Raw genomic sequence first — 72,089 nt, 5'->3', positions numbered from 1 at the left:
TATTATTTAGTAATGTGGTCTATTTTTTCGGTTTGCAAACTCAAACTTAACTCATTATAATTTTAAGCTTTGTTTTACACATGAACTAGTCGACGTTCAATAGGAGAAGGAAGCAAAAAAAAATCGACAAACAGAATGGATACACAGTTGGCCTGCTGGGTACGTCGATAAAAAAACATTTTGATAAAATTTAAAATAAAACAAAAAAAACATTTTAGATATGTCTAATATGTTTTACGAGTACAAAAGCAACTTGGTTCACATAACTTTGGAATATTATTTTTAAGTAATCTCTTCTATTTCTAAGAGCATTAGGTATGAGCCCGTTAAGGTGGTGTTATAACACCAAAGGGGAAATGGTGTTCATGGTGTTATAACATCATTAATAGGAGAAAAATAGAGAGAGATGAAATGTGCAGCCAATCAATGTTCCCCTTTCAATATGTCATAAGGCCAACAAGATATGTCATAACACCAAGGAAAAAATGATGTTCATGGTTTTATGAGGTGCCACATAGACAATAACGACATTTTGTGTACCCATACCGGGTGCTCTAATCCAAGACCTAAAGTGGCATGGTCCACATCGATCTAATAGGAAGAAAAAAAAACATTTTCGTATACAAAGGTCCGTTGTTTTTTTTTTTTTTGTGATTTCCAAGTCCTAATCTGATTTTTATATGAAGACCGGTTTTTCTAAAACATTGGAACCGAGAGCCGGCCAAGTTATAGGTAAATCCGGTTCGATTTGGGTCCGATTTTGCTGGTCACACGTTCATTCCATTTTTTTTAAATCTTTTTATGTAATGAAATGAAAAGGTCGAGTAACTTACTTTTATTTATATAATTAAATTAAATTTTATTTTTTTAATATACAAAGATATTATTTTATTATGGGTATATCTGGCCCAAGAAGGTGGCAGCTCAAAAGTATTAGTTGATAGTTGAAGATATAACTTTTATTTGTATAGAAATATTTAAAAAAGTAGCTATAAGTTTTTAATAGTATATAATTACACCAAAATTAAATATTAAAAACTAAAAGCTTACAAAAACGATTTGAAAGATTAGATATTTTTTATTTAAAATAAAAATTTTAAGGTCATACTCTCGAATGAATATTTTTACTTTTTATTTATTATTTTTTTTCCAAAACTTAGAGTTGAAAACTCGCTGCAAGCGTACCTCATACTTCGTTTGCTTGAGGTTTAACTTAGTCTGTGTTATGTAATCTTTTATATACATGAATAAAAGTATATATATGTTTAATTGAAATACTATACAGGATAAAAACCAACACTATATTGTGCATTTAAGTATGCGTTATAAAAAAAAATTGTTTATCATACATACTTATAAAGCTAACATTTTTTTTTGAATCTCATGCATTTGAAATCCCCATTCTTTTTCCATTCACCACATTCATTTGAACTCACATTACTTTTCAATTTTTTTATAATAATAATTATAATTTGGCAATTAGGTTAAATAAATATCAAATCTAAAGTGTATTCATATATAAACTAAATCTCAATATTAAAATAATATCTTTAATTCTACTTATAAAATTATGTTTTTTAACTTTTAACATATTATACTTAATTTATTAGTTTTAATATATTGTTGGACGGAAACCATTATCATTTTAAAGGTATAACTTTTGAACAATTTGTATAAAATACTTAAAATATTAATTAAAATATAACATTATAGGCTCAACTTAAATATAAATTTTATTTAACTTAAACAACCCAAATATTATTTTACAAATAGTTAATAGTGATAAATTGTAGTGTATGTCTAATAATGATTGTAAGTTGGTTAATAAAGTTAAATAAATATCAAACCTAAAATGTAATCATAAATAGACTAAATTTCAATTTTAAAATAATATCTTTACTTCTATTTATAAAGTTATGTCTTTAAATTTTAACATATTATACTTAATTTATTAGATTTAAAATGTTGTTGCATGTAAACCATTATCAGTTTAAAGCTACAATTTTTGAACAGTTTGGACAAAATACTTAAATTGTTAATTTAAATATAACATTACAGTATCAACTTAAATATAAATTTCAGTTTCACTAAAAAAACCAAATAATATTTTATAAATAGTTAAAAGTGATAAATTATAGTGATAAATGCAAAAACTAAATTGTAATATCAGTTTAACTAAAATATTTCCTAAATATATTTATATAATCGTTAAAGATTTTCAAATAAGTAGTTTAAAATAACTTATAATAACAATAGTTAAAAATAACTTTATATAAATGATTATATTGTTACCTTTAAAATCAAAAAATAATGTTTGATGTTTTAAATAATTATAATGATAGAAATTAAAACATTAAGCAAATAAATTTTAAAAAATTAGTTAAAAATAATAACTATAAATAATATTAAACCATATATAATATTTAATTTTATTGATGTGTAACTCGCGAGTAGAAGTCATTTAAACGATTGAGATTATGACGTCATAATAGATTTATATATTATCATATAATTCAAAATAATCAATATATTATATCAAATTAATATACGAATTATTATATCAAATTTAACAACAACGTTAGTGTTATATTTTAAAAAATATATATTTGTAAAAACTTCAACTATATAGGTGTTTTTGCGCATTACAATGTCAACTCAATATAAATTTCAGTTCCACTTAAAAAACTAAAGAATATTTTGTAAATAGTTAAAAGTGATAAATTGTAGTGATAAAAGCAAAAACTAAATTGTAATCTCAATTTAACTAAAATATTTCTTAAATATATTTTTATAATCGTTAAAAGTTTCCAAATAAGTAGCTTAAAATAACTTACAATAACAATAGTTAAAAACAACTCTATATAAATGATTATATTGTTAGCTTTAAAATAAAAAAAACAATGTTTGATGTTTTAAATAATTATAATGATAGAAATTAAAACATTATGCAAATAAATTTTAAAAAATTAATTAACAATAAAAACAACTATAAATAACATCAAATCATATATTATATTTAATTTTATTCATGTGAAGTTATAATAAATGTATATATAATATATTATAATATAATTCAAAATAATCAATATATTATATCAATTTAGTATATATAAATTAGTATATCAAATTTAACAACAACGTTATTTTTATATTTAAAAAATCATATATATGTGTTTCTGTGCAACGCGCAGACATTCGCCTAGTATTCTTATAAAGAGACAAAACATAATTATGAAAAGTGAAAACCAATATCTCGTCCATTCTTCTCGTCCAATTAAACATACCCTAGGTCATTTTGGCTATTTTCTATTTTTCATTTTAACCGTAATAAAAATGTAAATTAAACCAACTTATTTTGAAAAAGATTTTATTGTCCCTTCTAAATGTATGTATTGCGGATTATATGCTAAATGTTTTGTAGCGTGTGACTGGTATACCGCTTGTACACGTCATTTTTATCATTTGTTTACGTATCTATTTCTATTTTCTAAAATATAATAATAAATTGACAATATCAATTATTATTTAAATAGTCAACATGACATATTATCAAATAATGCAACAGAGCCTGTTGGTAAGGAGTATTTACCTTTAATAATAAACTAAAAATAATAATAATTCGGTATGAGTTTTTAGTTTTTATTTTAAATAAAAAAGAAATTTAATTTAAAATATATCGTACCATTAACAAAAAAAACTTAACTATTATAACAAGTTTACGAGATTATCTTTAACAATATTACTTACTCCCTCTCCCAAATTGATAATTCACTTTTGACTTTTGAAGTCTTTTTTCTTCAACTTTGACCTTAAATATTTTTTATTTGTGTTATATATTACTTGATAAAACTTATAAAAATGAACAAACATTTAAAATACAATTCATTCATATATTTTGCATCAAGTATTATCTGTTAAAAAACAAAAATATTTAAGATCAAAGTTGAAGAAAAAAGACTTCAAAAGTCAAAAGTTGACTAACAATTTGGGACGGAGGTAGTATATATTTATCTTTTAAACAATTGTTATTTATTTAATTTTATACATTTAAAAAGCTTTTACTATTTTTACCGAACAATAATATACCTATAAAAATATAATTTTAGTTTCCAACAACTAATTTTGTCATACTCTCTAGTTTTACTATTGGGTTAATTATAATATATATATATATATATATATATATATATATATATATATATATATATATTGATTTTTTTCCATTTGAATAAACTTTTTTTATCTAAAAATAAATACGCTTATTTTTTCAATTTTTTGATCCGACCATTTTATTACGTTTACTAGGACCAAAAAAATCTAAATAGAAAAAAACCTTATATTTGACAAAAATCTTTTGTCTTGATAAATTTTTTTTTTAGTTCATAATTCGTCTGTTCTTGTGCTTGTTTATGTTGATTTTGTTCTTGGTGGTTATTAAATATAAAAGCTTTTTTTGGAATTATTTTTGTTAAATACTGAAAGATTGAGGTTTAAACAGAAAAAGAATATGAAAAAAAAAATATATAAACATTAACCCTTAATTATCTATTACATCATATAACATTTTTCAATTTATAATCATTGCAAACTACAGCTTACAGTGAATTTCAGATTTAACTAGCTATGCTATTTTTTTACAGTATACATATAACATAATCTACCATTGATTCCAGTGATACTTAATCCAATGAAAAGGCTCCATTGCAGTACCTACATACGTGATAAAAATAATAATAATAATAAAGTAATTAACAAAATCTCAAGGATTTTTGTGACTTCAAATCAACCTAAAAAATATAAGTAAATAGATATACTGATTAAAGATATATAAATATTCAAGATTGATGCTTTAGGTGTTGACTTTGGGGGACTTCATAGAAAAGTCAAAGTACGTTGCTATTTGTGATAAAAATCATATTTAATAGGAATTTTAAATAAATAGGAAAAGAATGACAAAAAGTGATGGAAGGGAATTTTGGACTTTTGGTCTTTTGATTATTGTATTAAAAGGGGAAATTTGGAATTCAGGGTGTTTGGGATTGAGCTTTGAAAGGACTTATTAACTTTTAGAATTTTGTCACCACTATAAAAGCCCAAATGAGTGTTGGACAATTACAAAATGACTTTTAAAACTGATTTTTGCTACTGCTAATAATGAGTTTTTGAAAAGTTATTCCTATCTCACTTTTTAAAATGACAATATATTTAACTATTTAGTTACCTATCAGTTATGTCGACATAATGAAGTCATGGTCTATTATGATAATGAGATGAGGTGTGCAAAATGTTAATCCTTCCTTATATTAAACTATTTGTGTTAGTATTATAACTTTTATGTAATAAGGATCGTAAAAATAGCTATATAAAAAGATTAGGCATGTGCTATAGTTAGATTTAGAAGGCTATATTGATAGCTTTTCATAATAGTATAATAAACATAAACTTAATTATAGGCATAAGACATTGGGAAATCTGTACAACTTTATTCTTGGGATTCAAATATAAGGATATAAGGATACAAGACATTACTTGGAGTAAATACTACATGGCATATAAAGATATCCACCTTTCATTTTAAATTTTTTTAATATAGTCATTAACGTTTGAATATGAGAAAAAAAAAATTGCAAGGAGTTCAATTAAAGGTAATATTATTCTTATTCTAATTAGATACAAAGAAAGAACAAATAATTGTATCTAACCCCGTAACCCGTTAGTTGACATAGATTAGCAAACATGTTTGTATTGATATCTATTTTATTTTTCGACAAATTTCACAAAAGTCATTATATTTTGGATGACTATAGCAAAAGTTACTATATTTTAATTTTTTTTTTCAATTTTGACATCCAAAATATGATGCAACCAAGTGACCAATATTGCCACGACATCATGCAACCAAGTGACCAATAAATGGTCTAATATTAAAACAAATTGAAATACAAAGTGTTCATCCGAATTGAGACAAAAACTTTGTAACTTGTGTGGAATTTGCCTAAGGCCTCTCGGAGTCGTTGAGGTTTCAAAGATGGGATTAGAGGGTACCGTCGGGAAACGATGCCTAGCGATGGTGGGTTAAACGGGTTCACTATTGATGCTTTTAAAAGGGAAAATGACTTAGGAGGGTAACTACCTCTTATCCGTGTTCACATATTGGCAACTTCTTCTTTTTTGTACATAATAAAGCAACTAACTTGTTTTAACTGTTTAAATTACACCAATATTACCGGCTAATACTTGTTTTAACCGGTAACTCAAAGGGAAAATGACTTAGGAGGGTAACTACCTCTTATCCGTGTTCACATATTGGCAACTTCTTATTATTTGTACATAAGAAAGCAACTAACTTGTTTTAACTGTGCAACATTCCAAAAATCATGACCAAAAATTTCGTTTTTGATTTAATACTAAAACCATAATTGTCAAACCATTAATTTAATACTCCGGCATTGGGACCCGCCTGGCATAAAGCCCTGCCTGGCATCGTGCCCCGCTTGGTATACAGATTTGTCTCTCTTAGGCCCCGCCTGTCTCTGGGCCCCGCCCGCTAAACACATACAATCATATAACATGCTAACACATAAATAAACATATTCTACTGTATCCTTGTCCTAAGAAACATACTCTGCTAATAATGAGATACGGAACATCGTCCCTACTCAGCTAGTGATGAGATAAGGGACCTCGCCCACACTCACCTCCCTACCAGGCACATACAAGTATCACACAGACAACAAGTATAATTTAACATGCTAACATTTCTCGGGCACCCGCCCGACATCGGACCTTGGTCTGGAATAACATACTAGCATACAATGCCTAGGGCTAACCCCCAGGTCTTCCTACTCATAGACTACATGGGCTGACATTGTGGCCTTAAACACATTCACACAGTGAGGAGACTCACTTTGCACTGCTGAAGCCCTGGCTGGAACTAGCTGAGTACGGACGAAGTTACGTATCTCATTATTAGCAGAGTATGTTTCTCAGGACAGGGATACAATAGAGTATGTTTCTTTATATGTGGCCTAAGAGAGACAAATCTGTATACCGAGCGGGGCTCGATGCCAGGCGGGGCTTGATGCCGGGCGGGGCCTGATGTCGGGCGTAGCCCGATGTCGGAGTATTAAATTAATGGTTTGACAATTATGGTTTTAGTATTAAATTAAAAACGAAATTTTTGGTCATGATTTTTGGGATGTTACACAGTTAAAACAAGTTAGTTGCTTTCTTATGTACAAAAAATAAGAAGTTGTCAATATGTGAACACGGATAAGAGGTAGTTACCTTCCTAAGTTATTTTCCCTTTGAGTTACCGGTTAAAACAGGTATTAGCCGGTAATATTAGTGTAATTTAAACAGTTAAAACAAGTTAGTTGCTTTATTATGTACAAAAAAGAAGAAGTTGTCAATATGTGAACACGAATAAATGATAGTTACCCTCCTAAGTCATTTTCCCCTTTTAAAAATGGGTTGGTGAACCCGCTAGTGTGACTGTTGAATATATTGAATATTTTGTCTTTATGTGGCTTTAAATCATGGAGAGAGAGAGAGAGATTGAATGAATGTTTTCTGCCAGCTTCAATAAATGCAACTTTATTGAAAGCAATTGCACCATATATTTGAATGCATTTGAAAGCAATTGCACCATATATTTGAATGCATTTGACTGCCATCTTTTATTATTTATTTATTATTACTTTTTTTTTGTTTTATAAGTTTATAAATATGAATACACAATTCATTTATTTGTAGAGTTTTATTTTAATTTAATTAAATAAAAAAGAATGATATGAAAAATGGATTGAATGAGTTGGGAAAGATAGAATTTCCATATGTTATAGATTGGAAAAGATAGAAGAAAATGAAAATAAAATGATGATGTGGGTTAGGAGGAAATGACTCTCTCCTCTCTAATAGAAAATGTAAATTAAGCCAACTTAGTTTCAAAAGATTTTATTGTCCCTTCTAAATGCATGTATAGTGGATTATACACTAGATGTTTGATAGCGTGTGACGGGTATACGCTTGTACACATCATGTTTATCATTTGTTTACGTATCTATTTCTATTTTTTCAAAATATAATATAACTAGGGTTTGGACCATCCGCGCGTTGATATGGAAGCTTCGGTATATTAGAAAAAGCAGTTTGACACCATATATACAACGAAGACGATTAAATCATATAAAATGGAGCACAAAAATATCAAAATAAAACATGAATACAAACAATTGACTTGAAAGTGTATCTTTAAGAAGTTAATAAAAAAAAGATTATTAAAAAATTATATAAGGGGCCAAAATGTAACTTTAAAATATAGTAAGTGACAAAATTATAATGTATAAAATACTAATAAATTAACTTTAAAATTATAAGGGTTGAAAACTATAAATAAAAATTAATTAAGGAGAAATAATATAAATATATATAAAATTTTAAATTATAAGGATAAAAATTGTTACATCAAAATTAGTTTAGGGGTACAAAAAATAAAAACAAATAAAAGTAAAGGTTGGAAAATGAAAAAAAAAATTGAGGATAAAAGTTGTTACATAAAAATTAGTTTAGGGGTATAAAATAAAAAAACAAATAAAAATAAAGGGTGGAAAATGAAAAAAAAAATACATCAAAATTAGTAGGGGTACAAAATATAAAACAAATAAAAGTAAAGAGTAGAAAATGAAAAAAAATTAAAAGTATGAAATCTACTTACGTGGAATGAATAGTAAATCCTCACACATACCAATTTTGGTAATTAATATATATATATATATATATATATATATATATATATATATATATATATATATATATATATATATATATAATTTACTATTTACTAATATCAATTATTATTTAAAAAGCAAACATGACAAACTATCAAAGTAATGCAATAGAAAAAATTAAAAAGCAAACATGACAAACTATCAAAGTAATGCAATAGAAAAATACACAAGTAAACATGACAAATTATCAAAGTAATGCAATAGAAAAATACACAAGAAATGTTCGGTACTAACTTTTAGCTTTTAAGAAAAAATTAAAAAAGAAAAAAAATCGTATGACGGTATTAACTTTTAGTTTTACTGTTTTAGAGAAGAAAAAAAAAACCTTCAACTTATTATAACAAATTTACAAGATTACCCTTAAAAATACTACTTATGTATATATTTATGTATATATTTATCTTTTAAACATTTGATATTTATATAATTTTATATATTTCAAAACCCTCCAATTATTTCTACTTTTACTGAACACTCATATACCAATAAAAAACTCATATACCAATAAAAGCTAGAACTTTCAATTTCCAGCTACTATCTAACCTTACCAACCAGTTTGCCAAACACTTATTTTCGGGTTAATTATAAAACACTTATATTTACTGATTTTTTTCTATTTAAATCTAAACTTTATTTTTAAATAAATCCGCTGATTTTTTCAATTTTAGGTTTACAACTAATCTTCTGACAACTGACAAAAAAAAATCGAGATTTTTAGCACATTAGGCCATCCGTTATGCTTGTCACGAAGAATGGAACCACGAGGACCTTCACGAACCACGGAACTGTGTTGGGGTACCGGAGACGACAACGAACGGAGAGAGAGGGAGAAGAAGAAGGCTGGCTGAGAGAGGCAACAGCCGTGGTCTTCTGTCCTCCCCACCATGAACCACCACGACCACGAACGTCCGGGGTGGTGTGCACGGACAACGCTCGTGGCCACGTAGACCACGAGCCCTTTCGTTGCCGGTATAACAAATGGCCTTATAGTTCATACTTTGCTCTATTAAGTTATTGTGAATATAGAGTTTTATACATTTTCAGAACAATGAGCTCGAAATATAAAACTGAGTCAAGTTTGAGTACATAAGAACTCAACTTTATTTTTATCCAGATTTTTAGCACCATCTATGTAACGCTTATAACAATTAAACACCAAACCACATTTCCATGTTCATCGCCATAACAATTAACAATTCTATGAATTTTGGGTTTAACTTGCTATGCTATTTTTTTTTTACAGTATACATATAACATCATCTACCATTGATTCCAGTGATTACTAATCCAATGAAAAGGCTCCATTGCAGTACCTACATACATGATAATTTTTTATTTTTTTTAACAAAATAGATATACTGATTAAAGATTATATAAGTATTCAAGATTGTTGCTTTAGGTGTTGACTTTGGGGGACTTCATAGAAAAGTCAAAGTACGTTGCTATTTGTGATCAAAGTCATATTTTAATTAAATAGGAAAAGAATGGGAAAAAGTGCTGGAAGGGCATTTTGGTCATTTGATTATGTATTAAAAAGGGAAATTTGGGATTCAAGGGGTGTTTGGGATTGAGCTTTGAAAGGGCTTATTAGCTTTTAGCATTTTGAAATGACTTTTCAAAACGGCTTTTTGCCACTGCTAATAAGAAGTTTTTGAAAAGTTATTCCTATCTGAGTTTTTAAAAATGACTTGTAGCTTCTTGAGATAAAATGACAATAATGCCCTTGTTTTAAGGGACTTTGACTGAAAAAAAACAAAAAGCCACAAACTCAAGGATGTTCCAAGGTAGGAGTTGTGCGTGCATCGGTGCATGTACTTATTATTTCCTCTTTCTCATTCTGTTTTATAACCTTTTATAATAATAAATATATAAACATATAAGTATATAAATATAACTTATACCTTATTAAAAAAATCAATTATTTTCTAATCCATGTCTTTTATATTCACCTATAATTCAAAAAGCATGTTCTAAAATACATTTAAAACTATTTTGGCAAAACATTTGTGATTATTGCTAATTTTTTCAATTACCCGATCATTTAGAATTATTATTTGATGAGAAAAGTAAAATAGAAAATACGGGTTTCGACTAAAGTTTTAGCTAAAATTTGCATACATAATACATTATTAATTTAAGTGGATTAATTTTTATGTTTATGTTTGTCAACATTTTTACTTTGTATTTTATGTTGAGAATTTATATTAAATATGTTATTAAAATTTATTTTAGTTATAAGTAATTAAAAGAGATAAAAGAAATTAAAAGATGGAAAAAGGTTGTATTGTACCTGTCACTGAACTTCTCAATGGCTTCTGAGGCATAGAGAAGAGTTTCATTGGCTTTTTCAAGAACTATATAAAGTTCTTTTCCTCTTGTAGACCTAGCAATCACCCATGCATTGTTTTTTGCTCTGATGCATATTTCTAAATCCTTTTCATCATTATTCCCATTTCCTCTGCTTTTCTCCAAATCAACATCTTCTCTAACTTTATTTATAGCAAGTAATGATTCCTATAAAAGTAAAATTTAATTTCAGCTTTTAGCCTTTAAAACATGCTTCTTCACCACACTACACATGTTTGGTTCGTTGATTCCACGGAATTGGAATTCGAGATTCCATTCCATGGCGTGTTAAATGGATGAAATTCAATTCTATCTTATTCTGTCAAATTCCATATGGGCTTGATGAATTTCACAATTCCTAGGGTGGAGATCGAAAGAATTTAATTCTATTCATCTTTTTTTTTAGTATAAGAACAAAATACCCTACGATTTCACCATTCCTAAGGATTTGTGAATTCCGGAAAAATCTGATGGAACTGGAATTCGAGATTCCATTCCATGTCATGTTTGGTTGCCATTCGGATGGAATCCAGTTAATGTCTTTCACCACGGATGGAAGGAATTCAATTGATACATCCTTTTTTATAAAAGACAAAAATACCCTCCTTATCTATATTGAAATAGGTCAATAACTTTTTTTTTTAACTATAACTGAAATTAAAAATATTATTCATTTTTTATTATTGAATTCTGTTCTATTTTTCTGCCAAACAAACATGTGACAGACTACAATTCTTTTGACAGATTCCATTCCTTATTAGAAAATGGGAAGATGTAAAGAATGAAAGTAGTATGTTTCTGAATGAAAAAATATTTTGTGGAAATTGACCATTCTGACCTTTGTTAGAGTTGTTACTTTTCCAGGTGGGGATGCCCTCGAAATATTCCTATCACCATCCACTAGCAAATAACGATACCCTTTCACATGATAAGCATTTTCACCACCCCATCCTTTTGCAAGCTTCTCCTCAACTTTAACAATCTTTGCAGACGCCTGCCAGATTAAAATATATATAAAAATAAATATTCATTCAGGAAGAAGAAAAACAAAAGGAGGAAGGGTAAAATAGGAAAAAGAAAGAAAACAGACATTTTCAAGAAGTTGTTGCTTCAACATGGAGATCCCTTCTTCTCCATTAAGCATAGAGGTAACAGGTATGAGCAAGATTATTGTAAGGCTTTTATGTTGATAAGCACATAAGTACATTTTATGCTCTGTCTGTTGAAGCCATAATGTTGGGGTTGTAGGTACCAAATTACCAACTTCTACCCCCCATATATCAGTAACAAGAAACCCGTCTTTCCCTTTTGACCATTTCCCATGTTGTAATGGCCTCACAATCCGGAACCCATCTAAACCTGACCCGATATTTGCTGACCTGGACGCCAGCTCAGCATTCCCTTTGCGGAGGTAAGACCATGTACTACTTCCTCCAGAAGATAGAACACGTGGGGTCAACCTTGAGGTGGCGTATGAAAACAGATTAGTAGTGTCATCCTGAAACACATCAAAATGGAAGATTCCAGAATCATATCATACTATAAGGTTAAAGTCCCACTAAATGTAGAAAGAGAAAGGAAGTTTAGAAACATACAGGGGTTAGTGTTGTGGAGACCAAAAGATCCTGAAACAAGATAACTGAGTAGCCTGAAGTGTGTCCCATGCATGAATCCAATGCTCCCACAAGAGACTACACAAGAAAGTTTGTTTATTTATTTCTTTAATTATTTGTAAGAAAACTAAAAAAGATAAATGAATCATGATATTATAATCTATTAATCTGACCTGTACTTCAATAGCAGCCTCACGTCCAACAGTTAACATCTGAACAGTTCCACGTTGCTTTAGAGAATCACGAAAATTAGGTAAAACGAATTTGTTTCCCATGAGAAAATCTGCATATATAATAAGAGAGAGAGGAATGGAAACTTCAGCATTGCTTCAGTAGCACAAATTCATTGGAAGTTTTTGAAACTTCAGCATGGATTACCACAGCAACACAGCTCCAATGGAGACCGCTTTTGATATGCTGACAATTAGTGATCTCCAATAAAGATTTTAAAAAAGAGAAGATGGAAATTATTGTATATGATGTAGGAAAGGGGTTACCATTAAGGTAATCCATGATGAAGGTGAACAGATGACTACGAGTTAATCCTCCACCAGGTTCTTTATCAAGTAACACTCTTATAGAACCATGAAACATAATGAAAAGAGAGTGGATTTCTTTAAGAACGCTGCGTAGTGCTTCAATTCTCCATATGGCTTCTGTTTCTTTGCTTTTTGCAACCACCTACAACATGACAAATGATCAATGAAAGTATACAAACAGGTTGAATATGTTTAATGATGTTCTAAAAGAAACAAACGCTTACCATTACCATCCAGATATCTGGCTCTGCCTCAAAGAAGACATGGGAATGTAGTTCTGCTTCTATAACCTCACAAGCTGCTTCAGGAGAAAAGATTCTGCAAAATCCAGTTCATAAATCAATGAGCAACCATGTGATTCCAATTATGTAGACTACTATGAATAAGTGGCTGCTGACCTTGTGAAAGTGATGAGTCCTTCACTGAGGCCAATGACAGAAAGTTGAGCTGGAAAGGGCAAATCAGCCGGGAAAAAGAACAAAATCTTCTCCAGTTCCTCGCCTTCATGTTGTCCCCTTCTCAAATCAAATATGCAAAATTTCAGTGCTTCACTGGAAGTAGTAATAGCAGCAGATGACAAACCCATACTATAACTTCCGTATCATTAACCTTTAATCCAACAAACAAACAAATCACTGGAAGAACCATATATTTGTAACATATATCTTGCAATACACGTATGCTTTGAAATTCAAATGGAAACCCTAAATTTCAAATAATCAGCAATAATTCTATTTGGGTCGACTCTAATTATAAATTAAGATCGCAAACTATGACATGACTCAATGCCAACACCGATAGATAATTCATAATTTCACATAGTTAACTATCAGATAACTAAAGGAAAGTACACGAATCATATGAAATCTTACTACGTTATGCGCGATTCTAATGGTGATCCACTCCGGGAGAGAAGAATGGCCGTGACTACCGGAAAATCGGATCGATTTGAAAGCCGGCGGATGGTGGTAGGTGTGTCGATAGATAGCAAGGTAGGCGATGTATACGACGAACTGAAGCCAAAACCATGGTGGTGCGAGCATAAATGGAAGGACCATGTCCAGTGGTTTATTTTAATTTTTAAGGACCGTTTGGTAAATTTGAAATTTTTTTAGTGCTTTTACCAAATTATTAGGTTTTGAAAAATATACAAGAAGTCAAGAACTACGTTGTTTGAAATAAATTTATTTTGGAAGAGTAAAGGTATATTTTTTGAGTTAATTATCATTCTAAACATGGTTTTGTTCTTTAAAAGTTGTAACAAGCATATTGAAAATGCATCCCTTTACTAAAACGACTTAGGGTTTTTTTCAAATAAATAATATATATTAAATGATGTATGTAAAGTATATAATGGTGTACGGATTCGATACTTTTTTGGAATGGCCAAATCAATAGTGGAATGAAAGAAAATTTTGCATTGTCTACTAAACTAACTGTGTCAATGAGAATAACTATTAAATTTACGTTATGCCTGAAAAAATCTATTGAGTAAGAAATTCAATTCAATAATTGGTTTGAAAGACAATAATTCATTCCTCGAAACTCTCTTCCCAAGAGAAATTTATATTTGACAAATAACTACTACAAGTTATACAAATTATTCGATGTTACTGAACTGAAATGATCAAAAGCTTGCACCATCCAATATTATGGAAAACAAAGGGAATCATATATATGGACTTACATTCATAGGAAATCCATATGCGACTCATGCAAAATTTTATATATAAGTAAGTTAAACCATTAAATGATGTACGAACAAGGCTTATGGAAATCTCAACATAAAGTGAAAGGGAACACAAGTGATAGAAATTTTTTTTTGAAAATAATGTCTTATTACATAATGTCAACACTTCATAAATTAACATTGAGTTCGATTATGTCCATTTGGGTTTAAATTTGATTTCGCGTTCATCTAAGTTTATTTTTGGGATTATATGAGTTTTTTTTTTTTTTTAGAAATGGCAAATTAGATATAAGGGCCATAACTAGCAAGCAGCTAGCTAGCGGGCAAAAATGTACATACAAGAGACCTTATAAACCTAAGAATGGATTGACACTCCAGTCCACCCATTTTAGCTCTTTTTTCCTCCTTTTATGCTTCAGCCACACAAAAACTAAAGATTTTATATTATTCGTCACCAATGTAGGAGATGTGGACTTGTGGTTAAATACTTTGTCATTCTTGCTTTCCACACCAACCAAAGCATACCGTAAAAGATTAAAGTCAACACCTTTCTCTTTTTAGGACAACTCCCCCAAGAAGAAGCAAAGTCAAGTAGGTCCCGTATACTTTTGATATCCGCAGCCACATTTTGTAGTCCACACCACCTAAATATCTATTCTCAAGTTGTTGTAACATAGCTACAATCAGAGAGGATGTGATCTGCACATTCATCAACCCCATTGCATTGGGCACAAATCAGTGATCATGTATTGACTCCCCTCTTGTGAAGAGCAATAGTGGAGGGAATCCTTCCCATTTTCGCTCGCCATACAAATGTGAGGACCTTCAGTGGAACCTCCATCATCCATTCAATTCGATTTAAAGGGAGGCCGAGGATAGCTCTGATCAAATTGGCCCTGAATGATTTAGTAGAGAAAATCCCAGTGGAATCAAGCTCACACTTCCAACCATCACACGCTCACCTGGAACAAAGAGCCCGTCAACAGCTCTAAGTTGATCTAATTCTTGTGATAGGCCCACGTTAGAGACATCACACGACCAGTTCCATTCAAAACCATGAGTGTTTATTCTGGCTGCCACTTTACAATATTTTCTACATTCGATGGAGTACAAACCAGGAAACCAGTCCATTAATTTACCCCCTGATATCTAGTCGTCCTTCCAAAATAAAGTGTTTGAACCTGAACCAACACTTTTTTTCAAGATAACGTTAAAAGGAATTCCTCTATTTTTGATTTTCAATTTTGCCCCTGCTATGTTGTTCCACACTCCAACAATACTCTTTTTTTACAAGTAATCAACAAGTTTCTCAGCCAAATTGTGAATTTTAGTGATGACTTGAGACCAAAGTGAAGTACTATCTAACTTATATCGCCACCACCATTTTGCCATCAAAGCTAGATTAAGATCTTGTAATGCACCCATACCTAGAGCACCTTTCTCTTTAGATGGAATTATTTTATCCCATGAAACCCACTTAATTTTTTTCCTTATCATCAGTATCGCCCCATAGAAACCTCCTTCTCAGTTTTTCTAATGAATTAAGCACTCCACATGGTACTTTGAATAGAGAGAGATAGTAAGTTGGGAGGTTTCCTAGGACCGAGGTGATAAGTATCGGTTTCCCTCCGAACGACAGTGTTGTAGCTTTCCATTTGGAAAGTTTCGCCTTGAATTTATCTACTATGGGCTGTCAATTTTTATGTGATTCATGTTGGCCCCCACCGGTACCCCTAAATAGGAAAATGGAAGAGATCCTGCTTCACATCCCAGTAGCGAGGCCCATTCATTTGTGTCCTGTTGTGAGGCACCAATTCCAAAGACCTTGGATTTTTGAAAGTTCACCTTTAATCCCGAGGCTATGTGAAAACACCTCAGAATTCTAGCTAAAATTTTTATATTGTCCCTAGTTCATTCCCCTACGAATAGTGCATCATCCACATAAAACAAATGTGAAATCAAAGGCCCATCTCTTTCGATTTTTATACCTTTATACAACCCATTGTTACACGCAACCCTCATCGCGACGTTTAGCCCCTCCATTGCGATGATAAATAAGAAAGGACTTAGCGGATCACCTTGTCGGACACCTTTGCTTATATCAAACTCGTACACCGAAGAGCCATTTATTATTACTGAGGCTTTGGCTGATATCAAACACCCTCTCATCCGCTTCCTCCATTTTGATCCAAACCCCATTTGCGACATAGCCGAATCTAAGAACTCCAAGTTGACAGAGTAAAAAGCTTTATCAAAATCTACTTTGAAGAGTAGTAGTTCTTTACCGGTCTTTTTAGCCCACGAGAAGACTTCATTAATTATTAAAGGTCCATCCAAGATGTTACGACCTTCGACATACGCAGACTGTGTGTCATCAATCACTCCCCCAATTAGTGTCTTCAGTCTGCTAGCCAGGACCTTAGATATTATTTTGTAAATAGAACCAATAAGACTTATGGGACGGTAGTCGCTTAGAACAGTAGGATCTTTAATTTTTGCTGCCAAGGTTATAAAGGACGAGTTGCAACCCCTCCCTAGTGTTCCATGTGCTTCAAAGTATCTAACAACATTCATCACATCATTGCTAATTAGCGACCAAAATGACTTCAGAAATTTTAATGTGAATCTATCAGGCCCCGGGGATCGACCCCCCCCCCCCCCCACCACCACCACACGCCCATACAATGTTTTTGACTTCCTCCAACGAGATGATAGACTTAATACGCTCTGCATGTTCCTGTGACATAGTTCTGATTAATGGAATGATTAATTTGGGCCTTGTAGGACATGTTTCATTGAATTTATTTTTGAAGAAAAGAAATGCCTCTGATTTGATCTCCGAATCACTGGTTGACCACCTCCCGTTTATATCCAAACCATTGATGCGATTCTTCCTAGCTTTGTTGTTAACATACCCACGAAAGAAATTTGGGTTTATATGAGTTTGATTTGATGTTTATCCTCACCCACATTCAATCTGATTGATCATTGTTTAACTCTAAATATCTAAATATGTAGAAACTAAGTGAAATGAAACCTGTATACATTATTGTGACAACCTGAAAAATACGTAATCAATCGTCGTTTATATTTAACGATAAAACACGATAATGTAATAAAGACAATATTGTAATCAACCAATATATATATATATATATATATATATATATATATATATATATATATATATATCAACATGTCCAAACTTTTGTTTCTAATTATGTCAACCTTTAGGCTCAAAAATAAGTGTACGAAAAGTCGCATCACTTCGAGAGCAGGTTAACATTTTTTGATAAATATAAACAACCTCGATCTCAGAAATATAAATTTCGCAAAAATCTGACTCAGTGTGGGTGTGACATGACTTTATTAATAAATAATTATCCACCATACGGAAGAATTTACAACGCCAAAAACTACAAGGAAAATTTTTGGCTTTGTAAAGAGTCACCAAGAGAACAAGCATAGTACTACTCAAAGTATGAATTAAGAGACAAAAAATGCCTAAAATAGAAACTGTATGTGAGAGTTATGATTTTATAAAATCATAATGATAACAAAAACTAGTCGAAAAACGAAAGTCAGAATTAGCCAAAACGACCGAAAGGAAAATTGTAGTGTACGTCAAGACCTACACAGATATATAAGAGTCGTTGAAAACAGAGTTCATATGCAGGCAAGGTTCTAAAAGGCGTGAGGCGCGGCGTGGCGGCAAGGCCAAGCATCAAGCTTAACGAGTTATGGCGAGTCATGGCGTTTTTCAAGGCTTGATGTAAGGCGGCGATTTTGTATTAATTTATAATTATATTACCGCAGAAATATAAATTTATATCAAATATACCTAGTTTTTAGAAGTATTATATCAACAACTAATAACAGAAAGTTAATAAAAAACACAATACTTGTATGTCCAATTAGAAAAGGTATAAAAAGAGCAAAAAAATGTGTCTCAAACGAAAAAACTGTTGGATTAGTGTCTAAGTCCATAACTATTTTGGTATGTACTTGACCCGATGGTGCATGGTCCTTTTGGGTTGCCTTCACCAAAGCAACTTGATTGGAGAAATATATATATAGAGAGAGAGAGGTTATTATGATTTATTAATATGTTATAAGAATAATATATTAAAGGAGAAATCATATTTGTTTAATTAATATTGGTCAATAATTAATTAAGAATTAATTTTGTGATCAAGTGTAATTAATTAAACTAGAGGGGTTGAATTGTAATTATGTGATAGTTACAAAATAAGGTAAGGATTATCTTAAATATAGGGTGAAAGAGTTTAAGGTGATAATGCCTTAGAATTCTACTAGGATAAGGGTTTCTAAGACTTATCTTATGGTTGCTTGGTGGGCAAGCAACTAGATAAGGATAAGGACTAAAACCCTAATCTTTACACCTATATAAACCCCCTAAGGCTCATGAATTCGTCTAACCCTTCCCAAGAAGTCCTAGAGACGAATTCCAACACCTCTCCTCTCTCTTTATACCTTCTCCATTTGCTCTTGGTGTTTGTAAGCCATTAGAGGAGTGACACTTGTGACTCTAAGCCTTCCAAAGTCAATTCAAGGAGGAATTGGGATTGTTATTACTACATAACAATCAAGGTAATATCTTAAACCTAATTATATGTTAATATTGATTTCCATATGCTAGAATTAGGGTTTATAGTCTTGGATTCAAATCATGTACAATAGAGAAACCTAGATCCAAGTTTTAGGGTTTGTATGAGCACATAGGATGTCTTATGACCAAAACCCATCAGTGGTATCAGAGCCTAGCTTGGTTTCAATTGTATTGTTGCATTGTATATCTAAAAAATTCGATTTTTGGTGTTTTGGAGGCTGGACTCGCCGAGTCCATAGCTGAACTCGCCAAGTCCAAGGTGACTCGACGAGTCAACTCGTCATATAGAGCTTATCTCGGGATTTCTTGCTGTTTTTGCATTGGGATAGTTACCTTATCATGTTAGATCAATATTAATCCGATTATATGATATATTTGACAATATTTTTGATCTAATTGAAGATATTTATCAATTAATAAGATAATTGTTTCCTTATGTGATAATTGATTAATTATTTTGACTAAATTGATAAATTGTTTTGCAAGAAATCATTAAATAACTCAAATATGGATAATTATGTGATTAATTGTTAATTTAGATTATTTGTTATTTGATCCTTATGAAATGTTTCATATTTTGCCCTTTAGGTTTTATAGTTTAAATTTGAACCCCAAAAGTTTTGTGGTTTTGAAATTTAAATAGTTAAAACTAAAAACCCTACTGTTTTGAAAAAGGTTTCAAAACTTGCCCTCAAGTTTTGGAATTTAAATTTTGATTAAATGGTATAATTTTGATGTATATTTAAATTCTAAACCCTAATGTGTTGAAATGTTTCAAAACTTGCTCTCAAGTTTTGGAATTTAAAAGTTGATTAAAAGTTTAATTAGGAATGTTAAACTCTAAAACTCTAGTATAGTTTTGAAAAAGTTCAAATCACACCCTTATGGTTTTATTAATTAATTAAGGTGTATAATTAAAAGAGGTTTAATAAATCCATAAAATTTTAGGTTTACAATTTAATTGAATTAAAGGTATAATTGTTAAATTAGACCACCTAGTCCCTAACCCACAAGTTCAAAGGCTTGAAAAGTTCAAGACCACTCAAGCCCTTTTGACAAGTAAACATAAAGAAGGAAAGTCCGTGTGTGCACACGTCATAGGGATGAAGTCACACATTGATAGGTTAAGAATGTTGGGATCCATTGTCTGTGAGGAAATGGTTGTTGATTGGGTTCTTCAGTCACTTCCCAACTCATATAGTGAGTTCGTAAGAGAGTACTATATGATGAACTACGACGTGACCCTTATAGATCTCACCTATATGCTTATTGCTGCTGAATCTGCAATGATTTGGCGCAATAGAAAAGCAAAGTTGATTGGTGAATCTGCCTTCAAGACCTCTATGGATATAGACAATGGCAACGAAAGACATGCTATGATCGAAAAGTTTGATCATAAGAGAAAGGCGATGTCTGAAATAGTTCCATGTCCTATTCCAAAAGAGTCGATTTGCTTTTATTGCCAAGAGAAGGGGCATTGGAGACGAAGCTGCCCTATTTACCTAAAAGATCTAAGAGATGGGAGAGTCGAAACGTATGGCTCTAATTTAGGTAAAATCCATTGACTAACTCTTTTAAGCTTCATTCTAGATTCTGAATACATAATGTGATAAGATTACAATTGATGTTTTTGTAGGATCGAAGAAAAGAAAGGAAGCTTAAGGGAAGAAGTGAGCAGAATCTAACCGTGAAGGAATGAATTTTGATCGCGTTTCTCGAAGATTAGATTCTTGAGCTACTACTTAGAGTTAGAATTAGATTGCTAAGAAAGATGTATTAGCATAAGTTTTTCAATGAGTTGCATTGTAAGGACAAATTTTTCCGCAATAAAATAAATTTTGACTTTAAATTTTATTTATTTATCCTTACAATGGCGTGTATGAAAAAATTGATGTTAAAATGTTTCTATTATTAGCAATAATGGATTTGGTTCTTATTATGTTATTTATGGAAAGTCGAGAATTTACCAAATAGGGAGAGTTTCTCATCGCCCAAGTTTCAATTGGACAGAAACTTGGAATCATGCAACGTGGATGCACGATGAATGAGAAATTTCGTATTTGGAAATTAGACTAATTCATTGACAAAGTGTCAAGTGAAGGACTAGGAGATCGAGTACACAAAGTTGTGTGTTGATCAAAGTCCACCATAAGAGTAACGAGGTATTCGTCATGATTTACTAAAGGTTTAGTAAATATGATTATAGTTATAAGATTAAGTGTAATTCTGAATTGATTGAAAAAGTTTAAATCAATAGTAGCACGAATAACAAGAATCAAGTAGGCAGAGAGATAAAAGTTTCTCCATTCTAAGAAGAAGGGAAAGTACCTTTTATGCTTTATGATAGGTATTAATGATTAAAAACCATATTTCAATTGATCCTCTAAGTACAATTGTATGTTTAAGAAGAGGAATCAAGAATTGAAGAAATGGTTAAATAAAAAAAAAGTCAATCATACTTCGTTCCAAAAACAAGTCTTAAAGTTAAGATTGTGACATTGAGTGAATAGTATTAAGAAGGTTTATAACATTCATTAATTGTGGAAAGTTGTGATGTCTTGGATAAGACAAAGACCAACTAAGACCAAAATTATGAAGTGTTTTGTTTTGATAAAAGCTACACTAACTCTTGAATATTTGTTTGTCAAGAAATGTTTTGACAAGAGAATCTTATATGTCAAGGAGTAAGTGGGAGTCTTAATGGTCTTGAAAGGTTTCAAGAACAAATCAAATAAACCTTATCGATCATCACTAGCACACGAGTTGAGGTTTATAACCTATCGTGTTGACATTATTTTGTTTCTATGCTAATCCAATCGAGTTAATTATGCATGTGAGTCCTATGAGTACTCATTTGAATGCATAAAAGGCAAGGACCTTGATCAATGGAAAGTACATTGATAAGAAAAGGTGAGCTGCTTAACTACTTGGAAGACATGGTGGGCAGCTGTGCTACCAAAAGACAAGAAATCAAGATTAAGAAATTCGGTCCATATGAGTTTGAATTTGTCGTAAACTTTGGTTTTAACAAATTCACATGAATAGGAACACATACACCGTTTAAATCTAAGTGTCATAAGATTTCCTCCTTCATGAAAATGATTGTGAGGAAATGCTTTCACTAAGAAAGATTTTAAGAAGATAGTAATTGTAAAATTGCATTCTCGAATTCGATTATGGTTACAGTATCCCTTTCCATAATTTGAATTGTGAGGTTTGGCAATTAGTCTTAAGTGTTTAGACACACATATGAACTATCGAAGGAAAAGGTGTATAAGTTCAAGAAGCCTTGATAAAAGATTATCAAAGCACTAAGTATTAGAAACATGAACTTAAGAAATTCAATAAACATTGTTTTTCTGAAAGTTAAGATGTTTATGAATACATGTCGAAGCTAGTGGGAGCATAAGTGCTATGTTTTTATAATAATCATCATGATAGTGGGAGCATAAATGTTATGATTGTATGATTATTAAGGCACGTATTGCAAATTGGCAATATTAATTATAGAAAACAAGAGTCATTCTTTTCAAAGTTGTAAGGAAGGAATAGTTGTTTTGCTATAATTAAGGGAGAGAATATTATGCTTCATTTCAAATCTAAAGGATTTGGTTGAGAAATGTTAATAAACTTAGTCAAAGGTACATAGTGTGTTCTTAAAATTTCGATTATGATTACGACATTCCTCTTCACAATTCGAATTTTGAGAACATAGCAAATAAAACATTATACGTCGTGTCCCATACGCTTCGGGTACAGGATCGATTGCAAATGCTTTAATGTTTGACCATTCTAAAATTTTCCAAATGTCTAGCGCATTTAGAGGGAAAAAGGACTAGAATCGGTTTTGACTAAAATAATTAAACAACTATCAAAGGACAATCCAAAGTTTGACGAGGATTGGTCGCTTGTGAGTAGTTGGAAGCATGGTATTGGATGGACCATATCGACATTATTATGAATAGAAAATATTCTATTAAGAATGAGTTGTCATATGGAAATTATGGAAATGTTTCCATACCGGATGGACCATATTGACATCATTACGAATAGATAAGATTCTATTAAGAATGAGTTGTCATATGGAAAATATGGAAGCGTGTCCATATTGGGAATTGAATATTGAAAATCTATGTCTAGATTAGAAACTTTTATGCAAAAGAATTTTCAAAGGAATGTACTTTGAGTGAGAGACATCATATCTAAGGAATTGTCTTGTAACAATCTCCGATAGAGGACTTTGTAATATCATTGGCAATAGTCTTTGTGACTTTGGTGCAGTGACATTACGAAAGGATAGTTGCATAGAATGTTAGAATCTAGCATATTCTATAAGTAACAAGAATTTGATATTCTTTAACTTATAAAAAACGGATTTGGAGTTGTGAAATGAAAAGGATTGGAAATGTGTTCAATGTGATCTATTTCACAAAGTAAGAACCATAGGTAAACATTGTGTGCATGCTAGGAGCATGGGACAAGTGTTGGAATTCAAGTAAGAAGTTGATTACCCGAAACGACAAATAATGAGTAATCAATATGGTGATAAATAAAAGGTGTTTTATTTATACTCAAAGGTTTGAGGCCATATGGGATTAGTATTATTCTTGTGTTTCACATTTGCATGTTTTGACTTCCAGAATAATTGAGTTTATTAAGAATAATCGAATTATTCGAACGGGCCACAGTTGTTCATATGTTGGAAGTAGATATGAATGAAGACTGTCGTGAATTGTTGTGTGGATTGTCTAAAGAGCATTAGACATAAGCAAATGTTTGCTGCAACGTTCATGAGTGCTTATGAATATGATTTGAGCATTGGATTAAACCCACGCTCCCTTGGATCACTCCATGAATTGTATCACGAGTGATTGGTGAGACGATAACATCTTATATTCTTGAAACCGAGATGTGTGAGTTGTATCTTGCGAATCGATTGCACATTGATAATATGTAAACGCACTAGTAACTTGGTGTTATAAAACATATTGTTGTGTGTGATTCGGTGCGTGAGTGCAAGCGAGCATTGTATCAAAGTTTATCCATTCCTTTTATTCAAAGTAGGATAAAGGCGATATCTTTGGGCCTCTCGATGATTTAGTGATGACAAACGTAAATGCTCGGCCGGGCTAGGGCTAATTTGATTTGTTCAATTAGTCAGTCGTCATAAATCAGAAATCGAGAAGTAGTACAAAGAGAATGATTTGAAATCATGTCTCATATGATATCTAGAATGGAGGAATATATGATCCCTTATCTAAGGACACGCGTATTTGATATGATCAGAGTTGACAGCGGCTTTGGAAAGCTACGATTGCAGATCGGGATCCGAAGTCATACGCATAATAGTTGTTAGACTTATCCAAGTGGGAGACTGTTGGATTAGTGTGTAAGTCCATAACTATTTTGGTATGTACTTGACCCGATGGTGCATGGTCCTTTTGGGTTGCCTTCACCAAAGCAACTTGATTGGAGAAATAAATAGAGAGAGAGGTTATTATGATTTATTAATATGTTATAAGAATAATATATTAAAGGAGAAATCATATTTGTTTAATTAATATTGGTCAATAATTAATTAAGAATTAATTTTGTGATCAAGTGTAATTAATTAAACTAGAGGGGCTGAATTGTAATTATGTGATAGTTACAAAATAAGGTAAGGATTATCTTAAATATAGGGTGAACGAATTTAAGGTGATAATGCCTTAGAATTCGACTAAGATAAGGGTTTCTAAGACTTATCTTATGGTTGCTTGGTGGGCAAGCAACTAGATAAGGATAAGGACTAAAACCCTAATCTTTACACCTATATAAACCCCCTAAGGCTCATGAATTCGTCTAACCCTTCCCAAGAAGTCCTAGAGACGAATTCTAACACCCCTCCTCTCTTTTTATACCTTCTCCATTTGCTTTTGGTGTTTGTAAGCCATTAGAGGAGTGACACTTGTGACTCTAAGCCTTCCAAAGTCAATTCAAGGAGGAATTGAGATTGTTATTACTACATAACAATCAAGGTAATATCTTAAACCTAATTATATGTTAATATTGATTTCCATATGCTAGAATTAGGGTTTATAGTCTTGGATTCAAAGCATGTACAATAGAGAAACCTAGATTCAAGCTTTAGGGTTTGTATGAGCACATAGGATGTCTTATGACCAAAACCATCAAAAACACGCGCCATAACACGCCATAACGCGCCATGGAACGCCATATCATGCCTTTCCACGCGCCACGCCTAACAATAACGTTATGAAGCTTTTCGTAACGGCGACGCCGCGCCTCACGCCATGGCGCGCCTTGGCGTCCGCCATGGCGCACCTTTTAGAACACTGTATGTAGGTGACAAAGTTTCAAAGTTTATAAAATAACCTCGCGTGCACCCGCACGCAACGTGCGACATACATTCTGCACCCGATTCGACAGGATACGAATGATGTGGCACCATGAGACGAGGACGCATATCAACACCTAGGTGGTTCACACACATTACGTGGCATGCACTACGCATCGTGCACCCCAAAAACTTCTTATAAGTAGCAAGCTCGGGCTAATCCTTTCTCACACCTCAACACACATCTCACTCCCTCTTAATTTTTGCGCCACTAACTCCCGAAAATGCCTCTCGAGTTCCGAACTACCGAATTCTACCCTACATCAACGGTTTCACGCTTTATAGGTGAGTTCACTCCCTATTGCCATGTACTCAAATTCAACAGAGAACCGAGAAACCACACTTTGTCTCTTTGTTCTCCATGAGATTGGTGTACAACTAAGGCTGATGAAAATAAACCATGAATGATCGTCTGGTGGTGGGGCAACTAAGCCAACTGGCATAATAATACGTCATGAGATCCAAGCTTTCATCAGAAGGTAAAAATAAACCTTGTCATGGTGTTGTTTTTGTGTCAATATGAATTTTAAAAAAAACAAATATATAATCTTTTAAAGTCACCAGAAAGTAAGAAATTTAACACGTATCCACTGAAGAGATCATCATAGAATCTTGACTTTGGCCTTTGCATTTGTAATTCGTATAAACCTTGTCATGACAACACTTTTTCTTTCTTCTATGTTGAAATCTGATGTTATGTTGCATCCATTGTGATATATATGTTTTTTTGCATAGAGTAAAGGATTCCATGAGGTTTAAATGTAGGTTGAAAAGATATGAGATTCTACATTGTTAATTTCAAATTCTGTAACTACTGCAGTTCAACTTCAACATTGATTTTCGCTACAATAAAAACACAATTCATGAAAACCAAAAACATGAAAGTTATAGATAATTTTGTGTTCTTACCACCACAACTCGATTCATGTCAATCAAAGCATCGAGTAGTCGGATATGATCAAAACACTGAAGTGAAGTAATTATGTCCAACAACATCCTTTTTGTTCATTACTTTGTTGGTTTTCCATCTTATTCTCCAAGCTAGAATCTAATCTAAATATGTTAATTATATATAAATCTTATATTAATTTTTTTGGGTATTATATGTAACAATTAAATACCATAAGTTAAACTATTGAGTTATAGTGTCATTATAACCAATCATTAATACAAGTTAAAAACTATTTAAAAACTATTGAGGTGTAGTGATAAATAGTTGAAACTTAGGTGGCGTTTGTTTCGTAGAATATTTTTTGAAAGAATGGAATCTGTTAAAAGAATTGGAATTTGAAGGAATTGGAATCTGAATGTACTAGAAGCTAAAATGCGTTTGGAGGACAAGGAATGGAATCTGTTTTCTGTTTGGTTTGCTGATTTTACAAAGGAATAAACGTACATAGCATGTAAAGAAAATTGTTTATACTTCACACAAAGAAACTAGAGATGTAGTAAGCAGCACAAATGTTAAAAAATTATGCTATTTTCTATCAGACAAAGATGAATCACATATTACAAATATATAAAAAAAAATGGTTGAACACAGTTAATTGCAGAAAAATTGAACATGAGATGTTTACCTGTAAACGAAGATGATAGATACACCAAAGCAGTAGAAGAATGACAAGCCAGAGATGAAATACGGCAGTACAATGGCTATGATCGATAGATGATTTCTTTTTTGACAAATACCGATTGGAGAAAATATAATCGATAGAAGAAGGTAATCGTAGAAAAGATATGAAAAATCACATAGTTTATTTTGTTTTACTAGAACCGCATATATATGGGAGGATAATTGTGTAATTAGAAAAAAAAAAGATAAGCTAACAGAATGTGGATTTCTTATAAACATTGAATGAATGGGAAATCTTTCATACACAGAATTAAAAAGTAATTAGGAAAATCATATTCCATTCCTTCTGTAACCCAAATACGTTTTGTATTGGATTTTAGTTTCCAATTCCTTTCAATTCCTTAGGAATCAAACGAAACAAACGACCCTTAATGAATTTTAGTATTAAAGTAAATTAATGTGTATTTAACTATTTGAAATTTGAAGAGACTTGAAAGTTTCAAAGGAATATGGGTTAAGATGTTAGTTTATTTTAAACCAATCAACTAATATAAGTAGATGGCTTTTATTAAAAGATTTATAATAAAATGAAATGATAATGATATGTAGGTTATTAGACAAAAAGTTCATAGTTATGTACATGAACTATTATGAATTTCTAAACAATAACTCTATCACAAAGGTGTTTCCATTTCAAGCCATATGGCATAATGATAGCGGAATTCATTAAATTTAACGTGTTTGTGTCTTTTTTAAAATAAACGAAAAAGGCATACATAGTCGATGAATTATGATGTTTTTAATTGTATATTTAGGGGGTGTTTGACTTAGCTTTTCAAAGCCCAAAAGTTCTTTTTAGAAAAATTACAAAAAGTCAGGATTTTCCGACTTTTCTAAAAGTTAATTTTCCTTATGTAAAAACTTCAAAAGTAGTTTTTAAAATTAGTTTTGCCAAACATATTTTGTTTTTTTTTCTTTTCTAAAAAGAATTTTTGACTGTGAAAAAAAGCTAAGCCAAACGTCAATTCAATATTTACCTCTTACAATCTTATTAGTTCCATTTCCATCTAATTTCATCCGAAATAACATGTATAGTTCATCTATTTTTCAAGAAAAAAAAATCAAAATCGTTTTATTTTTACACACACAAAAAAATGTTGATTTGGGTCATTTACTCGAACGACAAATAGCACTATAGCAGTGTGTGCAAGACTGAAAGTCGTTTAGCGTGAAAATTGTAATGCTGAGTGGGGCCCACGACACTTTTATGGTAAAAACCACCCACCTTTCTTCACCACATGCACACACCCTCCCCTCGTCTCCCTCTCTACCCCACAAAATCTCCATAGCCAACGTCCTTAACCGCTTTCATCTCACACACATTTTGTGAAGAAACACTTCAATGAAGTCATGTTCATGAAGTTTAAATCTGGAAGTTGAATTACAACAGCTCGATTCAATAGTACAAGCTTAGTAGTGTTCGCGATGAAGAAGTTCAGATCAAAGCTACCTCGCCGGAAACGTTCTAAAATTTCTCCTATTCTTAGATCTTCTCCTGCTCTAAAGTTCAATTATAGTTCGATCATTGATTCTTCTTCGAATTTGACACGAGATGTTGGATTTGCGTGCGATTCCTCGAGCGTAGTATCGACGAACAACAAATCGGTGAAGAAGAGAAGTTTTGCCGATGGAAATGCCGCCGTCGCTAGCGAATTTCGGAGGATTACGAGGTCGTATAGTAAGCGGATGGAGATTATGGCTGAGAAGGAAGTTGAAGTGTCGGAGTCGTCTTCGTGCGTGGAAATGCTTAACTCGAGCTCGAAGAGCACAATTCGGAGACAACCTGAAGTTTTGAAAGATGTAAAAGCAGAGAACGATGATGACGTTTCAATTACTGTCTGTGGAATCGAGAATTCAGAAGTCACAACGCGATCCGAGTGTTCAATTTTTCCTGTAGAGTTGACAGATCGAAGAGATGAGCTGCAAGGAAATGAAGAAATTGATGCATCAGTTTCCTCTCGATTAGCTTCTCCTCGAGAAAAATTCGGAATGAATTCGCATTTCAAACTATCAGACACTACGATCAACGAAGGTCAATCAGCCTATTCAGAGGCAAAGGACTACGCCGTTTCAGTTGCTTCTCGTCCAAAATCTCAACCTGATCCAGCATCCGCAAATATCACTTCATACATCAGTAAATCAGACACAAGTAAGACAGTCAAAGATCCTCAAGCGGAGAATTGTGGAGAGTCAAAGCTGATTTCAGCAGACTTTGATTTGACATGTTCAGAAAGTTTGTCCTGCGAAGATGATGAGTTTGATCACTCATCTGCTGAGTGTACGGATGCTAATAGGGGGAGTTCTGAGATAGAATTTTCATCTGACTATACTCCTTCGACATGGGACATGTCCGGTAGTCAATTTTCTGAACGATCATTTGGGGATACAACTCCGTCACCAACGTTCCAATTGTTCCTCCTCTACCGTCAAAAATTCTGCAAATCTGAGGTTTCTGAAAAAGTCACTTCAACAGGCAATAACAACGAACCTCCTAATACAACTATTGTAAGTTAATTACGCCTCTGCCTCGATTTGGTTGCCTAATTTTTTTTTGTATATCCACGTTGCTACTTTCTCCTTTAATTACTACATACGTTTGGTGCTATTTTCACTGCTATTTGGAGATTTATATTGCGGTTCAGATGTTGTATTCTTTAGTGATAAACTTACTTTTATTTATAGTATTATTAGTTAATTAGTTAATTGTTAGTACTTATCTTGCTGCTTTCTCGTAATAATTATATTGCTCCAGTGAGATGTACGATGTGGTTTGAAAGTTGTTTAATCGATCATTTACTTTTACAATGGGAGACATAATGTGGTTTGGTTTATCATTGTCAGAAATTGTTGAGACCTGAAGACGAAGAGCATGAAGAAAGCTACCAGATGATGAGGCAAAGGGAGAGGAGGCAGGTATATCTTCACAACTATGCAGATGAATACTGTGGGACCAAGGAATATGGACATTTGGTTGTCCAGCAAAGGTTGCAGATGGTGCATTGGATAATTGAGGTCCGATTGAACTGCTTTATAATGCACATTAATTACTTGCTCTTAGAAATTTGTTGTCATTGCACTTTCACACTCAACTACTTCCTATGCATTTCCTATTGGTTCTGGCTCTCTGTTCCAATCATTATATCTCAATGTTACAAAAATGGTTAATGACATTCATTAGGACAATTGTACAACTAGAGAGTGATCAATGATGATTCATTTGACCTATTTAACTAATATTTCTTTCTTTTGAACAGCAATCAGCTAACAAGGAATTCCAGAAGGAAACCATGTTCCTAGGTGTCAACCTTTTGGACCGATTTCTTAGCAAAGGATACTTCACAAATGAAAAGGAGCTTCAAATTGTTGGCATTGCTTGTCTCACTCTTGCAACAAGAATTGAAGAAAACCAGCCCTCCAACAGGTCCAAAATCCTTTTAATCCTTTTCCTCTTTCATAATCAGTTAATAACAAGAATTACTGTATTTTGATCCTTGCAGTATTCGACAGAAGTCATTCAACATAGGAAGCAATGAATACAGCAGATCCGAAGTGGTGGCCATGGAATGGCTGGTTCAAGAAGTCCTCAGCTTCCAATGCTTTTTACCAACCATCTACAATTTCTTATGGTAAACAATATTCTCTCAAATCAATCCATCAAAAAACTCTATCTACAAAATCTCACTATTTGTTCTTAATGCTTATTCACCACCATATGAAAGGTATTATCTCAAAGCTGCAAGAGCCAATCAAGATATTGATAAAACTGCCAAGTATCTTGCAGTCCTCACACTACTGGGCAATGAACAGTTATGCTTCTGGCCCTCAACTGTTGCAGCCAGTTTAGTCATCATAGCATGTCTAGCAAACAACCAACATTCATCTCACCAACAAATTGCATGGGTATAAATTATAAAACTTAATTCATGTTTACATTTTATATTCATATAACTTAATTACTTCCATCTATTAATCCAACTTTCTGGATTTTTCATTTTCAGATTCACAATGGATCAAATGATACTGATCTACCCGACTGCATAAAGGTAATACACCATAAACCATTTTATTATATAGCAAATTAAAATAAAAAGCAATGTACTTTTCTCCTTTTACAAATATAGGCAGCATATTTATATCTTTTACCCATATTGCTATTATAGGTAAAAAAAGATTGAAGTACATTGTCTATATTGGTAAAAAGAGTGAATTACATTGCTATTTCCTGCAATTTGCCCTTTATTATTATTATATAGTATTGTTTCCATCCAAACAAAACTTAAAATTTTCAATTTTTGGCTTTTATGTTGACAGTGTCTGGAGTGGTTGGTTAAGTACATATGCTAATACAGGAATAACACAACACGCATATCCATAAAAGTTATCCCAGTTTTGAAAGTAGCACAAAGACAAAGGTATTGGTTTTAAATAAGTGGAACAAGCTTCCCAAAAGTACATTACGTTAATATAGTTAAAAAGTCAAAAACTATCCATTTTTTTTTCACACTTACAGTATAGATATTAATATTACCTCATGTTGTAAACATATTACATACTCATACTATATAGCAAGAAGATATGTCATATGCAATCTGTATAGATTGAGTAGAATAACATTTCAAAGTTCTGGAAGCTTGTTCTTTTCACTGGACGATTTGTCCTTGACAACTGAAGATTTATCACCACTGTTAACTGTCTTTGAGTTAACAGGAGACCCTTTGACCAAAGATTCATCACTATTGTTAACTGTGGTTGAGGTTGAGTTTGAGTTTGAGGTCTGCTTTTCATTATTGTTAACTGTGTTTATGTTTGAGTTTGACCTCTCCTTTTCCTCTTTGTCAACCTTCTCTTTAGTCTTGTTCCCCACACCTTCAGCGGCCTTTGTAATCGCAGCAAAAGCACCAGAAAACCAAACGGCCCCACTTGACACGTAAGGGTTGGCCATGAGAGTGTTGGCCTTTTGTTCAGCTACAGCAATGGCTGATTGTGTTTTTTCACTCACTTGGTAACGCTCGTTCACTTCTTTTAATTTTTGACTTAGACCCATTTTCCGGTCAAGGTCAGCAACTTTAGCAGATGCGTTGGATGTGAACTGATGTTTCTCGTCAAACGACTGAGCTTTTTTTAGTGCGTCTTTTCCTAAAACATAACCCTTGGCAAGCATCGTGCTTACAACCTCTTCAGCCTTTTGTACAACTTCGCCTTTCTTATCTGTATCTGTAGGTGGAGCATCTGGTGGCAGCTGGTAATTCTCCATTAAGCTTACTGACACTGATAGATCCGCAATTGTGGCTCCCTATAAAATATTATCTTCTCAAAAAATATATATATTTTTTATTAACAAATAATTACGATGATATAAATTTACATACAGTCAACAGAACTGCTGTGTCTGCTCCCTGTGATTCCTTGAAAGTAACAAACGCCTGTTGTGTGGTTTCACTTTCACTGAACCATTTGAAGTCATAATAAGACTATATATATAATATATATTAAAGAAAGTGGAGTTTGAATAAAATTTAACCTTTTCATTTCAATGTAATGGATATCACCGGAAAAGTTGAAGAACTCCCAGATGTCTTTTTTGGTGACAGCGACTGAGATATTACTCACTTTCACCGTTTTTATCTGTTAATATGAGATTAGCGCTAGTCAATCATGGAATAATTAAGAAAAACAATATCTAAAAGAAAAAAAAAAAACAAATGTTTTTTGAAGCTCGGTTTTCACTTGTGAAACTTTGGGTGTATTGGCTGGAGGAACATCTGTTTCAGTCTTTGGTTTGGTACCAGCCTTGGGAGTCTGCAATTTTAAGATGTTTAATCAATTATTTATTGAATTCTCAAACAATTTAAATGGTAAAAGTAAAACACACTTTTTTTTTCAAACTAAAATAGTTAAAGTAACTTAGGTTCTCACTTCTGACTTGGGTGCATCAATATTAGGAGAAACATCCTTCTGAGTCTTTGGTTCAGAAGCAGCTGTAGGAACCTGCAATATTCAGATGCTCAAGGGAATTAGCTGGATCACGTTGTGAATCACTTGATTAGAGGTGGAAATCAAATAACAAGCAAGTTTGGTTCTCACTTCTGAAATATTGCCGGTTGACTTAGGTGCAGTATCAGGAGGAACAGTCTTTGGTTCATTAGCAGCCATTGGAACCTGCATTTCACGTTGACAATAAATGGTCAATCCCAATTATTCAATACAAAGTACAAACACAATCTTAAAACTCAAATTTGGGAACAAGATGCTTCTTTTGTTGCATTCCATCAAACAATTTGATTTTGACCAAATGAAATATATCATTTTTCAATCATGAGAACAACTTCCCCATGGAATCATAACAAATGGATATTAAAAAGATAGAATAACCCTAAACCAACTCGGATGGCGATTATTAATTACAAAACATGGGGTTTGAAAGAAAAAAGAAATCGAAATGACCGAAATTTAGAAAGGAGATTCATACGTACGTACCGATATTTTAAGATTTATCCAACTGGGAAATTGAGTCTAGAAAAGAAAAGACGAATGAAATGCAAGAAGGGAAAGATGAAGGCTTTCGCAATCGCCGGTGGCCGGTGGGGGAACGATGAGCCATAAAAAGTGATATGCCGCAGATTTCCGCGGGAACTTCGGCTATGCTAATAGTATGATTGTATTTCTCTCCCATTCCGTCTCAAAAGATTAATAACATTTTCTATTTTTTATTTATGATAATTTAATAAAATATTTAATTCCTGGGCAAGTTGGGCCGTGCCAATGGGCAAGGTAAGTCGGATAATCGCTAACGGCCTATAATTCAAATCTATACTAATAAAACTAATAAAAGAGTAGTTATTTTGTCAACTACCTAATTAATATGATGCCATTTTTCATTTTATTAATTTTTCATTTTAAATTCATTAAACCTCCTAATTAATGTAATGTTATTTGTCAATCTATTTATTTATTATTTTAAATTTTAAATTTTATATTATTGTTTTCATTAGTTTACAAATAAAAATAGTCTAATATATATGATAAATTAATTACACATATTTATTTGAATCAATAATTATAATTTTACATAACTAATAAAAAAATCTCTTAACTAATAATGTATTTAAAATTTTATATAAAATAATTGATTAATAATTTTGAATTTTTTATTATGAATATTTAATTAATTTTGTAACCGTGGTTTCCACGGGTTATAAACTAGTATGTGTTTATAATCCTAATGAAAATAATTTTGACATTTATCAATCTATCATTGATTTTTTTGACATTTGAAAATTTATGATATTTTTTAAATAAATAATACCCATACGTTAATTTATAAGTTTTTTTTTAATTTTTAAAGTTAAAAAATCACATAATATTTTTATTTATATGTATAAAGTATTAAATATAATATGATAGTAAATTGTAATTAACATGTTTCTTTATTCTTTATTTTAAATTTTCATTTTAAAAAATACATATTATTTAATTTTTTTATATTTAATTTTTTTATTCAATCCGTATAATATACGGGTCTTACACCTAGTATATATAAAAACTTTTATTTGAAACAATGAATAAAATAATTGTTAAAGAGTTGGTAAAGAAGTTTTACTTTCAATTAAGGGGATTTTGTTCGAAACTTTTTTTTTTAATATCTCTTCAAAGAAAAATATTGAAATATTTTTGTAAAGTTGTAATAACGATAATGTTTGATCTCCATATATGGACATGGGTTTCAAAACCATTTAGCATTGATTTTACATACTTAAAGAGAAATATATAAGATTTCCATACTTTATAAACAAAGTTGTGGTAGTATTAACAGTAGTAATCATTTGTTTCCAACTATAGGAAATAATCATTGTTTTTTTTAAATTAAATGAAAAAATTAACAAGGATATAAAAAATATTTTATGCATAAGAAATGAAAGTTTCTTCTAGCTACTGGCTTCTTATTCTACAAACATATGTCTCAATACTTTTAACATATTTTTTTGGAAGTTTAACTCATACACGAAAGCTATAATTGGTTTTTATAACTATGGTTGACCAAAAATACCGATGGTACCGAAACATTAACTACACTATACTTTGTTTGGTATTTCGTATTTAGTTTTTATTTTTATGTCATTTTGGTTTCGGTACATTTGGTTTGATACCGGTTTCAATATTTTTTCCACTTTTAAGTTCAAACTAAACATATTTTCCCTAATCGAACCAATACCATACTTTATAGTTCAATTTGCTATTCGTTTCTTACTTTTGTACCATTTAGGCCTGACAATCGTGTCGTGTTCGGGTTGGCGGGTCAAAATATGTCAACCCAAACACGACCCAGTTAAATATACATGTCACGGGTTGGTGGGTTTGGAACATAAACCCATATATGACCCGTCAACCCATTTATTTATACGGGTTCACAGGTTGGCAGGTTCATGGGTCCGAATTTTAGACATTTAAGTCTTAAATATCAAAATGAAAAATAAAAAAATTCATAGAAACATGTTACAGACTTATCCTTAAAGGTTACGACTTATGACCTTAGACCATCCACCACGAGTCAAAATGTCAAAACAGTCAAATGGTCTATAAATCAATGATATATATTATATAATACTTATTAATTATTAATACTTGATACATAAATACATTTAAAAATAAAATAATTTTTTTATTAAGAATATAAACGGGTTGGCAGGTCAACCCGTTTATTTTTTGAGAAACCCATATATGACCCGTTTAATAAACGGGTTGGCGGGTTAGCAGGTTGGCGGGTTGAAAAACTCAACCCAAACCCATTTATTTCGTGTCGTGTCGTGTCGCGGGTCGTGTCGTGTGTTGTGTCGAGAATTGTCAGCCCTAGTACCATTTTGTCCAATACTTTTGGTTCGATATCAATTATGTTTCGTTACCGAGCTCACCCTTTATAACATAAAATGTTAAAGCGGTTGTGTTTGTGTATTTAACTCGCTCACCGTAAACTTTGTCCAATTTTTTATGATATTTTTTACCATAAGTTTTAATATTGAGAGGCCTTTTACATGTTTTGGCCGCGACCGTAAATTATGACTGGGCCGACCATGAATATGAGTATTTGTCAAATTCTAATATTTATTAAGAAATAAATAAGAAAAATGAGCCACATATTGTGAAATGGAAACAAAAATCTTTTGTATTGAGTATTAATATTTGTGTGTGTGTTTGAGAGAGAAAGAGATTTTCATGTTTACGAATTTGAAAGAAATGAAAAAGAAATAAATATTCTATGTGTTATCTAGTTGAATGAAAAAAGAAAACAAATTAAGTTTTATTTCCAAGATTTTTTTTATCAAAATCCTTCTAAATTGTAAGAAAAGCTAAGAAGAAAGGTTATCATATTATATATATATATATATATATATATATATATATATATATATATATATATATATATATATAGGTTCAGGTCATTTGAGACCATTCTAATTTTGTGAGACCGTAAGACCAAATCTAAAAATAATTTTAAAATGAAAAATAAATGGAAAAATCCAAAAATTCTTTTTTTAAATATTATTTTCAAAACTTGAATTAACTAAAAAAATAAAAAATAATAAAAAAAATCCCGTTTTTTTTTGAAAAATACGTGAAATATTCTAAATAGAATATTACACTGACATATTCTAAAAAATAATTTTAAAATGCAAAATAAATGGAAAAATCTAAAAATTCTTTTTTTAAATATTATTTTCGGAACTTGAATTAACTAAAAAAAATTTTAAAAAATTAAAAAAAAATCTTTTTTTTTGAAAAATACGTGAAATATTCTAAATAGAATATTACACTGTACATATTCTAAAAATAATTTTAAAATGCAAAATAAATGGAAAAATCAAAAAATTCTTTTTTTAAATATTATTTTCGGAACTTTAATTAACTAAAAAAATAAAAAAAAAATAAAAATTAAAAATTAAAAAATTAAAAAAGTACGTCTCACGGTCTCACAAAATTAGGCCGTCTCACATGAACCTAACCCTATATATATATATATATATATATATATATATATATATATATATATATATATATATATATATATTAAAATTCTCCCTCCGTTAACTACAGTAAACATCATAAGGGATTCACACAAATAGTCCCTTCATTATATCTTACTAGTTGTGAGACCCGTATATTATACGGGTTTGGTAAACAAAAAATATATATAAATGTTTAAACAAAAATTTATTTAAATTTGAAATTTAAAATTTAAATTTAAAAGGAAACATATTATACAATATATAAGTACTAATATTTTAATTTATTGACTATTTTTAATTAAGACAATTAGTAATTGGTGTGTAAATTTGATTGTTAATTAAGAAAAGATAAAAAATAAGAAAATGAAAAATAGAAAAAAAAATTATTCAAAAATATCAAAAAATGACATGTGTCCAAATTAATATAAAAGTGACAAGTGGCAAAAAAAAACCCTTCATTTATCAGCGAAGATATTGCACTTTTCAGATTGTTTTTAGTATAGGGGTATTTTATAGAAAGTATTGTATTCTATGGCGTGTTGGTCATCGTGGGTTTTTTTCACTGTATTCCATGGTTATCTGTTTTTGTTCTGCTTTAACCTAGGTCGTTTTCTTGATCGTGCATTTGTATTCTGGATCCTTCCCACCGCCTCTCTTTCTGCTTTAAGCCACTCCGCTAAGGACACCACCCTGCATCGCCGATCTCCGCGTGCTTAAACCACCGTCATCCCGTCGCCGCTGTCTTCAACGATGTATCGACCACCAACCACCACAGTTCGCCGTTTGCCGTCTGCTCCACCACCGTCTCAACAGAAGTCGCACGTTCTTCTCAATCTAGCGGCTTCTGATTGGAAAGCAACAAGGATTTCAGGTTGCTCCTGTCTACCCAAATGTTGTCGTTGAGATTCTGATACAGTGAATCCTCGATTTCATGTTTTCTGTCAGCTTTCATCATAAGGTCAACGCGTACTACAACGAAGGCTGGTGGGGCAACGTTAACGCCGCCGTCATCCCCAGGAATCAGAAGTGAATTTTGGTGAAATCCCAGATTACACTTGAGTAACTCAAAAACTCTGCATCTTAAAGTAAGTTTTCTCTAAATTACCACCCTAACTTGACAAATTCTACACGAAATCAGATTTTCCTTATTTCGTTTTAGGTTGTTTACCCTTTTTAAGCATCGTTTCCTGAAGCATCGTTATACAGCTTTCATCACTTTTTCATTGCTTTATTGTCTTCCATTCTATCTTATAAATGTGTCCGAATTGAGTGTTTGGTTACGCTATGTAAGGGTGCACAACATTTTCTTTTGAATTTACGTAGGTATGTTTTGACTAAATGGTTGGAATACATTCATGCACTGTAGGTGTTTGATCAATTGCCAGATAGAAAAAATAGAATATCCACTTTCACTTTATTCATTTTGTTCTTCAAATTGGTTAATAGAGATGACACAGGGGATGTCTTTTGGTCAACCACTAATTCATTCATGATACTTTCATTACATTATTTTTTTTGCTATGTGTTGAATTTATCACGTCAGGTTTTCCCATTTGTACATGTTAGGTGTTGTTTGTTTTTTCTGAGGCAAAATGTCTGCAGTCTGCGGACCACCACATCTGGAGACCTCTGCAGTAGAAGAGGTGGACCAAACGTCTGCAGTCTGAAAAAAGAAACTGTTTGTTTTTTTAACATCTGCGCGCTACTAAAATAAACTGAAATCTAAATAAATTTATTTTTTTAAACTTTAAAGTGATTTTTTAATATTTTTATGATTTTGTTATAAATAATTAACGAATCTAGATTAACTTTTATGTATTATTGTATAAAAAATAAAATTAAAAATGGTATGAATTAGCATATATATTTGATAAAAACCAGCAACTTTGGTTGCAAAATTATAATTAACCATTATAATTAGTGATCAAAGAATTTGATACATAAATTGATGGAAATAAACTTCGATTTTTTCAATTAAATCCATTAAAAACGTACCATAAATATTTTTTCAAGAAATTGACGATATTGTATTAAATAATGTTTTACAAAATTTGGCAAAAAAATATAAGAATATATTATGATTTTTTTTTCATATTTATATAAACAAATTTAACGACTATTATTGTAATAAATCTTTATTTATAAATTTGTCAAAAATATCATGTTTGTATCGTCAAAAGTTTTTTTTTTTTTTTTTTTTTTTTTTTTTTTTTTTTTTAAAGTTTTGTAGTTTTTTTTCAAATTGTTATCATTAATAAAGTTGGAAAAAATATAAATTACAAAAAAACTTGAAAAAAATAAAGATATATATGTTTTTTTAGGCTAGAAGATGTCTGAAGATGTTAGAAGACTTTGGTCCACATCTGCGCCAAGAAGAGGGCGCGCAGACATTTTTAGGTATGCAATCTTCAAAAAAACAAACAGTCTGCGAAGGCTAATGTCTGCGCGTGGTCTGCACGACGCAGACAGAAGAGGCCTCGCAGATCTGCAGACAAAAAACAAACACTACCTTAGTGTTGCTATTATTTTCACATGTATCACCATTTTTCCTGAGTCCTACTATTTGTTATCTACTAGAACTTGGACAACGAATATAAGTCTGCGTATGTTAGGTGAACAACAGTTGCCCGGTGAAGAACAACAACTACATTTGTAGAAAAGATAAGTGCCACCAATTAAAAGGTAGCAATGTTTTGTTCATTTAGTATCGAGTATATAAATTATAACATATACAAGATTCTATCTATTTATTATTAATGCTAATATTTATTATAAAATTGTTGTAAGGTTCTCTGCAAAATGAACTTCATCATCTTCATACACCTGAAAAGAGTTAAGTTCACAAGCTTCAGGAATTAAAAGACGAGGAAAGTTAGATTTATGAATTTATATTAACCTGGAACCATTATATTAACCTGGAACCAGGATTATGGATATTTTATACATGAGACTTATCTAGCAGCAATGAGAAGAAATATAAGACGGTTACAATCACTTTTGTTGTTAAGAAGGTTAGCAGAAAATTGAAATTTCTACAAAAAGTAATGGGGCTAATATTATCTTTATGATTCAAAATCTTTAAGTATAGATTTGGTGATGAAATGTTTACTATTTACAGAGTGGATTTTTTCCATTTTCTTGACAGATGGGAGAAGCATGTTGTTACTTTACTTGCCAACAAGCAACAGAAGAGGAAGATTGTAATTTTTTGAGTGTGAAATGCTTAAAGTCGAGAAAACAGTAGAATGGCATATTAGGTATTTCATGCACAAGTTACCTGAATCAGATGTTGTTGGATGATGTTGGTAAGAATATCTTCTAACTTAGTGGGAGTTGTGTTTCTTAGTTGTTAATGGACAGCTTAAAAACATGCCGTTAGTATTAGAAGATTTGTATCATAGGTTTGGACTTCAAAGTAGTAGTCGGCGACGTTTATATAGTTCACAATACATTCATTCCTATTATAATTTTTTTGTTATGATTTTTATTTCGTTGTTTCCTATACTACCTTCTCATATAATATGAAAAAGTGTGAATTCGTCTACAAATGTACTTAGTTACAATTTTATACATAAATTGCTACTTCCTTATCCTAATAAGAAAAAAAATCCGTCTCGGGGTTCGGTTCATTCATGTCGTCTTCAATTGTTGTACTATTTTTCTTTGTTTCTACCGTTTCCATGGTCCGCCTCCTTCCATGATGTTCATATCTGTTTCTACACTTTTTATGTTTAATGGATTTCCACTCACTGATGCTTTAACATCCATTCCGTTTTGGTCCAGTGCTCAATGCAACCCACATGTTTGATTGTGAAGCAACGAAACTCGACCAATATAATAAAGGAGAACATCAGTTCTTCTTTTTGTCTTATCTTCTGGTAAAAATTCTTTTCTAAATCTAACGATTATTCATAAATTCAAGAATATATATATATATATATATATATATATATATATATATATATATATATATAAGGTTAGGTTATTTTGTTTTCACTATTTATTGTGTGCATGTATGACTGATTCTGGACCAATCATTTTAGTTATTTTAAGAAAAGTAATTAATGCAAATTACATGTTGAAGATATAATGAATATTAATTATATCTTCAGCATTTAATATACACAACTAACATATTGGTACCGGATATTGATACTCGACTGCCGGCTGGTGAATGTGTCACAAAGGTCAACTGATCGGACATTGGTTGAACACGCGAGTTTATTGAGTAATACCAGGTACATTCGACTTGCAATGCGCCCTGGGTTTGTTTTTCCGGCGAGGAGATCGGCATCGGTTGCTGATACTGTTTTGTCCACAGCGGCGGAAGACCACCATGATCGGGTGAATTTGGACCAAAATGCCCACCCGTTATTGACTGCCAAGCAGGTCTTTCAAGTAGTTTTCCATTCAAATTAGATTAACTCTTTTTAGGTCAATAGATAAAAATAAGGTAAATTACAAATTTACACCTATGTTTTACACAAAGTTTTAAGTTCAGACTAAAATTTGAAATTGTCCCACTGTCTACTTAAGTTTGTATTTTTTTTTTCATATAAACCTAAAGACAAGCTTGGGATGATATCAAAGTGCGAAATATTTTATAATTTCTGGTAAAGTATACAGACCGAATTTGTAATACTCTCAAAATGTAAGAGTAAAACTATAGCCTTCATCCCTATTTTCAAAATTTGATACCGTCTAAGTTTCAAAATTTATCTCAACCAGATGTTTTGGTTGTTATAGTTGCTCACCTTCGGTTTTAAAATATCTATTTACCTCCATTTTTTCTTTTTATTATTTTTACATTTGAGATGGAGCGTATATATTTCTTTGTATCTCTCTATATATAAATTTTGAATTTAATTCCAGGTGAATATTATAAATTCGTAAGATGATTTGTTACTTTTATATATTTTTCTAAATAACATGGTATTTATTATATTCATATATTTTTTTTATTTACATTTAGGATGGACAAAGCGTATATGCATTAGAAGACATGAATTTGGTGATCATTACAAAGTTACTGATGCAGTGATTAAAGGACCTGGGAAACTGGACAATCTTTATTAATATCTATTATGATTTCTTTGTTTTTTTCTAGCGTTTTGATGTTGATCTAGATGAGGTTCACAAAAAGAGGTCATAACTGGTGTGATTGCATCTTTAGTAGAGATGAAAATGGGTTGGGTTCGAGTTCAACCCATTTATTAATTGGGTTGAAAATTTCAACCCAACCCAACCTATTTATTTAAATGGTTTGATATTTCCAACTCAACCCAACCTTTCAGATAAATGGGTTGTAACCGGGTTGACTCGTTTATGTAATTCCCAAACCAACCTATTAAATAAATTGGTTAAATTTGGGTTGACCCATTTAAAATAAAAAAAATAAATTAACTAAGGATTACACCACTTAAATTAGTTATAGACTTAAATAAAATTTCAAAGTATGACAAAAGCACAGTCACAATTCACATATACAAAGAAATTATTCAAATAACATTAAAGATATGTAATTTCTAAGAGATTTTTTAGAGTGACTAGTATTGTCGGTGCCAAGAAAAAATGTAGAAATTAGGATTCCATTTTTTTAAAACATAAATAATAATACAAACATTGTAATTTATAAATTAATACTTAGATTAATACATGATGGTATTTTAATAATTATTAAATTTAATATAAATTAAAGTTAAATGGGTTGGTGAGTTGAAAACGGATTAATAGTTTTTACCCGACCCAACCAATTTAATTAAATGGGTTAGACGGGTTGACCCATTTAACATAAATGGGTTGAAAATCTCAACTCAACCAGCTAATTTTGGGTTGGGTTCAGGCTGGGTTAGTTTTTGCTCGCTCTAATCTTTTGAGGAAGAGTTACATACGGTTGTTGAGAGAAGGGACAAAATCAAAAACAAGCTCAAGGTATGGAATGGAATCATTGATTCTATTGGAATGAAAAAAAAACGTATTGCTTTTTGTTGAATGGAATGAAAGTTAACCATTTCTTCACCAAAAATTGGTTCAGTACTAGCTTATTAGGAACCGGTTTACAGAATCATTTTTTAGAACTGGTTTAGTCAATGTACTTTCATGTAGGAAACCAATGTTTATTCTCCATTTTGACGTCACTGCACTCATGTTGTTTGATGTCCATTTGAAACTAAATCACTAATGAACCGGTTTGAAGTACATCTAGACACCCATGTGTGTTCTGGTGGGTTTAAACCTGGAAGACTAAGAGTAAAAAATTATGTAAGACCAGTTTTACGGTTTTACTCTTTAACATTCATGGTGTAAGGAGCTGATATCACATCTTTTTACAGGGTCCAAAGCTTTTCAACAACTTAAAGTTTTTCTTTGTTGGCGATTTTATAAAATCTTTCAAGAGTGATCTTTTAAACTTTTATTTTTAGTACATATACCGTCTAAATATGAAAAAATGCAACGAGTAGCAATGTGCTTTGGTTTTTGGTAAAAAAAATCAAATAAATTGTTAAAAACAAAAAATGAAAATGCGTAAAGACAAAGTAAATCGTTATTTAGTGTTTTCTTTTGGTAAAAAAATCTAAAAAAAAGTTGTAAACTGAAAGTACAGTGTTATTTACTGTATCTAAAAAAAATGAGCCAAATGGCAATGTATTTTGTTTTTTTGGTAAAGAAATTAAAATAAATTGCCAAAAAAACAGGAAAATATAGGTATCAATGTGCTTACGTTTTTCAAAAGCCAAAGGCCAATCACACAGAGTAAAATGTTTTGATTTTTTATTTTTAATGTGTTGTGTTGTAGTAATAGTTAATATTCTTTAATTGTAGAAGGTGCAACGAATACATTGTTTGTTGGTGGAACTATAATGGGATCTATTGGGCTTTCACCTGCACTGCCTTCGCCTAGGACATTATAAAGGGTTTGTTGCTGGTTTGGAACTCCCCTATATATTTGAATTGATTTACAGCGCCTATTTTCAAGCAGAATTGCTTCTCTTAACTTGAAAGAGGGTCTCTCCTATCCGGCTTGATATGAACAAGGTAGGCTAAGGATTTTGTTGTTCGAAAATGGTGATACCTCTTAAATGAAATTATTTTTATTACCTTTGCCTTCTTGCTGCAATATCTAAAGATAATAACAAACATAACAGTTTTGTACCGATTATTAAAAACTGTATAATATAAGTCCCTTTTTTTTTATTGTGTGTATACTCATAGCTTTACATTTTTTACAATATTGATAAGACAAACAAGCACACACTACCTCTCCGCTACACAACACACATAACCGATGAAGAGACGACCAAAACTATCAAGAAATCCACACCCCGCGTAGCGGGGTTTCACACCTAGTTTCTTTTATTTTTCTGTTCTTTCTAATTCATTTTATTACAAAAATCGAGGAACATAAACATTTTTTTTTATTTCTTTTTAGTTCCCAAGTTCCACTTAAAGTGGGAAGTGAGGAAGTTGATGAAATTAGAAGGGAAAATTTTTTGATGTTCCTGAAATTTTGAAGGATTGTCTTTTATCCTAACTTTTCTTCCAAAAGGAAGGAAAATAAGATTTTTTATTTTCTATTCCTTTCAACTAGGAAACACATAAAATGTTTATTTCTATTTTATTTCTTTCAAACTCTAGAACACGAAAATACAATATATTTTCCATTTTTTTCTTTGCTAAAACTCATAAACAAACGAGTTACCTTTTGGTGATCAATATTTGTTTTTTTAAACGACTAATTTTTTTATAATCAATTTTACTATAGCTATTATCAAAGTAATTATCTAACCCTCTGCTTTGATAATTGACAGAAGAACTTATTTAATGAGAAAATAAAACTAGTACTCATATAACTAGTTAAAAAGCCACATCAAAGCTAATATATGTTTATTAATATATAAACGATTGATATCATGTATGATTCTAGTTAACTAAGCTAATATAATTCTTATTAATATATAAATGATATATAAAATTTGTCATTTGGATGATGATATTCCTATGTGACCAAACTCTTTAAACTATTGCAATTGGGATATCCACATTAACATCCTCCAATAACGACAGAAAGTCGAAGACAATCCATCCACCTTCTATACTTGTATTTTTCAATACGAATCCAAAATTTTTGACTAGGAGATACACTACTATTACACATATAACAAAATTTGGCATTCATTGATAAGAGACATGCAACTTTAATGCTAAAAAGTTATAAATATTTATTTCGTAAGTACTCTAATACCAAATATGAGCATTAAGCCTTTTGAAACATAAAGAAAAGTGGTTTGTCACCAATTTTTTTTGACTAGGAGATACACTACTATTACACATATAACAAAATTTGGCATTCACTGATAAGAGACATGCAACTTTAATGCTAAAAAGTTATAAATATTTATTTCACAAGTATTGGGTACGTATTGAATATTAATTCTCTAATACCAAATATGAGCATTAAGCCTTTTGAAACATAAAGACAAGTGGTTTGTCACCAAGGGCGAGCCATTTCTTTCCATTTTCCTCTAAAATCCCCACATCTCCACACACAACTTTACAACTACTACTACAAACACTTGGACAAAACACTATTTTATATCCAATATCCCCAACCCTCTCGATCCTAAACCAATTACTTACGGTAGCCACCCCTGGCCGACCCACCACGCCGCCACTCCTCACGTAGTACTTTCCACCACCAAAACCACCACCATTGATCACCCTCCATACGGTGGACTGAACACATATTGTTGCAGCATTAAACAAAATATTGAGATCACTCGACAAGGTTATAGAATTTTGTTTTGTGTCAAGTGGTACAAATCTAAGAGGGAGACCGTTTGAGAGTTGGGTGTTTTCTTGAACAACGAAGGGAGGACAAATACCATCTCGTGAAGCAAGAGAGAGGCCACCACCACTACTATCGTTTGATTGGATTGGGGTTATATGGTACTTTAACCCTGGTTGGACCTCATGACCATCAGAGTCGAAGGGGATAGATGTATCGGTGATGGTGTCGATGGCAGCAGTGATGGTGGTGGTGGTTTCAAGGGGTTGGGGAGAAGTTATATAAAAGGAAGAGATGAGAGTGGATAAGAGAGTTGGAATTAGAAGCTTCAACTTCATCTTGTGTTTGTAGCGAGTGAAGGAAACAAGAATGGTGGGACTATATATAGACATAGACAACATGGCTATAAATAAAGTCTATAATCTGCCAATTTAACATAGAATTAAGGAAGATATTATTCTATTTCATGTATTATTTAACTATAAGTTGAGTACATTATTGGTCATATACTTTATATTTAATAATCACCAATTATATAATTATTATTCATAATCAAACTAACTTAAATAATCACTTATGGTTAACATGTACAAGTTTGTTTTATCAAATTGTCCTTTTTATCATTTAGTTATCCCATATTTTTATCAATCATTTTAGGTTGGACGAAAACAATATGAGTTGGACGATTGTGAGAAAAATATGAATACCTAATTAATAAGAAAAACTTGTTTACATATTTAAATGAAAAAAAATACCAATATAAAAGTAATATTTATTAACTACAATCCATGATGTACACCAAACGCTACATTGTTCTAAGAAAATTGAGTAATTTAACCTCAATTTAATGTTTACTTAAAAACAACCAAAACAATTTGTTTTCGCAAAAATAACCATTTTATCTACACTGGGAAACTAATAAAAAATTATTTTTCTGACAAAAAATATATTTTAGATTGATAATCCGGAATTTCAGACCAACATTCTAGATTCCGGACTGAAATTTTAGAGGTCGAAAAAAAGTTCTCGAATTTCAAGAACAAATCCGAAATCTGATGAACAATCTTGAATTTCGAGAAAAAAAAATCATTTTTACTTAAATTTAACAAATGTTAAACAAACATAGTAAATGTGAACTATATACAATATTAAGACATAAAATCGGACATTTGATTGAAAAAACAATGACATTAAAAACTTCGAAATTGACACTTTGGACATTTCAAAAATAAGTAGAGAGATTTCTTTTGAAAAGAAAAGCATAAAAGAACTCCAAAATTTGAATATCAAATCTAGAATGGGAATTCGGGAGTAAGTGATCATTTTTTCAAAAACTATTTTTTTAAAACTCACTTATAATGGTTAGTTTACTCAATTTTCCTTAATTCTTTCACCGTGTTGCTAAACAAGATTATACAAAAATTATTTTTCGTTCTATTGTTTTTCATTCGGCCATGATAAAATTATTATGAAGATGAAAAACTACCACAAAAACAGTCTTCCACATACGGTGGAACATGTTAATTCTTGTATGTATTAGCTTAGTGATAGAAAAACACATCGTCTGCTTATTATATGGTTGCTAGTTTTAGCGAGAGCATTAGCGCATGACTTTTCCAAATCACGAAGAGACTTTTTGTGTCACAAAATCCGATACAATTTACCTTTTACCGACTACGAAACCAAAGTTTAAAGGAATCAAACAGCTAATAATTTGTAGCAAATTAGTGACAAAACAACAACCGGTCCTTATAACGACAAAACAATGACAATATAACTTGGGATGTAAGACTTTCTCTAAATTACATACAATTTCAACAATATTGCCTTGCAACTGACGCATGTCGTTTATGATGAGTTTTATGCAAAACAAATAAACTTAAACTCTTAAGCGTGCATGCAGCCCTAATAAAAATATATGTTTTCTCTATTGAGCCCATAACTAAGAACATCAAAAAGAAACCCTAAGAACCCTAGGTAATTTTCAAAAGTACTAAATTAAAGGTTTAGGGTTACATACATTTTAGTTGTTATAGCAAACAACTAGAATTCTCCTTTGTTGATCTCTTGGAATCAAGCACCACAGGTGTCGTGCCTCTAATGGAATCACACCCAAACTAGCAAGATGAAAACTATAGAGAGAGGAGAAGAGAGTCAAGATTTTGTCCAAGGCTCTTAGAAGAAAGGCATGGACAAAATTAAGGGGCTAGGGAATCCTTATATAGTTGAGGAAACTTGGTGTCAAAGCGGGATATGCCCTAAATCTTTGCTTGTGACCAAACAGCCCATTCCCCTTATCCAAGGGGCTTGGACGAAAACTCTTGGGGCTTGACCAAGTGATTTTCGTCCACCTCAACCAATGAGGTCCTTGGGCCTTCTTTCTTCGACTTTTAATAAATAACAAAACAGTCCCTGCACTTTTAATTAATCCAATTAATCCCAAAATTAATTCCAATTAATTTTTGATTAATTATTAATTAAATAATATGATTTCTAATTAATATATTAGTTTCATAACACATTAATAAATCATTTATTTCAATTTATTAATCACATATTAAATTAATCTCTCTCTCTCTCTCTCTCTAAAAGTCATCATGTCCAATTGCTAGGTTTGAGGGCAACCCAAAATGACTGTGCTACTATCAATTCAAGTTTATACTAATTACAGTTATGGGTTTAGACACCTAATCCAACATTCTCCCACTTAGATAAGTCTATAACTATAACTGCTAGTATAACTTCTGAATCAATCAACAAATTATAGCTTCCAAAAGTTGTTGTCGAATTGTGACCCAGTCAGTTACGTGTCCTAAGATAAGTGATCAAATATTCCTCCGTTCTACAAGATATCGTACGGACATGAAACATAGATTATAGTCAATCTTATTGTCCAATTTTTGTTTCCCGATTTCTGATTTGTGATGACGATATAAGACTTATAATTGAACACATCAATTTAGTCTTGGCTAGGCCTAGCACATATAAGTCAACACCAAATCATAAAGGGTCCCAAAGATATCACTTTCCCCGTTAGGGCAAAAGGAATGAATAAACTTTGACCTATATGTTTGCACTATTTACTCATCAAATCATGCACAACAATACATTTTATAACATCAAGTTACTGACGTGTTTACGTATTATTAATGCACAACTGACTTGTAAACCACGACTCATATATATCCATTTCAAGAATATAAGATATTATCGTCTCATAATTACTCGTGATAAAATTCATGAAGTAATTCTATGAGTGTGGATTTATCCAATACTCAAAATCCCCATTTTCTAAATACTCGTGAATATTGTAGTAACCATTTCAATGTCTAATCTCCATAGACAATCTACAATTCAATTCATGACAATATTCATTCAATACTTACTTCCTAAAGTATGAGCGACTGTGAAGTTTCGAATAATCAAATTATTCAGGAAGTAAAACATGTAAAGTGAAATACAATAATAACCTAATTAACTATGGTCTCAAAACTATTGAATATAAATAAAACTCTTATTATTTAATCACCATATTAATTAAGACTTTATTCATTGTATAATGTTTCGAGTAATCAACTAACCGCTTGAATTAAACATCAGTCATGCCATGTTATAAACATGCGTACTATGTTTCTCTATGGTCCTTCCTTTGTGAACAGATCGACTGGACACTATTCCAATGATGCTCATTTCACAACTCCAAATTCTTGTCACTACTAAAACGTGTTGGAATTCCAACCTTACATGCATTGTCCTTCTGTGACGTCGATACTTCAAATTCTCAGAGACTTAGCCAATGATATTACAAAATGTCCCATTTGAACTTTGTTACTATAAAAAATTCCATGGTAATGAAGTTTTTAAATTCAAGGTACACTCCTTGAACACTTCTTCAGCATTAAAGTTTCCAACTTACATATAGATTCAACAATCAACTCTTATTATGGAAACATTTCCATATTTCTACACGACCATCAATTTTGACCAAGAATCAGCTCAATCTAAAACATGTCACTATGGTCCTTCCAAACAATATCATACCTCCAACTGTCCATAAGCAATCATTCTTTTGGTATTACCTTATAATGTTCTTGACAGTTGTTAAACAACTTTAGTCACACAAAGTTCTAGTCCCTTTTCTCTTTTCAATGCCCAAGGCATTTGGAAAAATCAAAACAAGTGAATATTATTACATATGAAGTCGATCCTATATCCAAAGCATATGGGGCTCGATTCATAATGTCTTACATAAGGATCTGGCATATATTCTGTCTCTTGCTATAATATTTATATATATCGAATTTCCTATGCTGAATCATTTGAACATGATATTCATATATGTCCAAGACTAAGTTCTATCAAACCCTACAATCTAAACCTTTAGATTTGAAATGAAGTATGAGTGCCCTCTCCTTTAAGCCTATCATAGAGAAACAACAATTCCCAAACTTTGCAATTTGTAAATTGAAAACTTTGTTCCCTACGAATAGTATTGTTAACATGCAATACTAGCATGACAATTATGCTCTCACTAGCATAACAATTATGCTCCCAATAGCTTTGACATGTACCCATAAATCAACTGGACTTCTAGAAATCAATACTCTTGGCTTTCTTACTAAAGTGTAGATTTCTGATATGTGATGCTTCGATAAGTCTCCAACTAGGCTTCTTAAGCTTATACACCTTTATTATATAACATATATATGTGTTTAAACACTTTTAGAACTTATGACTACATGTCTTAAAAGTTTAAACAACTCCTTGCCAATTCTCATAATTCAAAATATGAAGAGGATGTTGTAATCATATTATGAATTTGAGAATGCAATTAAAACAACTACTAACCATAATGATATTTATCAGATCTTTCAAAATCTACTAGGAAAAGTGTTTCCTCATAACTATTCTCGTAAATTAGAGCAAAACCTTTCGCCACCTAGATTTTATGGTGTAGACGTTCCCATCCATGTGAATTTATCATTTCCAACATACAATCAGAAGACAAGGTTTAGGTCAAAAACAAATTCAAATTTAGTTTTCCTTTATGGACTGAACTTCATTATTCTAAATTTCTTGCCCTCTGGTAGCACAAGAGCCTACCAGTGCTTCCATGTTGTTAAGCAGCTCATCCATATTGATCAATGTACTTCACTAACCAACGTGCTTTGTTTTTGCAGTCGAATGAGAACCATAGAACTCATAAGTATTGCCAACTCAACTGGAAGGTGCCCAGAAACAAGAATGTGTCAACTGAACAAGATAGGTTATTAACCTCAGATTGTGCGCTAGTGATAACTAAAAAGGTTCATTGTCGATTGACTCATGAAACTATCAAGATCAATAAGACTCCCACTGAGTTCTTGACATATAAGTTTCCCTCTTAAGGGACATTACTTGGCAAGCTAAAACAAATATTCAAAAGTTAGTGTGGATTCCCGATAAGAAACACTTCATGTAATTGGTCTTATTTCATCCTTTGTTTTAACCAAAACACTAAAACTTCCAATTCCAATTGTGCTTGAGTAAGAAAGCGTTATTACTCCACATTTCATGAGGTGTTATAAACCTACTTAGTACGAAATTAGTTTTTCAAGATACGATCTGTAGTGACTGGGGTATGGTTCTAAAACTAGATTGGAAATGAAGTATGACTCATCTCTCGATTTAACCATTTCAACAATATCTTATTCCTATTCTTAGTCATGCAGTTGCACTAATATGTTCTTCGAGGATCAATTGTGATATAGCTCCACAATCATTAAGACAATCATAAAACATGATGCTAAAGTACTCCCTTTTCCTTTCAGATTGGAGAAACTCTTATCGTTTTGCCTAATAGATTCTTCATATTCATTCTGCTACTCTTTGAATCCTTTTCAAAGTATCAAAATTATGCTTAATCTTATAAACACAACCATATTTAGTAAAACATCATTAAATCATGACAAATAGAGTTGTCATCCTTTGTGGTGGATGTGAATAGTCTACATCAACATGTACTAGATCCATTAGTCCTTCACTTGATGCACATAAGCATGTGATATGTGAATTATTCATAATTTTCCAACGATTAAGATTCTGATACATCATGTAATTCAGTTTGCATGATTCCAAGTTTCTATTCAATTGAACCTTGGGTGATGAGAATTATTTATCACTTAATTAATTATGACAATACCACAAGTGATATCATAAGAATCAAATCCACAATTAACATTGCTAATAATAGAAATGTAACCAACACTTTCATAAATGACATTGCAAGGAAATGTATAAAATAAGGCAACCAAATAAACTAAAATTTCACTTCTATTGAAAATAAATGAAAAATTGGAACTTGTCCTTACAAAGCATAAAATGAAAAACTAGACATCTCCGAAGAGTAATAGTAATCTATTAAGTTATCATAACTCCTAAGTAGTAGCTCCAAATTCTGATCATCGAACCATGCGACCAAAGTCCATCTCTCACGATCAGATTTAACTCACTCTTCTTAAGATTCCTTCTTTCTTTTAGATCCTACAATAACATCAAAATGTGATCATCACATCATGTATTAAGAGTCTATGAATAGGAATAATGGAATTAGATAATGGATGCTCCTGAAGTAGAGTCACACAACTTGACTTCACTATCTCTGAGATATTTCAAGTACTTTGGGCAGCTTCGCAACCAATGTCCCTTCAATTGGCAATAGAAACATATGGAATCTTTAGGGTTAACACATGGAAACTCTTTAGGGTTAACCCTGTTGGGTTTTGAGCATTCTAACACTCCTATGGTGTACATGCAACCCTAAATAGTTTGGAACTATGTTCTCTCTATTATACATGCAAATATCAATTTTCCAAGGTATTGTTCTAACTAGCATAATATAAAGTACATATAATATAAAAACTAGTAGAATTACATAGCTCTTTATTGGTGCTTGATTCCATGGAGCTCAAGAGCCTAGTGCCCCAAATGTAACACCTCAAATGGTTCACACAACACCATGAACAACTTGGAATAACCATGAGAGAAGATATGATTCTTATCACTCTATGAAATCGGCTTGCCCTCTATGTTATGCACATAGTGCCAATTTCACCAACCAATGGGGTCTTTATATAGTGTGCACATTAGGGTTACACCATGTAACCTATGACTTTACCCATTCCTTATGCTCCATGGGTTTTAACCTCCATGGAGTATCCATGGGCCACCATATGGGTTAAACCCAACATAAGGAATCATGGATCATAAGCCCACATATATAAGAATCAATGATTTACACAATCAATCCCCATATATTTAATTAGTCTCTTTTTGATCACTAAATTAATTCCAAATTAATTCTTGATCAGTTTAATTAAATAATATGATTTAATATTAATATATTAGAACTTATAATATATTAATGAGTAAATTACGCGAATGGTCCTTATGGTTTTGGGTAATTTGCACACTTGGTCCCTAACTTATTTTTTTAACTCGGAAAGTCCCTACTGTTTGTTTTTGTTATGCGCTTGGTCCCTACTATTTGTTTTTGTTACGCGCTTTGTCCCTGTCTTACCTAAAAAAACTATTATTTAAATAGGGAAAAATGGAAGAGTAGGTAAGGTAAGGTGAAAAGGGTGGGGTTGGAGGTGTGTTTATTTAAATAAATTAAAAAATCAAGGGAAAAATAGTTTTTTTAGGTAAGGCAGGGACCAAACGCCCAACAAAAATAAACAGTAGGGACCTTCCGACTTAAAAAAATAAGTTAGGGACCAAACGTGAAAATTACCCTAAACTATAGGGACCATTTGTGTAATTTACTCTATATTAATATGGCACAAATATCTTCTTCTCATTAAAAGGTCTACCCAAATGTTCCGATGTCATGCAACCCAAATAGACCATGCCGGGTCGGGTCAAGTATATACCAATTATAGTTATGGACTTAGACACTAATCCAACAGTCTCCCACTTGGATAAGTCTAATAACTATTATTGCAAGTATAACTTCACAACCTGACCAACAATCGTAGCTCTTAAAAGCTGCTGCCGAACTCTGAACAAATCAATGACACGCCCATTAGATAAGTGATCATATATTCCTCCATTCTAGATATCATATGGACTGAGACATGGATTATAATCATTCTCTCTGTCCATTTTTTGTTTCCTGATTTCTGATTTATGACGATCGACTAATTGACCAAATCAAATCAGTCCAGGCTTGGCCAAGCACTTAGGGGTGCCATCACTAAATCATCGAGGGGCCCACATATATCGCTTTTATCCCATTAGGGTAAAAGGAATGGATAAACTTCGACTCATATGCTTGTACTGACTACTTTTTGAATCATACACAAAGACACGTTTTATAACATTGAGTTACCAATGCGTTTTCATGCAATCGATGTATAACCAACTCATAGTCAACAACTCATATCTCTAGGTTTGAAGAATATAAGATATTATCGTCTCATGATTCACTCGTGATAAAATCCATGAAGTGATTCAAATGAGCGTGGGTTTAATCCAATACTCAGAACTTATGAGCACTCATGAATGTTGTAGGAACCATTGCTATGTCTAATGCACATTAGACAAATCTTACCAGCCAGATTGATTCATATCTACTTCCAACATACGACCGACTATGGATGGTTTGAAGAACATAGTTATTCGGGAAGAATGACCTAGTTATTCTGGAAGTCAAAACATGCAAAGTGAAACACAAAAATAATACTAATCTTGTATGGCCTCAACACTATGAGTGTAAATAAAACATCTTTTTATCTAAGCATGTAACGCCCGTAGATCAGGGCTAGTCAATTTAGAGACGATAAGCGTCAAAAATGACTTTTTTGGGAAAGATTATTTAGAAGGAGTAATCTTAACTAAGATGTAGTTTATGTTACGAGGTTTCTGGATATATAAAGAACGCAAAATCCGAGTTATAATGAAGAAGTTATGACCTGTCGAAGTTTCGCGACAGAACCGACATGACACAACGCGGCGTAAATAGTGAATTTACATTAGAGCGATATTTATCCAAAACAATCTAAATGAGAATTGAATATCTCATTGATAGTAGTGCAACGACGGAAAGAAGGACGAAAACGGACGTCAGACGAAGGAGTTATGAGTTTATAACGGAGTTTTCCTGTCCCGGCCTACTAAAAATAATATATAAGTAATATAATTATAATATATTATAAATAAAGTCAAAATTAGCCAATTGAGTCTAAACGAGAGTTGTAGATCATAATCTCACCTTCGCGTCGATATAAAGAACGTCGAAAACGGAGTTCTTATGCGATAGTTATGAATTTCTGAAGTTCGGGGCGCGAACCCCAAAGCTGTGTCAGAGACCACGACGTGGCAAGAAGTGCCACGACGTGGCAAGTCTCCTGACACCTCCGGGAGTCCCCCAGATGCAACTTGCAATGACGTATGAAGTGACGACTAAGCCCACGACATGGAAAACGGGTGTCACGACATGGCAAGGGCCAAATTTGCCCTATAAATAGATTTGAAGGGCCAGCCGACTATGGTTGCTCCATCCCTTCTCTCCCACTCCCGATACACCCTCTAAGCCCTATTTTAACCCCCCGAAGCCCCGGTATCAACCCCGAGACCCGAAGTGAGTCCCGAAGCCCCGAAGATCCCGAGAAGAAAAGAGTTTCCGAGCCGAAGCTCTACCCGCGAGAAACCCGGTGTGTGAAGATATCCCGGTTTCACCGAAGAATACTACTCTTAGAGATGTAGTGCTGTCCGATCATCTTCTGATCAAATGAGTGTATAGTCACTTTCATCTTACACATAGATATGAAGTATTTTATAAAATACGTGCTATGTGTATATATATTGTTGTTTATATGTGTCAGTGTGTGGTTACTTTCTTCTAACACATAAATATAAAGTATTAGCTATGAAATACGTGTTATGTGTTATATATTATTTGTCTATTTGAGATGGGCCTGGAGTTGATGTTTTTATACGGGTGTTAAATGATTCAAACTATATATGTATTTTATATCTACAAAATATGTTGGGTAGAACATGGGTAGATGAAATAGTGGCAACTATGGAGTTAGCGCCTATTGTATAAACCTTGGTGACTATGGAGTTAGCGCCTATTATGTAAACCTTGGTGACTATGGAGTTAGCGCCTACTGTTAGATAAACCTTGGTGACTGTGGAGTTAGCGCCTATTGTATAAACCTTGGTGACTATGGAGTTAGCGCCTATTGTATAAACCTTGGTGACTATGGAGTTAGCACCTATTATGTAAACCTTGGTGACTATGGAGTTAGCGCCTACTGTTAGATAAACCTTGGTGACTATGGAGTTAGCGCCTACTGTTAGATAAACCTTGGTGACTATGGATTTAGCGCCTACTGTTAGATAAACCTTGGTGACTATGGAGTTAGCGCCTATTGTATAAACCTTGGTGACTATGGAGTTAGCGCCTATTGTATAAACCTTGGTGACTATGGAGTTAGTGCCTATTGTATAAGCCTTGGTGACTATGGAGTTAGCGCCTATTGAGTAAACCTTGGTGACGATGTGACTTCGTGCCTGTTAAGTGAACCTTGGTGACTATAGAGTTAGCGCCGCTTGAGTAAACCCCGACGACTATGGAGTTAGCGTCTGATAACTATGGATTTAGTACTTGATAGATAAACTTTGGCAACAATGGACTTCATGCCAATTCCTTAGGTCAATCCTTAGGAATGAATGAATAAAGGATAGTTGATTCTTAGGGTAAAACCTTAAGAGTAAAGAATATAATGGGGATGGGTAATTGGGTTGTTTGTTTAATGATTTAATATAATAATTGTATTATTGTGGGTTGAAAACCCTATATGCTAACCAGGCTCCCAAGCCTGACCCACTCAGTTTTCTTTGTATCACAGGTATTGATATGATTGCGTTAAAGAAGATGTAAATCAATAGTGTAAATGAATGTATGTTTTGTTTATGCTTATGTGTCTGTATTGGAACATGACATCCCAAGGTTTTATTATTAAATGAAAATACATTCTCTTTGAGAAATGTTTTGATAAGTTATTATCATATCTTGTTTTGGGAACAAATTCCGCAACCGTTTTCTTTAAAAGATTACTCTGATTTTAAAAACAAAGCATAAACAAATCGGTCTTTTCTGGCCGTGAAATTGGGGATGCCAGAAAGCACCATATGGATTACTCATTATTCATGTTTCGATTGATCAACTTAATACTTGAATTAAAATAGTAGTGATGCTATGCTCCAATCATGCACACACTGTTTGTCTAAACAATAGTTATGCCATACTCCAAGTATGCACACTATGTTTACATATGGTCCTCTCTTTGTGAAACATATCGATTGACAATATTTAAATGATACTTATTTCACAATTCCAATCCTTATTGTAAATGTAAGAATACCAAACTCTTGCCATTTACTATAATCTGTTAGATTCTAAACTATATGAAATGATTGCCTTTTAATGACTATGCACAAAGTCACAAAGACTTGGCAATAGACATTACATAGTATTCCAATGGAAAGCAATCCCATGGAAATGAAATCTCAAATTCAAAGTATATTCCTTTGAACATCCTTCTTTGCATTAAGATTTCTAATCTTACACAGTTTCAATGAATAACTTCTACCTATGGAAACAATTCCACATTACCATTTTGACAATCACTTCTGAACAAGAGTTGCCTCTTTTCAGAATATGTCAATATGGTCCTAACCATATACTTCCAATTGTCCATGAGCAACCAATCTTTGGTAAACCTCAGATTGTCCTCGACAATTGCTTAATCATTTTAGTCATATCCAGTTCTATTCCTTTTTCCCTCTTAATGTCCTAGGCATTAGGAAAATTTATAATGGATAAATATTATAGCACATGTAATCAAACCTATACCCAAAGCATATGGGACATGATTCATGCTATAAAATTTTTATTTGCCATGTTATCACAATTCAAACTATGAAGAGGTATGCCATAATCATAATCGAATTTTGAGAACGCTACGTATATAGAATTTCCTTATGTTGACCCATTCCAACATAACATTCATATATATCCTTGACTAAAGTTGATTAAAATCTCAATCTAAGCTTGTAGAATTGGAATGAATTATAAAATCCTCTCCCTTAATTATAGGAAAACAACTTTTCAAAGTGAATTGAAACTTTTGTTTTCTATAATTAACATTGCTAACTTGCAACATAATCATCATGCTCCCACATTCCATAATGATTATTATCTTACTAGCATAACACTTATGCTCCCACTAGCTTTGACATGTACTCATAAATCAGCTGGACTTCTAGAAAAACAATACTTTATTGACTTTCTTACCAAAGTTCAAATTTCTGATACGAGATGCTTTGATAAAACTTTATCAAAATCATACACCTTTCCTTAGATAGCACACATGTGTGTCTAAACAATTTCAGAACCATGAAAAGGGATGCTGTAACCATAGTCTGAATTGTTTAGACCTTTGCCATTTCTCACAAGTCCATGTGAGTGTGTCGGTTAACCACACACGCTCCACTAACGACTTTGAGAATGCAAATATCACAATTGCTATCTACTTAAAATCTACTTAGTAAAAGCATTTCCTCACCATCATTTTCATGAATCGGAGAGAAACCTTATGACACATAAATTTTATGTGGTGTAAGTGTTCCTATCCATGTGAATTTGTCATAACCATAATCACAATACAAGGTCAGTGGCAAATCCAAACACATATGGACTAATGGTCGTGGGCTAGTGATTAACAATACTCATGATTAGTTCTTGAAACTATTTCAGGATCTTTTAGACTCCCATTGTCCTCTTAACATATAAGACTCTCTTGCCAAATATTTAAGAGATAGTGTGGATTCTAATCAAGACAAAAACTTCACACAGTTGGCCTTAGTTGTTCTTTATTTTATCCAAAACATCACAACTTACTTATTTCAAATATACCAGAGCAAGAAAACATTTTACTCTACATTTGACAAGTGTTTTAAACATTTCTTAAGATTATGTCACTCAAGCTTCAATCTTGGAGTATGACTCTAAGATTTGATTTTGGAACAAAGTATGATTTATCTTTTGATTTAACCATTTCAACAATTCATGATTCCTCTCCTTAGCCAAACAAATGAACTAAGGTGTCCTTAGAGGATCAATTGTGATATGGTTTCATAATCACTAAGATAATCATAAAACAAGATGCTCAAGTACTCTCCCATCTCTTCAGATTGGAGAAACTTTTGTCTTCCTACCTTATTTGATTCTTTTTATCCGTTCTGTCATACATTAAAACCTTTTCAATGTTTCAAAATTACTCTTAAACTTGTAAGCATAACCATATTTACTGAACTTTAGTAAATCATAATGAATAATATTATCAACCTTTGTGGTGGAGCTGAACAACACACAACCAAGTGTATCCAATCCTTTAGTCCTTCACTTGACTCACACATACATGTGAACAAGGTCTTAGTCTTAATTTCCCAAAGATGAAAATTCTCATTCATCACACAATACAACTTGCATGATTCCAAGTTTCTATCCAATTGAAACTTGGGTGATGAGAATCTTTCCTTATTTGGTAAATTATGACACTATCAAAAATGAAAGAATCAAATCCATTTACCAATATTGCTTATCAATGGAAACATATAAACAACGATTTTTTCACAAATGCCATTATAAGGATACTTAAAATAAATAAATAAAAATTTATTTAAAAAATTGCGGAAAAACATATCCTTAAAATGCAAATATATATGAAAAACATTTTGTTGTCTATTCCTAAGCAATATATATCATAACTCTTATGCAACAGCTCATGCGATCGAAATCCATCTTCGCGATCAGAATCAACATAATCATACTATAAGCTTCCTTTGATTCTTCCAAAACATCAAAATGTAATTACATTACATCAAGTATTAAGAATCTCAAAAAGAGACTTAATCGAGTTAGATAATGGAGTTTACCTGAAGCAAAGTCAAACCTTTTGACTTTATCTTCCTTATGAAATTTCAGGTAAATTGGGCAGCTTCGCAACTAATGTCCCTTTTATTGGAAAAAGAAATATATGGACTCTTTGGAAATGGTATACGGTACTATCACCAACTTAGACTTTCTCTTTACCATTAGGTCAAACGACTTGACCATGGCCGATCCCTTTCAATTGGGAAGAGAAAGTTTTCTGGACTTCCAATGTCACCATTGTCAATGTCCAAATAGGTTTGGGAAGTAGATCTTCAAATCTAATTTGCTTTACCAATGCTCCAAACCATTGCTGATTCAACATCATTAAGCAAATAGGTAAGATCATTAAGGGTCATGTCGTGATTTGTCATCAGGGAGTGACTGAAGAACCAAGTCAACAACAAGCTACCTCGAGAATTCAACACTCGACTCTCCCGACTTGTCAATACGTGACTTAACCTCTAAGATGTAAACACATATAGACTTTGATTGCCAATAGGGATTAAGTGACTTAGAACTTATCAAGTCTTGAAACTTGTGGGATAGGGAGATTTATTGGAGGAGGTGGAGGAAGTAAAGTATGATTTCCAGTCCCACTAATGCACAACAAAGGGATTGATCTTTCACCTTGGTTGCCATTTGGGATATCATCTTCATTAGGAAGCTTGTTCCTAATGATTTGGGAAGACCATAGTTGTCTGAAGGAGACATCTATAAGGGAGAAATTCAAGTTAGTTAATTTAAAGTCCTTAATATAACACCCAATATGAAATATTAAGGCTAGGACCCAACAACCTACTTATAACTGGAAGAGGGATGCCGTAATCTGAGTTATAAAATAATTGAAGGTAGGTAAATGACGATTTACCAATTTCCACCATGAAAAACGAAATATAATTAAGTTTTAATTGGATTTGAAACTCCTAGATCTTTTGAGATACATTGAACTTTCAATGGCATGTTTGAATCTCGATTGTGCCCTCTCAAGTTTGTGACTGGGATGTCGAGGATCACAAACAAGGTGTGAATAACCATGCAAATATACTTGGTACCCTTAATATTTATCACCTAGTCGATGTGCCAGTTAACCACATACGCTCCACCGATCTATGATAAATTTAAGTTACCCTTTGCCACACTTGGTCAGTCCCAGGTTAGTGTGTCGGTTAACCACACACGCTCCACTAATGACTTAACAAGGTGCAAAGTACAATTTTCATGGGTTAGCACCTTTTCACATTCTCCTAAGTAACTAAGATTGGGAATTTATAAGTGTTTAGTTACTTAGTATTTATCATTTTACTTTTAATGAAGGGAGAATTATAGTCCTTTCCTACCCGTTCGGCTAACGACCCTCCACCAGTCAAGGAAGCGGTGGGTGAGAGTGGACACCCATTAAACAACCATTTTATAGGCAGTAACCTTATACCCCCCTTATAGACCGGCTTCGTGAATGAGGCCTACTAATGGTAAGATTGACTTTATCTTATACATATCTATATAATTAAAATTATAATAATAGTATAAGGGTTGAATTTTAAACTTTTAAAATTCTAAGGTTTAATTTGGAATTAAAGCATACATGGGGTGGTAACTTTGCAAATTCCAAAACTTTGAGGGAAAATTTTGAAACTATTCAAAACTCTTGGATTTTCATAACTTAAGATTTTAATAAAAGTTTTAAAAAACTTTTAATGAAGAGACTCTTGGACATCCATAACTTGAGGACAAGTTATGGAGTCCATAAAAACTATTTATAAGAAAAGGACTCTTCATTTTTTTGTAACCTAAGGCAATTTTATGAGTTTTAAAAATTCATAAATGTGACTTTTCATATAACTTGAGGACAAGTTAGAAGAACACATTTTATGATCAACTTTTAGATCAATTTGAATTGAAAAATAACTAACACATAATTTTTTCGTTGATCTAAAATAACTCATAACACAAGGTAACACAAAAAAACTTTTGGTAATCCATAACTTGAGGACAAATTATGGACTCCATTAAAATAAATTTAGATCAAGAATTAACTAGCAAACACCTTTTGCAAATAATTCATATGATCTACCAAAACTCATAAGCATGAACAATCGATATCAACAATTTCATATAAGTTTTCTATTAAACTAAAACAACTCATAACAACAAGATAATTCATATCAACAATTTTCAAGAACTTAGCTAATCACATAAACTAAAAAAAAATCTTGAAACTTTGACAATTATTATTTATTTGGATGAGAATAAACATTACCATAACATCAAAATTAAGTTTTATGAACAAAAACACTTTATGGTAATGATTCTAATCCAAAACAGGTCAAAAAAATGTTTTTTTTTTTCACTGAACAGTCACCACCTCGTGGTGAACTGGCAGATTCCAAAAAAATGATTTTTCTTGCAAATAGCATCAAGTATAATTGAAAACAAGCCTAGGATCTGATACCACTGTTGGGTTTTGAGCATTCTAACACTCCTATGGTGTACATGCAACCCTAAATAGCTTGGATCTATGTTTTCTCTATTATACATGAAAATATCAATTTTCCAAGGTATTGTTCTAACTAGCATAATATAAAGTACATATAATATAAAAACTAGTAGAATTACATACCTCTTTATTGGTGCTTGATTCCATGGAGCTCAAGAGCCTAGTGCCCCAAATGTGACACCTCAAATGGTTCACACAACACCATGAATAACTTGGAATAACCATGAGAGAAGATATGAGTCTTATCACTCTATGAAATCGGCTTGCCCTCTATGATATGCACATAGTGCCAATTTCACCAACCAATGGGGTCTTTATATAGTGTGCACATTAGGTTTACACCATGTAACCTATGACTTTACCCATTCCTTATGCTCCATGGGTTTTAACCTCCATGGAGTATCCATGGGCCACCACATGGGTTAAACCTGACATAAGGAATCATGGATCATAAGCTCACATATATAAGAATCAATGATTTACACAATCAATCTCCATATATTTAATTAGTCTCTTTTTGATCACTAAATTAATTCTAAATTAATTCTTGATCAGTTTAATTAAACAATATGATTTCATATTAATATATTAGAACTTATAATATATTAATATGTCACAAATATCTTCTTCTCATTAAAAGGTCTACCTAAATGTTCCGATGTCATGTAACCCAAATGGACCATGCCGGGTCGGGTCAAGTATATACCCATTATAGTTATGGACTTAGACACTAATCCAACAAACACATGGAACTATCTCATAACTAACCTTTCTCTTTACCATATGATCAAACGATTTGACCTTTGCTGATCCCTTTCCATTGGGAAGAGAAATATGTTTTGGACCATCACTGTCACCATTGTCAATGTCCATGGAAACTTTGGAATCAGACCCTTTAAGCACTTCTACTTCAGATGTGCTCTTAAGCATTTCTGTTTCAGAAACAATCAACATTTGGGTAAGATCAATTAGGATCATGTATATATTCCTCATATGAAAGTTCTTAATGAACTGAACATACGACTTAGGAAGCAAAAGAAGAACCCAATCAATTTCTTGCTCTCTTGGGAAAACGACACTCATTCTATCTAATTTGTCAATGTACGATTTCATTTCCAGAACATGCACACATACATGATTTCCTTCTTGATGTCTTCATGCCAATAGGGCTTGAGTAGTTTTGTATCTTTCGATTTGAGGAAAACGTGACATTGGGAGAGTCACTGGAGGAGGAGGTGGAAGAGTTGAAGAAGCATGATGTCTAGTTCCACCATTTCACGAATAAGAGAAAACATTTTCATCTTGATTAGAAAGTGGAAGATCATCTTCAGAAGAAAGAGGAAAACCATTTCCAAAAAAATAAGGAAGACCATTGTTGCCTTGACTCAACATCTATAATGGGAGAAAATAGAATTCAAGTTAGTTGATTTTAATTGTTAATTATTAACCCATAAATTTTAAATTAAGGTTAGGATCCATTTTTTTATTCGAACTTTGACGAGGGATGCCGTAATCAAATTTGAATCTATTTTGGGTAGGTAAGCTTTTACCAATTCCAATCTGATGAAACTCCTAGATCTTTTAAAATTCATAGATTCTTATCAATGGCATGTTTAATCTTAGATTATGATCTCACTTTTGTGAGTAGGATGTCGATGATCACAAATGAGATGTGAATAACCATGCAAACCCGCTTGGCAACCTTGATGTCATTCATCATATCACATTGATGTGCCGATTAACCATACACACTCCATCAACAATGATAGTTTTTGATATGCCCATCATATCTCTTTATAGTCCCTATTAGTGTGTCGGTTAACCACACACGCTCCACTAACGTCATATAAAGCATAATGTGCATTTTCATGGATTAGCATACTTTTCACATTTTTCCTAAAGTAACTAGGTTTAGGATTTTAATAAAAAGAAGGTTCCAGTACTTTTTAATATCATTATACTTTTAATGAAAATTAATTTTGTCTTATCAAATTCGTTCGACTAACGACCTCCACTAATCAAGGAAGCGGTGGGTGAGAGTGGACACCCATTCAACTACCATTTTATAGACAGTTTACTTATACCCCCTTATAGACTAGCTTCGTGAATAAGGCGTACTAGCTATTTGACTGAATTTAGTCTTATACATATAGTAATAATTAAGCTTTTAATTTTGTATATACTATAAGGTGTATTTTAAACTTATCAAAATACTAGGGTTTAAATTTTAAATTTCAAAATTAATATCTAATCAATTAAATTTAAAATAAACCATTAATGATTTAATTATTATCTTTTAATTAATAATTAATTAAATAAATTAAATAAATTAATGATTATCTAATTAAATTAATCAAATAATTTAATCCTAATCCTTACCCTCTAATTTTCGAAAATAGGGTATATGATTTATTCCAATTTTAATTATTTCATATTAGGAAAGTGAAATAAGAATTACAAAAAATTGGAAACCCTAAAATCTAGCCATATTTTTGAAAGCTTGGGGCGGAAGGCTAGGGTTTCCAAACGATAGCCCAAATTTCGAAATTCCAAAGGAAGGAGGCTAGGGATTTGACAAACCCTACGCCTAGTCGAAATTTATGCCATTTAGGCTTTAATTTCTATAAACCCTAATTGATCTATTCTTCAATTATAGATATTCAACATAAAACAAATCCTAAACTTTGGTACCACTGATGAGTTTTATGCAAAACAAATAAACTTAAACTATTAAGTGTGCATGAAACCCAAATAAAGATCTATGTTTTCTTTATTGAACCCATAACTAACAATATCAAAAAGAAACAGTAAGAACCCAAGGTAATTTTTGAAATTAATAAGGAAAATGTTTAGGGTAAGATACCTTTTAACTAGAATCCTCCTTTGTTGATCTCTTGGAAGCAAGCACCACAAGTGGCGTACCTCTAATGGAATCACACCCAAACTAGCAAGAGGAAAACTATAGAGAGAGGTGAAGAGAGCCAAGATTTCGTCCAAGGCTCTTAGAAGAAAGGCAAGGAAAACATTAAGGGGCTAGGGACTCGTTATATAGTTGAGGAAACTTGGTTCCAAAGCTAGGGTTAAGGGGATATGCCCTAAATCCTTTGCTTGTGACCAAGCAGCCCATTCCCCTTATCCAAGGGGCTTGAAAGAAAACTCTTGGGCTTGACCAAGTGATTCTTGTCCACCTAAACCAATGAGGTCCTTGGGTCTTCCTTCTTCAACTTTTGATAAATAACCAAACAGTCCCTGCACTTTTAATTAATCAAATTAATCCCAAAATTAATTCCAATTCATTTCTGATTAATTATTAATTAAATAATATGATTTATAATTAATATGTTAGTTTCATAATACACTAATAAATCATTTATTTCAATTTATTAATCGCATATAAATTAACATCTCTCTCTAAAAGTCATCATGTCCAATTGTTAGGTTTGAGGGCAACCCAAAAGGATTGTGCTACCATTAATTCAAGTTTATATCTATTGCAGTTATTGGTTTAGACACCTAATCGAACATTTTACATGTAAGGTTTTCAAGCATACTATTCGAAAGAATGTGCACCTCTATGTCACACTGCCATATATAAGATATTGTACATACCCTCTTATAACAAGTAGAAACAACGCTTACATAAACATGTAACGATCATATCTTTTTAAACCATAAAACTATAATATTCAATATTTACAAAGATCCTGATGTTTCAATCATACTCATCTAGAAATTTAGTTCCTTTAACTATTTGTTGTTGGTGTTACATATTATTTTATAATTGTCCATGTATTTTCATTTATTGTTATCAGCCCATGTTTTGTATATCCGGCCTCATACATGTATTTTGTTTTTATATATATATATATATATATATATATATATATATATATATATATATATATATATGGCTGAGTTATTGTGAGAACTAAAAAAACGTGTGAACATGCGAAGTCATAATCAACTCATAATTTTTCAACACCAAAAACACCAATCTTTTCCAAATTGTGCGTCTACGCCATATCTAGGATCAAAAAGAAAGTTGACAATTTTTTTTTCGAAGTTTGCATGTATGCACAATGAACAGTTGTACGGACTGCTGATGAGCTTAATCGGCAGTCATATGGACTGTAGATGTGTACACTCAACAACCATATGGACTGCTGATGAGCAATCAACGGTCCGTATGACTGCTGATTGTGCTCATCAGCAGTAATTATGACTGCTGATTGTGCATATTAGCAGTCCGTACAACTGTTGATTGTGCTCTTCAGTAGTCATATAAAAAAATAAAAAAAATCGTCAAATTTTTTTTGAGCCTAGATAGACGCACCATTTAGAGAATATTGGTGTTGAAAAAGGATGAGTTGATTATGAGTTCGCAAGTTCTCAAAAGAACCTGGCTCTCTCTCTCTTTCTCTCTCTCTCTCTCTCTCTCTCTCTCTCTATATATATATATATATATATATATATATATATCATTGAAATGAGATAGAGATTTTTATGCGATAATTAAAGTCTGTTACATGGTATCAGAGCGAACCTAATTTTCCTCTACCGTAGCCGCCGTTTCTCCCTTCTGGCGCCAAAACCCTTCTCATTCCCCCTCCTCCTCTATTGCTCTCTTTTTTTTTTTCTGTCATGATCATCAATGGGTGAAGGATCATTGAACAAAGCTGAAGCTTCTGAAAAGTCGTATGGCTTAACCAACATCAAGGCATCAATCCTACTGATTCTTGATTTAGACAAACTAGACTATGATGCATGGAGTGAGTTATTCTAACTCACTGTAAAGGTTTTGGGGCTTATTCTCATCATGAAGAACCGATTGAAAAGGCCTAAACAACCTCTGATCAATCTGAATGGGATAGAATTAACAACATTATAAAGATGTGTATGTACAATACAATTTCTTAGTCTCCTCTTCATATGCTTTGAGGAAAAAATCCCTTTCTTGGTAAATGTGGAAGTATCTTGAAGCACTTTTGATAACAAAAAAAGATGAAAAATCCATGGAAGTCGACAATGAACTGCACAACATTAAGTTCAGTGACTCCAACATTGATGCCTACTTTACCAGAATCAAAACTCTTGCCGATCTACTGGACAACATTAATTCCACCGTTCCTGAAAAAAACCTAGTAATGTACGCTATTAATGGTCTCCCTCCAAGATTCAATCATGTGGCTGAAAGATCTAGTATGCTCTAGGCTAATATTAAAGTGATATTGCTAATTAACATATGATACTAATGTGTCACACTAACAATGACTTGATACAATTGATTATTTATTAGAAATTGATTTAAATTAATATTCATTAAAGTCCTATAATTAATTGGAAATTATTTATTTCATGGAAATATTAATTTAATTAGAAAGTAACATAATATATCATATGGTATGATTTATTAAGTCATGTACATTATTTTGGACTAGAAATACGCTTTTGTCTTTTAACTAATAGTTAAAGTTTATATCTTATAAAGAGTTATAAGTATTTTATAAACTTCTCTTCTCTTTTTATATAAAAAAAGATGAGCTAGTTTCTATGAAACAAGACGTGGTCTTTTGAATATAATAAGGGAAAGTAAGCATGACATAGGAGGCATGGGAGACATGTAAGTCTTAGGGTATGGAGTGCTTAAAGTGTTATGAACTCTTGGGTAATGTTTTAGCTTTATGAAGGTTTTCAACCCTTTATTTTTGATGAAGAAAACCATAGCTTGCATGTCCTCCCTCATTCTCTCTAGTTTTTGTTAAACACTTGAATTTACATGCTTTCATTTTGCTCTCTTTAATTCATACTTTTGTTACACACTTAAAGCTTAAGAGCTTAAGAGTTTTATACAAAGAACTAGAACTCTACATCAACTTGAGTCATTGCTGGTGTCTCTAAAGTTCCATGTTCTTTATAAAATTCCAAGCCTCCCAAGAGGACCCAAAGAACTACAAACATTGTTATTTCTTCATCTCTTCTTTGGTTGGTGATTTATGTAACACCCTGTCCCGAGTTGTTCCCATTTGGGTATGGGTGACGTAATCTATATGATTTGGGTGTTCAGTTTGTGTTTTAGAGCCAAGGGGTATTTTTGTAAAGTGTCAACTTGGACTTTGATGGAAATTGGATTTTATTCGGGAATTTTTAAGGCGATCATGAGATGATTAAAGCATAGAGATTCTTGTTACCTTTTCATAGATATAAGGATCGTCGAAATCTGGTTTTTAATGAAGAAGTTATGGCCTTTGGAAGAATTTAGGGTTTTGGGGAAAAAACCTAGTACGCGGGGCGTACATGGGGAGTACACAGGGTGTACTTGTGCGTGGACCCTTACGCGAGGCATACCTTGGCGTACGCTGAGCGTAGTCAACAGTTTGGTCGCGAAGCTACGGCCTTGTACGCTGGGCGTACGAGGGATTCTAGAAACCCTAATTTAAGGCTGTTGTACCCTATTTAAGCACCTCAAGTCTTTAGGTCTGACCTTTTTACCAGCCCCCAAACCTCCTAAAACCCTAAATCATCCCTTAAGCTTCCTTAGTGGTATTCTTGAGCCCTTAAGAGGAATTTCGTGATTTTTTTACTCATTGTGAAGGAAGCTTTGAAGATTGAAAGTGATTTGCTTGGAAGGAAGGTCATAGATCCAGAATCATCTCACTTGTTGCAATCTCTTTGAGGTATTAAGTTCATACCTTGGCTTGTAGATGTAGATCTCATCATAGTTGGTTTTATTATGCTTTTGGTCCCATTTTGGGTTGATTGAAGATATAAGACGTTTTAAGGGCTTGTTCTTTTAGATCTAAGCTTGTGGTGGACTCCTTGAGCATAAAGGTGTAAGCTTTATGGGATTTTTGGTCACATGCATGAATTAAGTCACTTGTTAATTCATCTTTAAGCTTAAGAGCTTCATTTAGCCATGCATGAACGTAAAGTTAGTAACTTTATGTGATTAATCAGTCCAAGAAAGTCAGATCTAGGTTGTGGTGTAAAGTCTTTATGGAATAAGAGCTTAAAATGGAAGTTGGATGGATGCAAGGGTACGCTGGGCATACAAGCAAGTACTCTGAGCGTACAATCGCTAAGGCGAGTACGCTGTGCATACGAGCTGAGTACGCCCCGCGTACTCATCAGGCGGGGCCTCAGATTAATGGATCTTTGGTTTGGGCCATTTTTGGACTTTGGTGCTTTGGGCCTTGTTGGGTCATCAGAATTCAAGTATTTTTGGACTAGGAATGTTTTGGACCTTGGTTTAAGGCCATTGGTAGGGTTTGGGCCCAATTTGGAAAATTGGGCCATATTTTTGGCCTTGGGTATTTAATGGGAGTTTGGACTTTTGGATTTCTGGATTGGGCCTTGGCTTTGGGACAAGTTATGAAGAGGGTAAAAAGGTCTTTACCCTAGTTTGGACATTTAGTGTGGGTCGGATTTGATTATTGATGGATGATTAACTTGTGATTGATAGTGCATGGATTCTTGAAGGCCAACATCCAGAGATTCTTTCTGTGAGATTCGGCAGTGCGAGGTGAGTTTTCCTCACTCTTATTGTCGGTCGAAGGCACCAAGGCCGACCCATTGGATTAGATATCCTATTATGTGATAGTATGCTATCAGGTTGTAGTGATCTATTAGATCGGTATCCTGGTATATAGGATGATGCTATGCTTAGTGATCTATAGATCTGCCTGTCTGCATGTAGACTGGTTATATGGGCACATATTGTTGGTGGTTGAGGTTTTACCTCTATGTACATGAGCCAACAGACCGGGGGCATTCCAATCCGACGGTTGATTGGGCCTGAGGGTATTCCATCCCGAGGATGACTGGGCCTGTTGTATATTGGCATTCCAACCCGATGGTTGATTGGGCTTGGGGTATTCCAACTCGATGGTTGATTGGAACCGATATGATAGTATGGTATGTTGTGAAACTAGACTGCTTTGTGCGTCAGACAATAAGCTCGAGGTATTCCAACTTGATGGTTGATTGGACCCGGCATGTTTGGTATTCCAAGCTGATGGTTGATTGGGCCAAACTGTTTAGGGTGCGATGGTATTCCATCCTGATGATGAGTGGGCCCATCGTAGACATGTCTGGTATTCCAACCTGAGGATGATTGGGCCAGGCATGAGTGTTTGTGCATACTAGTTGTCGTTATCTGTTGTGTGGTGGTATTTTAGGGGAAACTTGCTTAGCTTTGTGCTTATAGTTTGGTTTATGGTTTAAGGTACCTCAGAGGATTGTGGCAAGGCGATGGCGTGACTATACACATCCTTGGTTTTATGAATGAATGGATCTTGGGAGACTCTGATTTCAATAATGTTTTGGAAATACCGATTTTGTAAACACTTTTATTAGTAAACGAGTTGTTTTTGAAAAGTTTAAATTTGTTGAAATTTTTGGGATGTTACAATTTAATCTTTCTATAACTTTCAAGATGATCCTTGGTGGGTATAATTTGTTATGTTATTTTCGAAAATCATAAGTCTTCCATTTGCATTTTACTAGTTTATGAAACTATTTTTGAAATAAAATCCCAACAATTGATATCAAGAGCCACGTTGCAATTTTGGTTAGATTTTTTTTCTTTTTGGAAATCTTAGTTTTTGAAGAATATGGATAACTTGTTTTTGTATAAAAATAAGTTGATAGATATTTTCTTTGACAACTTTTTTAATTTTTATTTTGTGTGACAAAAATTGTAACACCTAAAATTTTAGAGCAATTATTTTTTTCATTTTTAAAACTTCCAAAAACATAGTTTCACAACCAGATCAAGTACAAGTCATTTCAAAACACAAATGTCATAGTTATCAGAGTACATAAAGATCATGTCCCAATAGTAAATTCCCAGTGTGTGTGTACAATCAGACATTCGCCTTTCCGCTTTCCTGCGAAGTACCTGTCACATAGAAATCCATAACTATAAGCACGAAGCTTAGTGAGTTTCCCAAGATACCACATATAACATTGCATAAGTAAGAAACTATGGGTTATCTGCAACCATGGAACTATCAGCAGTCCTGGTGAGCTAACAACATGCTCGTAAGGTTATCCACAACCCCTGGATGGCTATCATCAGCCCTTATCACAAACAAATATTATATCGGTACATAACATAACATAACATAACATAACATAACATAACATAACATAACATAACATAACATAACATAACATAACATAACACAACA

General features: G+C 32.4%; 4 protein-coding genes and 2 long non-coding RNA genes across 10 annotated transcripts; 3 read left to right on the top strand and 3 right to left on the bottom strand.

Moving 5' to 3' along the window:
- Window positions 1-9,846: 9,846 nt before the first annotated feature.
- LOC145101344 (vacuolar fusion protein CCZ1 homolog B-like) lies at window positions 9,847-14,338 on the bottom strand. The gene is made up of 10 exons (XM_079038532.1): window positions 14,160-14,338; window positions 13,686-13,896; window positions 13,512-13,605; window positions 13,246-13,429; window positions 12,922-13,031; window positions 12,731-12,826; window positions 12,226-12,633; window positions 11,974-12,129; window positions 11,080-11,303; window positions 9,847-10,102 (listed from the first exon to the last, which is right to left on the bottom strand). Exons 2-10 carry the CDS (start codon window positions 13,871-13,873, stop codon window positions 10,072-10,074), a joined length of 1,491 nt encoding a protein of 496 aa, XP_078894658.1. The 5' UTR covers window positions 13,874-13,896; window positions 14,160-14,338; the 3' UTR covers window positions 9,847-10,071.
- Window positions 14,339-28,904: 14,566 nt separating this feature from the next.
- SDS (Cyclin family protein) lies at window positions 28,905-32,367 on the top strand. Its single transcript, XM_079038529.1, has 7 exons — window positions 28,905-30,142; window positions 30,479-30,649; window positions 30,892-31,058; window positions 31,135-31,263; window positions 31,357-31,537; window positions 31,636-31,680; window positions 31,949-32,367. The coding sequence occupies exons 1-7, from the start codon at window positions 29,063-29,065 to the stop codon at window positions 31,979-31,981; spliced, it is 1,806 nt and encodes a 601-aa protein (XP_078894655.1). The 5' UTR covers window positions 28,905-29,062; the 3' UTR covers window positions 31,982-32,367.
- On the bottom strand, window positions 32,034-34,298 carry LOC145101343 (binding partner of ACD11 1-like). Its single transcript, XM_079038531.1, has 7 exons — window positions 34,115-34,298; window positions 33,722-33,796; window positions 33,554-33,625; window positions 33,365-33,436; window positions 33,159-33,262; window positions 33,007-33,082; window positions 32,034-32,930 (listed from the first exon to the last, which is right to left on the bottom strand). The coding sequence occupies exons 2-7, from the start codon at window positions 33,788-33,790 to the stop codon at window positions 32,253-32,255; spliced, it is 1,071 nt and encodes a 356-aa protein (XP_078894657.1). The 5' UTR covers window positions 33,791-33,796; window positions 34,115-34,298; the 3' UTR covers window positions 32,034-32,252.
- Window positions 34,299-38,180: 3,882 nt separating this feature from the next.
- On the top strand, window positions 38,181-41,533 carry LOC145101341 (uncharacterized). 5 transcript variants are annotated; one of them, XR_013705617.1, is made up of 7 exons: window positions 38,181-38,723; window positions 39,205-39,281; window positions 39,960-40,035; window positions 40,216-40,320; window positions 40,426-40,649; window positions 40,784-40,943; window positions 41,422-41,533. It is a non-coding gene; the product is annotated as an uncharacterized LOC145101341 (long non-coding RNA). The 5 variants fall into 5 exon arrangements; XR_013705618.1 differs by lacking the exon at window positions 41,422-41,533 and having other exon boundaries at window positions 38,181-38,509; window positions 38,584-38,723; window positions 40,784-41,125; XR_013705615.1 differs by lacking the exon at window positions 41,422-41,533 and having other exon boundaries at window positions 40,784-41,125.
- A 123-nt stretch (window positions 41,534-41,656) lies between these two features.
- On the top strand, window positions 41,657-42,914 carry LOC145101339 (uncharacterized). The gene is made up of 2 exons (XR_013705614.1): window positions 41,657-42,027; window positions 42,611-42,914. It is a non-coding gene; the product is annotated as an uncharacterized LOC145101339 (long non-coding RNA).
- A 3,094-nt stretch (window positions 42,915-46,008) lies between these two features.
- On the bottom strand, window positions 46,009-46,788 carry LOC145101338 (miraculin-like). Its single transcript, XM_079038528.1, has one exon. It carries the CDS (start codon window positions 46,759-46,761, stop codon window positions 46,093-46,095), a length of 669 nt encoding a protein of 222 aa, XP_078894654.1. The 5' UTR covers window positions 46,762-46,788; the 3' UTR covers window positions 46,009-46,092.
- Window positions 46,789-72,089: the final 25,301 nt, after the last annotated feature.

This window comes from Lactuca serriola, chromosome 4, assembly GCF_051521515.1.
Source record: "Lactuca serriola cultivar US96UC23 chromosome 4, Lser_US96UC23_V15, whole genome shotgun sequence".
Taxonomy (NCBI): domain Eukaryota; kingdom Viridiplantae; phylum Streptophyta; class Magnoliopsida; order Asterales; family Asteraceae; genus Lactuca; species Lactuca serriola.
The sequence above is the reverse complement of the archived record's forward strand: the minus strand, read 5'-3'. Positions and strand labels throughout refer to the sequence as shown.

Excerpts from the sequence above, each read along its gene's own strand:
- LOC145101344 (XM_079038532.1), bottom strand. The coding sequence starts at position 13,873 with ATGGGTTTGTCATCTGCTGCTATTACTACTTCCAGTGAAGCACTGAAA. Across the intron at positions 13,032-13,245 it reads CATCATGGATTACCTTAATG|ATTTTCTCATGGGAAACAAA; the intron begins GTAACCCCTTTC and ends TTATATATGCAG. Across the intron at positions 12,130-12,225 it reads AGCAACAACTTCTTGAAAAT|GCGTCTGCAAAGATTGTTAA; the intron begins GTCTGTTTTCTT and ends TTAATCTGGCAG.
- SDS (XM_079038529.1), top strand. The coding sequence starts at position 29,063 with ATGAAGAAGTTCAGATCAAAGCTACCTCGCCGGAAACGTTCTAAAATT. Across the intron at positions 31,059-31,134 it reads GAAAACCAGCCCTCCAACAG|TATTCGACAGAAGTCATTCA; the intron begins GTCCAAAATCCT and ends TGATCCTTGCAG. Across the intron at positions 31,264-31,356 it reads ACCATCTACAATTTCTTATG|GTATTATCTCAAAGCTGCAA; the intron begins GTAAACAATATT and ends ACCATATGAAAG.
- LOC145101343 (XM_079038531.1), bottom strand. The coding sequence starts at position 33,790 with ATGGCTGCTAATGAACCAAAGACTGTTCCTCCTGATACTGCACCTAAG. Across the intron at positions 33,263-33,364 it reads ATACACCCAAAGTTTCACAA|ATAAAAACGGTGAAAGTGAG; the intron begins GTGAAAACCGAG and ends TCATATTAACAG. Across the intron at positions 33,083-33,158 it reads CATTACATTGAAATGAAAAG|TGAAAGTGAAACCACACAAC; the intron begins GTTAAATTTTAT and ends CAAATGGTTCAG.
- LOC145101338 (XM_079038528.1), bottom strand. The coding sequence starts at position 46,761 with ATGAAGTTGAAGCTTCTAATTCCAACTCTCTTATCCACTCTCATCTCT.